Source organism: Euphorbia lathyris, chromosome 9 (genome assembly GCF_963576675.1).
Source record: "Euphorbia lathyris chromosome 9, ddEupLath1.1, whole genome shotgun sequence".
NCBI lineage: Eukaryota > Viridiplantae > Streptophyta > Magnoliopsida > Malpighiales > Euphorbiaceae > Euphorbia > Euphorbia lathyris.
This window is the reverse complement of record NC_088918.1, coordinates 26,468,907-26,540,995: the sequence shown is the minus strand read 5'-3', so window position 1 is coordinate 26,540,995 and position 72,089 is coordinate 26,468,907. Positions and strand designations below refer to the sequence as shown.

Sequence of the window (72,089 nt, the reverse complement as noted above, 5' to 3'; positions counted from 1 at the left end):
TTATCGCACGACAGTCAGAACCTCGACTGGGGCAACGCCATTCTCCTTGGTATACGGAACAGAAGCAGTCCTACCGATTGAGATCGAAAAGCGATCGTTGAGAATCGCAGTGGAAGCAGAAATTCCCGAAACGGAATGGGTGAAGAGGCGATGTGAGCAGTTGGCTTTAGTTGATGAGAAAAGGATGGAAGCCCTTTACCATGTACAGTTATATCAAAGAAGGATGGCTCGGGCTTTCAATAAAAAAGTCAAGACTAGTCCTATCAAAGAAGGAGATTTGGTGCTGAAACAGATTCGTGTGACGCACACCGACCCTAGGGGCAAGTTTAGGCCTAACTGGGAAGGGCCATTCGTCGTGAAAAAGATACTAAGAAAAGGAGCGGTGAAGTTAACCACAATGGACGGCATGGAATTCTCCGAACCTACCAACCTGGATAGGCTTAAGAAATACTTTTCGTAAAAAAAAAGAAAAATAAAGAAAAATTCCCGATAGGTTGAAAACCCGCAAAGGGCGACCTATGCAACAATAAGGGAAATCCCAATGGGTGAAAACCCGAAAGGGCACTCATTTAAAAATTCCGGGATAGTAAAAGGAGAGGAGAAAAATCGCCGGGATCCGAAAACCGAAAGGCGGGTCCTGGTAACAATAGTTATAACTTGAGCAATTACAAAAACAATGTATAAGAGACTAAGTATTTCTGTTGTTTGTAAATAAATAAAGGCATGAATATATTTGACGAGAATGATTGGAATCATTATAATCTACCGAATGCATGGTAATATGAATCACGGGTTATACATTTCCTATCCTACTTTTCACAAAAAGCCTACCTACTATCCACCCCACTCCCTATACATCAGCTATACATCGGGGAAACTCTAATAAAAGCTACAAAGCAATAATGAAAGCTACAAAGCAATACATAACGAGCCTAATACGGAGGGAAGTCCCAATAGTTCTCAAAATCTCTCAGGTGAGATGCCCGCTCCGCAGATAGTGCCTCCTCGGCAGCACGCGCTCTCTCATCAGAAACTCGCGCTCTCTCGTCAGAAACCCGTGCTCTCTCATCAGCAGCTCGTGCTCTCTCCTCTGCAGCAAGGCGTCTGATCGACTCATCACGCGCCCTCTCCTCGACGGCAAGGCGACCCTCAGTCTCCCGTCGCATCATCCCCGACCAGTGGTCGTTCCTCTCTTGATACACATGACCAACTCGGGCATCAGCTTCCCGCACTAGCTCGCTCTGTCTCCGCTCATGGGCATGCAGATCACTCTACAGAAAAAGAAAAAAAACACAGATAAAAGGCAGCATAGGCAAAAACATAAATCATACATACATGCATACATTTCACTACACTAAAGTACAGTAATGATACATACCAGGTGATCGGTGCAGCGCAAGCTGAGGCGGTCTCGGAAATAACCAGATAGCCCCACGTAATCCGTACAAGTCTCTCTCGTGGTCAGAGAAGCATCTGAGGGATCAAATGGGACCCTCGAGGAGAAGATAGGAGGGACCGCCTCAAATCCCGCGTAAGGTGCCCCGGACTCGTCATAGCAGATCGTAGCATAATCTCTCCCATAGTCTGGTATAGGCACGCCTATGGATGACCTCTCTGGTCGAGCTGCACTGGAGGACTCGCCGACAAAATAGGGCTGCTCGCACACCGGTGTTTGAGCCCGAGTACCGTCGAAAAAATCAGATAGGTGGGCACTCCGCCAGGATCCCTCCTGCAAAAAAGCAAAAAAAACACACGATAAAACCCCCGAGCATATCATGAATAAAATGAAAAGAGAGCGGAATCACTTACCGGAACCTCCACCTGACCTAAGACGGCCTCAACCGCCTCTCTCGAAAACACGTCCGCCACCGGATCTACCTCCATCGCTGCCGCCGGGGCATCCCTCGCGCTCAGTAAAGTGGACAAATAAGGCTCGCGGCCCCCGGCGTGAATCCAGACCACTCTACCGACAAAATGACGGGTCAGATCTCGACGAATGGTCGATAAGGGCAGAGTCCGCACAGCAAACATGGAAACGGGAATCTCCCCTGGCGTCCAGTGAACATCACTCACTCCGGTGATGCCTCGATCTCCCAAATACCACGCCCGCACACAAGGGCCGGTGAGCACGCACTGCTGCTCCTGGATCATCGATGTGTATGAATACTCGGGACCAAAGTCAAGATCGTCCCACCTGAACTTAATCTAAAAAATATGCACAAAGAAAAGGGTCAGAAAGACTCAAGCCAAAGTCTAGCGAGACTAAGCGAAATCTACCTATGTGAGGACTAATGAGTCAATCCGATCTAGGAGCCATGGCACTGTCCGCCTCCTCTCAGCGCTCAGATCAAAATCTCTCCATCGAACCATAAAAGGCGGCCTCTGTGCTCTCAATCGAGGTCGAGATCGACTGGGAAGGATGCGTCTCTCGTACGCCCACACCTGCGGTATAAACAAGGACTAGGAGTGTGAGAAAGAAAAAAAAAACAAAGACGGGCGAATCGAGAAGGCGTCACGTACCAGCAGAGCAAAGGTGTAACCACCGAAATCCTTGCGCTTCCGGCAAGTCAGGTCCAGGAACTTGTAGAGAAAAGCTAAGCCTGCCCCCGCCCAATCATAGGAAGCTGCGGCATCTAAATCACTGAGGGCCTGGATGAGACCCGCATGTACCTTTTCGCCCTTCGTGCGGAAAATCGTCTCACTCAGAGCATATACAAGGAAGCTACGAACCGCTAGATCAGTAGCATCAGTCTCACAGAAGTCCCGTCTACTCAAGAGGCTAGCAGTCGAAATAAACTTCGTCGGGGTAGATTTGGCGCATAGAGGAACTCCTGGTCCTATCAAGGCGGCAAGCCTAGCAGGGTCGACCCGCGGTCGCATCATGCTATAATGGAAAGGGACGGGAGTGTTGCTCCCTCGTAATCCGGTCAATAATGAAAAATCTCGGGGCGAGATGGTCATCTCCCTGAAGGAAAGGTGGAAGGTGTGGGTCGAGTCAACCCACCGCTCACACAGGGCCCGTAGGCCAAAGGGATCACACACCCCGTTGGTGCGTGGCAGCGCTGCAATGAAGGGTCCGAAGCCCAACTCCTGCACGCGGGCTCTCGCCGCGGCGCTCAGCCTATCATACCATGAAAGAACCTCGGCAGTGGTCCCGAAAATCTCAATGAGCTAAAGAGGAACAAGATAAGAAAGTTCAAATACAACTCCTAAGGCAAGCGAGTGATAAGAACGCGTTAAAACTAGGTATTCGTTCATCTGGTCAATTAGGGCCAATTTTCTGTAAAAATCTCTCCCGTAGGATCATTTATGTAAGGTTTAGTCAATTCTTTTATCCACATTCGTCTACAGGTGACGAGGAGCGTAGATTAGGTTTCACTATTCACATACGTTCACGTGCATTAGTTAAGTTTTTTACTATTCACGTTTTCACTATTCACGTGCACTATTCACGTTTTCACTATTCACGTGCACTATTCACGTTTCTACTATTCACGTGCATTAGCTAAGTTTCTACTATTCACGTTTTACTATTCATGTGCACTATTCACGTTTTTACTATTCACATCGTTTTTACTGTTAGCATGCATAAATTCGTAGTGTCACTATTCACATGCATATAACTCGCATTCTCACAAAAATAAACAGGTGTTACGTGTAAATAAAGGAATTCACGTTTTCTAGCGAAAGTCCTCTAAGGCAGCCTAAGAGTTAGCATGCAAATCATGTTCGTATAGGAGTGCTAAAGCCTAGAGTTTAAATCAAATAAAAGTGAGAAACCACTTACCTCATTGCAGCGTGTCCTGCTCAAGTGTGTCGTAGGGTCGTGGAAGGTATCCACTCCATCCAGGTTTACGTAAACCTCGTCCATGCCTCTGGTGCCATCCCATTCATCTAACTCCATCCCGAGAATAATCCAAATTGAAATCTAGTGAGAGAAAGAGGAGAGAGAAGGTGTGGGGTTGAAATGAAACCCCACCACCTTATATAGGAAAAGGGAATGGCATTCCCGTAAATAGTGAAAAAAGTACGATTTGACATAAAGGTAAAAAGTAAATAATTAATTACTAGGTGCACAGACCTTCGATTTGCAGTCCGTTTCCGCCTGCATTTCTCTCAGACAGCAACCAATACTGTCAAAACATCAACTCCAGACAACAGTCAATTTTTACAGAACAGTGATACCAGTCAAAATACAGACGACAGTCAACAGAAAAACAATCATTAGTCTATATCATTTCCGACTAAGACATGTGCCCATCGAATCTTCGAGATAATAACTCCAGTGAGAAAATACAGACGACAGTGTAATAAGAAAATCCAGAAGCAGCCCCCGCTTTTTAGCCATTTGACTCACGGTTGCAGACCGGAGTTGCTTTTTAGCCATTTGACTCACGGCTGCAGACCGGAGTTGCTTTTTAGCCATTTGACTCACGGTCGCAGACCGGAGTTGCTCTTTAGCCATTTGACTCTCGGTCGCGGACCGAAGTTGCTTTTGAGCCATTTGACTCTCGGTCGCAGACCGAAGTTGCTTTTTAGCCATTTGACTCTCGGTCGCAGACCGAAGTTGCTTTTGAGCCATTTGACTCTTGGTCGCAGACCGGAGTTGCTTTTTAGCCATCTGACTCGTGGTCGCTGACCGGAGTTGCTTTTTAGCCATCTTCACCACAGTCGCAAATCAGGGTAGCTATTTAGCCATTATCCCCGTGATCTTGAAATAGGGTAGCTGTTTAGCCATTATCCCCGCAATCTTGAAATAGGGTAGCTGTTTAGCCATTATCCCCACAATCTTGAAATAGGGTAGCTATTTAGCCATTATCCCAGCAGTCGTAAATCAGGGTAGCTATTTAGCCATTATCCCCGTGATCTTGAAATAGGGTAGCTGTTTAGCCATTATCCCCGCAATCTTGAAATAGGGTAGCTGTTTAGCCATTATCCCGGCAATCTTGAAATGGGGTAGCTGTTTAGCCATTATCCCCGCAATCTTGAAATAGGGTAGCTGTTTAGCCATTATCCCCGCAATCTTGAAACAGGGTAGCTATTTAGCCATTATCCCCGTGATCTTGAAATAGGGTAGCTGTTTAGCCATTATCCCCGCAATCTTGAAATAGGGTAGCTGTTTAGCCATTATCCCCACAATCTTGAAATAGGGTAGCTATTTAGCCATTATCCCAGCAGTCGTAAATCAGGGTAGCTATTTAGCCATTATCCCCGTGATCTTGAAGTAGGGTAGCTGTTTAGCCATTATCCCCGCAATCTTGAAATGGGGTAGATGTTTAGCCATTATCCCCGCAATCTTGAAATAGGGTAGCTGTTTAGCCATTATCCCCGCAATCTTGAAATAGGGTAGCTGTTTAGCCATTCTCCCCGCAGTCACAAATAGGGTAGCTATTTAGCCATTATCCCCGCAATCTTGAAATAGGGTAGCTGTTTAGCCATTATCCCCGCAGTCGTGAATTAGGGTGCAGCCCGAAGCAGAGTTTGAAGAGGTCAGAGAACAACGCCGGAGCGCGCAGCGCAAAGGTCAGGTATGTTCCCTCCTACTCGTTACGTGTCTTTTACTTTTATATGTTTTACATTGCATGTGTACGTTAGCAAAAAAACGTTTTCGAAACACACACATCACTGTCAAAATAGAAAAGTAGGGGCAACTGTAGACACCGAGTCGGAGGACCTGTGACGAAAACCTGAAAACAAGACGGTCGAAGCGATTGATTCCGGAAGTTTTGAAAAATATATAAAGAATAATAAGCGGAGGAAAATTGACGGCACGGCACGGGCACGCAACGGCATCCCGCACGCGGACGACGATGGTCGAACGCCCGCTTGACGGCTCGAGATGTGCGCGCGGCGTCCGTCGGACGCACCGCGAGTGGCACGCTCTCGACGTCCGAGCAATGCCTGGGACCGCTGGCGGTGCGCGCCCTCGTGGGCCGTTGAGCACACGCACCTGGCAGCGTGAGGCGCGCGTTCGGTGGCCACGACATGCGAGCGTCTGGCTGCGCGGAACGCGCGCTCGGCAGCCACGGAGTGCATGCGTCCGACGGCGCGGGCACGCCCCGAGGGTCGCCGGGCGGACGCCCAACCACGTCGGGCGAACGCCCAACGCGTCGGGCGAACGCCCAACGCGTCGGGCGGACGCCCGATAAGGGTTGGGCACGGGCGCCCAACCTCGCGTTGGGCGCTCGCCCAACTATTGTTGGGCGGCCGCCCAACACTAGGTTGGGCGGCCGCCCAACCACAATGGGCGACGCTCAAATTTTTTTGGGCGTCCCCCATTGTTCCGGGATCCGTTTCCCTATATAAGGGCACGGATCCCAAGGTGAATGGGGAGGCTTTTGGGGGGGATTTTTGGATAAACTTTCTCACTCTAAACATTTTTAGAGAGAGAGAGTGAATTTTTTTTGAGAAAAATATTTTTTCCTCAAAAATTCCAAATTTCCCAAGTTCAATTTTTTTTACTAAATTTTCATTAAAAACGGGAGCTCGCGGTTCGTGGAATCAATCGGCTTCGACTGTCAGATACCGAATTAAAGGTATTATCCGAGGACTAGACTCTTTATTTTATTTAATTTATTCTCTCCTTCTATTTATTTTTTTATGCTATACTTCTTATTCCTTTAGTTATTTATTTATTTTGTCACGTTTTATTTAGTTAGCGTATTTATTTAATTTTCGTTTCGTGTTAAATAAAATTCGGTTTTGTTTTAAAATAAAAACCTCGTTTTGGATATCCCAATACGAACCGTGATCCGATAAAAAGGTAGTTCGGGTATCGAAAATGTTGTAATTATAAGCCTTTTTTTAATTTAAAAGAGGTTTCCAAATAACGTTTTAAAATAAAAACATCGTTTTAGGAACTTCCGTTTTCGACTATGATCCATCTTTGGTAGTTCGGAAGTCCAAAACGATTGAATTAGATTTAATTTAAAGCTTTTGAATAAACCTGGAAAATATTGGAGTGCTGCTGTAATTTGTCAATTCTGTCACTAAATGCTGTTTACCGACGGATTTTCCGTCGGTAAATCTGCCAAAAGGTAAAAAATGTCATTTCGGTCCCTTTTTCTTAACTTTTAGACTTTTAATCCTTAGTATATATATATATAATTATGTAACACATGTTTTTCAAATTATTTTAGAATTTTAGTATAGACATTTATTTTAGAATATTGGTATATCATTTTTATTTTATTTTATAATATAAGTATAAATATATATATAAGTATTTCCTTTTTATTAACTTAGGCTATGTTTAAATATTAGTTATTTGATATTTTGAGAAATAATGGATGGATATTAGTATATGTCATTTTTGGTATTTAAACTATATTAATTATGTATATATATGTATAGTTTTGGGAACATTTGGGTTATTTTGTTGATTATTGAAGGAAGTTATTTTTGGGTAAATATTATTTTCTTATCCATAAGATTTACTTATTGTTTTAGCATTTTTAAAGTATAAGTATATAGTACCTATTATTTCCATATACATAAAGTTCCTCTTATATTAATTTTTGGGTTTTCATATCCTCCCTTTTGATTTACTCGTATATATATATATGTCTAAATTATTTTCTCTATTCTTTTGGGCCCATTCATGGGTCCATGTCTCAAATGGGCCTTGTTTGATTATAAGTCTTGCTTTAAATAAGTGTCTTATTGTAATTATAATAGTTAGAGAGTCCATTAAATAAGTGGGGAAAATAAATCACAAAAAGGGAGTTTTCAATTAAATTATTTAAGCTAATGAGCTTTCTTAGATCTCTAATGTAGATAAATAGAGTCATTTTGGTTGATATTTCAAATCGTCTTCAAAACACCACGTTTTAAAACCTTGGTCCGTTCCAACGACGGATTAAGCGAACATTGTAATCAAAATCGTTTTCTTTGTTAATAATGGAGATTTTGAATCGCTTTCTTAACGAATTTGTACAAAATAAAATTGACTTGTATGTTTAACCACGTTTTCTTATTAAAAGGCTTTTACTTTAACGTTTTCAATTACGCGAGTCGTTCCAACGGCGATTCGGGTAAGCTTCATCAAACGGGGTTTTAAAACGCGCCTAAATCGTTCCAACGGCGATTAAGGTGCGAACCATGTAAATAAACTCGTTTTGGGGAAATAAGTTAGCGTAGAATAAACACACAACATAACATTTAAATACGGTTGTAAATCACTTCTTTTCCCTCCACTCTCTGTGTATGTATAAACATAAATGGGTGATTCTTTACTGATGTGGCTTTTCAATAATATATGCTCAAAATGGTTTCTAAAAAGAGAAAGAAAAGGGTTTCAAATGAATTTTAAACTTGAAGAAGTATACGATTAATCCGTTATCGCCTAACATGCTGAGTAGGAGGCCGGTGGTTCATAACCGGGCGATGTCGGGGTGCCTAGTAGCCTTTCTCTGGAAAGGAGCTAGCCTTCTCGGCTCGTACCTAAGTTTCCCGAACCCACACCGGTCTCCCGCAAGGGATCGGTGTTCATTTTCCCATTCGTGGGTGGCGACTCTTCCATATCTCCGAGCTCCGGTCCTGCCGAGCAGCTTGATTCCACGATTGGTTGCTTTCGGCGCCAATCACCGCTTACGTCGCCATGAGGTTGTCCACCCCCCGGTCCGCCCGGGAGATTAGGCTGTGGCAACTCGTCTAACAATTCTTTTAACGTGCAGGATTTGAGCTTGTGGAAATCGGAGGGATCGTTGCTGACCAAGGCACCCGAGGTGGAGTCCAACTCTTTCAAAGAAGGGGAGAATAATGAGGGCATCCCTCATGAAGCAACTATTGGTCCCGTGTGATTAGTTCCAAGGGGGGGTTAGGAACTAATATAGCTTTTTCGCTTAATTGTATGCTGACTTAGTTATTTTGCGAGTTTGTCAACTCAGCTTTTGGTCAGCTTGGCCAGATATGCTATAAGACAGCTTTGGCCGGATATTGACTAAAGATGTTTTATTTATAAGTTAGATATTGACACTCTTTGGAGGTCAGCTTCTAACTTAGCACTTGAAATTACTCAGAGTCAACTTTAAACAATTTTATATGCTGAGTAAACTTCACATATAACACATGCACATATATATATTGAGAGAGAGTTTAGAGATTACTCAGTATCACTTATCCTGGTTCGGCCTCTCTGCCTACGTCCAGTCCCCAGAGTCCTCCGGGCTTTTAGAATCCAATACTGAGCTCTTTAAAGGTAGAGCACAAACCAATTACAAGGCAGTTGAATATGCAAGAGTACCTTCCTCTATTCGTCTACTCAACTCCTACTAAGTGCTACAGCCCAGCACCTAGATTTCTCTACCACTGAATGTTTACAACCAAACACTCAGCACTACACTCTCAATTTTACAATTGATAAACACTTGTTCCTTTTCAAATAAAGAACACTTTAGAAGATTACAAGTAATCACTCTAGCATTTACACAAGGAATAGAAGATGGGTGTAAGATCTCTTTTTGTATCTAAGTGCTTTTGTATCTTTTCTCTCTTGTATTTTTCTTCTTGTAATTCCGCAATGATCCAAGAAGTTTGATTGTCCTTAAATAGGGAAAATCTGTGATGGATCATTTTGAAATGATGTAGCCGTTGATGTTAAAACGGCTCTTTTAGGGGACACATTCTGGTCAGCTTCAGACTGTTCCGGCCATTCCCTTTCTCTGCATTTCTTCAGACGTCAGGCTTGTCTTCTTGCGTCTGGCTTGTCTTTTTGTGCCAGTTGTCCTTTACCAATAATCCATTGACCCATACATCTCGGAATGTGTCTTATGTGTATTTCCAAGGATTCAATTATTGGTACAGAGGGGCGGTAATCATTGTCTTTTAGCAAACGACTTTTTCATAATGTCCTGAAGAATCACTCAGCTTCTACTGCGTAAATCATTGTTATCGGCAATTTCCAAGCTGAGTATATTTTAAGTCAGCTCATCTTCGTGAGACAGTTGTTGTGGGCGTGTATGTCTTTGTCTTTTGGTGATAAGTTTTATTCCACTCAGCTTGACACTTTAGGCTTCTATGCTGACCTCTTCCTATCTTACTTTTTATATTTATCTTTATTTATATTTATACTCAACATTGAACAAACGGATTAGTACAATTAAAATAAAGCACTTAAATTTAATTGTCTCTTAATCATTGATGATTTTGTCAAATCAAAATCTTGTGGAAATGTGTTACAACAAACTCCCCCATTTTGATGTTGGCAAAATGCATAATTATGGAACTCAGTTTTGAAATTCCCCATGATTGATTTATTTTTCACATTTCTGAAATTTCTCCCCCGTAAGGGTTGCATCTATTAATTTACCTCTTAAACCTTCCAAGATTTAATTTTGAGATAGACTAAGGATGTGTGTACTGACTAGATTTAGTTCTAATTTATTTTGAGTCTAGGTCAGCTTTCAGAAATGCTTGAATACTCAGTTTGATTCACTCGTTATTATATATACTGAGTATCAGTTTGTTCAATTTGCTTATGTTAATGTGTATTGACAAGTATGGCATTTGAACAGAAAAACAGTTCATTTGATAGAATGAAACATACACATAGATTTTTAACCAAGCATACACATACACAATACTTGTGCCCACAAAATAGATTTTTTAACCAAACAAAAACTTAAGTTTCACTTGTGCTTCAAGCACTGCCTTAACCCTTTCTTCTTTTCTCACTCTAAGGCCTTACCCTTTCCTTTCACTTTGCTTCCTGATGCACCTGTCTTTTGTTAAGTTCCAGCTTAAGTTCTCTCCCCCGTTTTGCCAGCATCGGGTTTATAGACAAAGGTGTCATTTCTTGCAGCTGAGGATAGAACATTCGAATAGCGTTGTAAACGCTTCGTGCTCTCACTCAAGCCATCTATCACAGGAACGCAATCATCGCGAACGTTTCGAGGAACGGGGATGGACCCAGTTATCAGGTTGATAATACACTCATGGGACTTACTGAGCCAAGTAAGAGAGCTGGTAATCTGAGCAAAGGATTGATGATACATCTTCAATAGGGCAGAGTCATAGAAGATGCGTTGAGCATTGTCATAACGAATGGCCTGCAGAATACCTTGTGAAAGTTTATCATTGATGGGGTCAACATCCATCTAAGCTTTGTTGACACTGAGAAGACTCACGGCTTCACTGAGTTGATCAATGGTACATTGAGAAGTGGAGGAAACGAGCTCTCGCGTACATGTGAGATCGGCAGTCAGCTTGGCAAAGCATCCCTGCAACTCAGCAGATGTGGCATACTCAGGATTGGCTGTTGTCCCAAGGTTGGGCAGTTCTGTTCTCAGCTTGGCAAAGTGGTGATCTAACTCAGCCGAAGTTGCATATCCTGGAGTAGGGGCAGAGAGATTGTTGATTTTACCTTCAAGGGAGTTCATGTGGTTTAGCATCAGAAGGAATAGCTCAGTCAGCTTGGCAATGTGATCTTGCTTAGGTTGCTGTGATTGGATGGTGGTCACAATACTGATAAGATCCTTGAGTCCCTTAATTTCCGTGAGAAGTTGAGTGATGGCAGAGATATTGGTTGACTCAGGATGAGCAGACCTAGCAGCATCAGAAGTGGTGAACTCCTAGAGAATAGATTGAGCCGTTTCAATGATGCGACGGCCAGACTGAGTTGCACTAAGATATGCATGTTGCTCAGTGGAAATTGGCTCAGACGCAGGAATGGAGGTGGAGCTGGATGGTGGTGGAGTTGGCTGCTTACTAGCTTGAGTAACTGGGGCTTGATGAGGTGCAGTACCAGGATGTTGAGGTTGAACAGGTGGATCCATAGCTTTCTCCCCATGTTGAGTGGTTGGATCTTCGAGCTGTTGCTCGGCAGGATTTGGATTTGGTGGAGTCTTGGCATGTTCCTCAGAGTGAGTAACAGAGGCTTGATTTTGCTCTGGTTCCTTGGGAGGAGACTCAACATGATGGGAAAAATACTTGAACTGGATTTCGGATGGATCCGTGATCTGCTCCAAAGATGGAGACTCAGCCAAGAGATCAAAAAGAGGGGTTTTGACAGCTTTCTTTTTCAGTCTTTTGAGGGACTTAGATTTTGGAGGTGAAGGGTCAATTTGAACATTTGCATCCTCAACCTCGGCTTCAACATTCAGATCTTCTCTTTGATGTTCCTCTTCTTCTTGTTCAACATGTGCCTCCTGATTTTGCTCAACATTATCCAGCTCAGCATGATCTGTTTCTTCAGCATTAAGCTGAGTATCAACCTGTCTTTGTTCTTCTCCTTCATCAGCTTGCTCAACTGGAGTTTTCTCAAGATCAATCCCTATGTTCTGAGTGTAGTGAGATTTGGGTGTCATAACCCAATCAAGTGGATCAACCTCAACAACTTTCAATCCAGAACTTCGACTTTTCTTCCTCAGAGGTTGTTCTGGGGATTCTTCACTTTCTTCCTCGGGCTCAGCTCGCCCTTTCCTTTTCTCTGCTGACTTAGGTGTAACCTGGGGTGGGTCAGCATCAACATTCTTTCCTCTGGTCATAGCCCTCTTCTTCCTAGGCACAGTTTCAATATCCTTTGCACAAGTGGCAAGTGTCTTTCTCTTCTTCTTTGCCTTAGGGGAATCGGCAGGAACTTCCTCTGGTTCAACTTCTGGCTCAGCATCATCTGCTGCTAGCTCAGTTTCAATTTCTTGTTCAGCATCATTTTCTTCCTCATCTTCGTCAACATCTTCACCTCCCTTTAGATGTTGGTTGAACACCCAAGTAGTAGAGTCGCAGTTATTTCTATTCCCAAGCTTTTAGTTTCAGAGATGGTCTCAATCTTGTGATCTTCAAGGATCTTGGTGATTAGAGAACCTAGTCGAAGTTTCTTACCCCCACGTTGAAGTGCTCCTACCAAAAATACAGGCATATTGAGTGGGCAATAGGTTAGCATGTGCCATATAAAGCACTGCTCAAAGTTGGAGGCAGACGAGACCGAGTTGAGTTTAGGGAAGATGAAGTTGGTGAATAGGTAGTGCGCCATCTTCTGGTTTTGCCCCATACTGGTGCTGGGGATTTCTCCTTTGTAATTTTTGGGTTTGCAAAATCCCTTCATCTGGTCAAGCTTTTCCGTTGATACCTTTTCTTTTGTTGTTCTAAACTCGGTTCCTTTGTTAGGCAAGTTGAGTAAGGTTGCCAAGTAGGATGGAGTGATTACAATCTTGTGACCTTTAACGTGTGTCTCCAAATAGTCAGCATCGTCCTTGTCCACATGGAGACTGGAGTAGAATTCCCTAACCAACCGAGGATAGGTGGTTCTGGGGAGAGAGAAGAGGCATGTCCATTCGTTCTTCTCAATCCATTCACAGAATGGCTTTTCGGCGGTAACGAAGCTGGGAGAGAACCAACGGCATTTTAGGACTTCTAGGTTGTGGACTTTCGTGTGAACCTTTACCATGGTTCTAGACTTGGGTTTCTTCTGTTTTGAGGAACTTGCCGGGTCCGTTTGTCGGTGCTTGCTCGGAGTTAGATTAGACTGAGGAGTAGATTTGGGGCTTTCATCGGTGATCAATTTTCCAGAATTTTCACCTGAGATTTTCTGAGTGCTAGTCATTTTCAGAGATTTTTGTGGAAGATTTGAGAGAGAGAGAGATTCTGAATACCAAAGGATTTACGTGTGAAGAGATTTGAGGAGTAATTTATCCATTATTTATATATATACCTAAAGTGGTCCTATTAATTGAAGTAGCCGTTTTTCCTTGGGGCGTTCAACCGACAGAGATTCTGTCATTTATGACATTTCCGGCGCATGGGTTGTCTCATAATTGTTTGCCTCTCCTAGGTGCTTTTTATTACACGTGTTGGCATTTAATGGTGCAAGTGGGTTTTAGCGCAGTTTTCCTAGAAAATGAACCGTTTGTGATACTGAGAACTTAGTTCATATCGAGGTGAATTCCTACCTTAGTATATGATAGTTGCTCAGTATATGTACCTACTCAGGATAATCACACCACATGTATGTCAACTCAGTATGAGGTGATTTTTCTACATTTTGAGCACAGTAGTAGTTTATTTTACTCAGCATGGCATTTGCACAAGGTTCAAATTTTCACTCAGCATGGCAGTCATACAATATTTACTTAGAAATTTATTGAAGGGGATTAGACATACCGATAGCTTCCCTTAGTATGTTGAATTGTTCACATGCCAAGGGCTTGGTGAAGATATCTGCAAGCTGTTCATTTGTTGGCACATAGGTCAGCTTGATCTCATCTTTTAGTACGTGATCTCTGATGAAGTGATGCCTTATGCTGACATGCTTCATCCTGCTATGTTGGATTGGATTTTTGGACAGATCAATGGCACTCTTGTTGTCACATTTGATCTCTATTGTTTCAGTCTTCACTCCATAATCCTCAAGCTGTTGCTTTATCTAGAGGACTTGAGCAACACAGCTTCCAGCAGCCACGTACTCAGCTTCAGTTGTAGACAGGGCCACAGATGATTGCTTCTTGTTGAACCAAGATACTAGACAGCTTCCAAGGAAATGACATCCTCCTGAAGTGCTCTTACGTTCTAGCTTATCTCGTCCATAGTCAGCATCAGTATATCCAATGAGTGTGAAGTCATTTGAAGTTGGATACCATAGACCTGCATCAACTGAACTCTGCAAATATCTAAAGATTCTTTTTACAGCTGTTAGATGAGATTCTCTGGGGTCAGCTTGATATCTCGCACAATAACATACTGAGTACTGTATATCCGGTCTACTAGCTGTGAGATAAAGTAACAAACATATCATACCTCGATAGAGTTTAGTGTCTATTGACTTACTTTTCTGATCTTTGCATAGGACAGTATCAGTACCCATAGGGGTTGATATCGGTTTGCAGTCCATCATATTGAATTTCTTTAACATTTCCTTGGTGTACTTGGACTGGCTTATGAAGATGTCATTCTTACCTTGCTTGATTTGGAGTCCAAGGAAGAAGTTGAGTTCCCCCATCATGGACATCTCGAACTCAGTTTGCATCTGTTTGCTAAATTCTTTGCACAAAGATTCGTCAGTAGCACCAAATATTATATCATCTACATATATTTGTGCAAGTAGTGTATGTTTTCCCTTTTTCTTAATGAACAAGGTTGTGTCAGCTTTTCCCCTGACATAGTTCCTGGTCAGCAGGAAGTTGGTCAACCTCTCATACCAAGCTCTTGGAGCTTGTTTCAGACCGTACAGGGCATTTTTGAGTTTATAAACGTGGTTTGGAAATTTTGGATCTTCAAAGCCAGGAGGTTGATTAACATATACCTCTTCGTTTATGAAACCATTAAGAAATGCACTTTTGACATCCATTTGGTATAACTTAAAGTTCATGAAACTGGCATAAGCACACAATATGCGTATTGCTTCTAACCTAGTGTTCGGCTCTTTCGTGGGAAATTGCGGGCGTGCCAGATAATTATAGTATTATCAAACTATGGAGTGAAATTGAGTGCGCTTGCTAACTTCTAATTATCAAAACGATTGTAAGGAATAAAGAGACCGTTAAATTCCTAAGATTTGATTATCAAAACGATACCGACCTTACAGAAAATGGTTGAACAACAAATAAAATAAAAATGTACTGGAAGCTTGAATGAACTTTGCACTGGAAAATTAAATCTAAGGAAACAATCGAGAATTGTAAAAATGCTGAAGTCTAGAGATAATTTGCTAGAGTTTTGGGTAGTTGTTGTTGAGTTGATTGATCGGTTGATTGCTTCGTGATTCCTTGCATTTATAAATGTTGGAGGTAACTTCCTGCTTGCTTCCACTAATCCACATTCTCCACCACATTGAGTAACCTCCACTTTAACTTCCATGATGGATTGATACGTACACTTTCTGATTGTTCCTGCTTTTTAATTGGCTCACGAAAACACGTTAAAATATTAGCTGGCACTTGGTTCCCCTATGTTTACTTTAAGTTCCCCCTCATGTCCACTATAGGAAGTTGATTTCCCATGAGGTACACTACATGATTTCCCCTATGTTTACTTTAAGTCCCCCCTGATGTCCACTATAGGAAGTTGGTTTCCCACGAGGTACACTATGATTTTCCATGAGGTACACTACATGATTTCCCATATGTTTACTTTAAGTCCCTCCTGATGTCCGCTATAAAAAGTTGGTTTCCCACGAGGTACACTATGATTTCCCATGAGGTACACTACATGGTTTCCCCAAAGGTAGACCATGGTTTCCCCTAAGATACACCGTCTAGGAAGTTGGTACAGCATTTTAGATGTTTCTCTTGAGGGAAACTGAGGTTCACTCTAGGAAATCCTAAGTGAACGATGTACTAGGAAAATATGAAAATTTTCCCGAAATGAAAAGTTTCCTAAACAGGCCTTTTAAAGTTTCCTAAAATGTTCTTTTAAGAAAAAGTTTCCTAAAAAGAAAAGTTTATCCCATGACATCAGGAAAATTTTATTTTTGGTGCAAACACCTAGCAACAGGTGCAAATGTTTCCCCATAGTCAATACTCTCTTGCTGACTATAGCCTTGGGCTACAAGTCGAGCTTTGTTTCTTATTACATTTCCATGCTCATCTAGTTTGTTTCTAAACACCCACTTAGTTCCCATAGGCTTTTGATTCCTAGGTTTAGGCACTAAATCCCATACCTCATTTCTGGTGAATTGGTCAAGCTCTTCTTGCATGGCATTGATCCAATATTCATCGTGCTCAGCATCAGCAAAGTTCTTTGGTTCATGTATTGAGACGAACGCAACATTGCTGAGGTATTTCCTAAGCTGATCTCTGGTCATCAGCTTGTTGTCAGCAGCATCAAGAATGGACTTTTCTGAATGTCCTCTTGGGATTTTTATTTCTTTAGGCAATGTTGAGTCGTTTGGAATAGGTGTTTCTACAATCTCTTCGGGAATAGATTGGTCAGTAAATGTTATTTCAACTTCTTGCTTACCTTTGGTCAGTCCTTGTATTGATGATTCAGAGGTTCCATTTTGATCAGCGGAAGCTGAGCTTGGTTCATCTTCAGTGAGCTGAGTTGTCTTTCCTGTTGGGTCAGCTTCATCGAACTCAACATGAACAGACTCTTCTACAACCTGAGTTCGTTTATTATAGACTCTATATGCTTTACTATTTGTTGAGTACCCTAAGAAGATCGCTTCGTCAGCTTTAGCATCAAATTTTGCAAGATTGTCCTTTGTATTGAGTATGAAACATTTACACCCAAAAGCACGAAAGTAACCAATGTTGGGCTTTCGTCCTTTCCAAAGTTCATATGGGGTTTTCTTAAGTATAGGTCTTACTAGAGCCCTATTCAGTATATAGCATGCTGTGTGGACAGCTTCACCCCAGAAGTACTTTGGAAGCCTATTTTCACTCAGCATGGTTCTAGCAATTTCGAAAATTGTTCTGTTCTTCCTTTCAACAACCCCATTCTGTTGAGGTGTTCTAGGAGCAGAGAAATTGTGGTCAATACCACTGGTTTCACAGAATTCATCAAACTGTTGGTTATTGAATTCTCCACCATTGTCGCTTCTAATATGAGCTACTTTTAGGTCTTTGTCAATTTCAAGCTTTCTAATAAGTGTAGTGAACATCTCAAAAGTTTCATCCTTACTACTCAGCAAGATGATCCAAGTGTACCGAGAGAAATCATCTACAATGACCAAGGAAAATTTCCTACCTCCCAAGCTGAGTGGCTGGATAGGTCCGAAAAGATCCAAGTGTAATAATTCCAATGGTCTCTTGGTTGAGACAATATTTTTACTTTGAAATGACTTTTTGGTTTGTTTCCCTTGCTGGCAAGCTTTACATAATTGATCTTTCTCAAATTTCAATTTGGGTAATCCCTCAACTAATTGCTTTCTAGCTAATTTGGCAAGAAGATCCATGCTGACATGCCCAAGTCTTCTATGCCATAGCCAGGAGTTATCCTCTTTAGACACTAAGCATATGTTTTTGGAAAACTGTTTTTCTAAATTTAGCATGTAAACATTATCTACACGAGGGGCAGTTAAAATCAATTCATTTGTGTTCCCTTCGAGTATTTGACACTTAGTATCATCGAATACAACCTTTCTGTCGCTCACGCAAAGCTGAGCTACACTCAGTAGGTTGTATTTGAGACCTTTGACTAAGGAGACAGACTCAATAGTTGGGTTACCTCCAATAGTACCTGAGCCGACTATCTTACCCTTCTTATTGTCTCCAAAGCTTACACTTCCACCTCGTTTAAGCTTTAGTGTGATGAATTGTGTTTCATCACCTGCCATGTGTCTTGAGCATGCGCTGTCTATATACCACAGCTTTGACTTCTCTACGCATGTCAAGCAAACCTACATTTTAAACTATTCGTTTTTAGGTACCCAATTATTTTTGGGTCCTTTCTTGTTAGTGTAAACAGGTGCAAAATCATACTTTAATTTGTGACGACATACTTTTATAGTGTGGCCTAGCTTACCACAAAAGTCACAAAATTTTACCCTTTAGGGGTTGTACTGAGTGCGGTCAGCATTGTTGTGCTGAGCATGCCAGCATACCTTTGTGGAATGTCCTTTTCTTCCGCAGAAGTCACATTGGACAACTCGCTTGTTATGCCAACACACTTCTTTTGTGTGCCCTCTTTTTCCACAACATTCACATTGAGTGAATTGCTTATGCTGACTAGTACTTGCGTACTCAGTATGGGGTTTATTTCTTCTTGAGCCTTTTGTTTGAATCTGTAAGATTGTAACATCCTTTCTAAGTTTCTTTGACTCAAATTGAACCTCCGTGACAAGCTTATGCATTATTTGCATGTTGGTATGTAAATCTGAGTTGTCCTGGAGAAGATATCAGAGGTCACTTAGCTTGACCTCTTCAATCTCGTCACACTGCCTGCTGAGTGATTTGATTTTCTTGTTGCACTTTTTAGTTAGTGCATATAAATCACTCAAGGCATTTACCATTTCATTTCTAAGCAAAAGTATGGATGTTACCTCATTATTGTGTTCCTCCTGCTCAGTTTCATCAGAGAGGTCAGCTTGCTCAGATTGAGATTGGTCAGCTCCATCATCTGCCATGAAGCATATATTGGCAGTTTCATTTTGCTCAGTTTCGGATGATGTTGACTCGTCACTGTCACTCCATGTTGCTACCATTGCCTTCTTGTTTCCCTTCTTATCTCTTTTTAGGTTTGGGCAGCTTGACTTGATGTGCCCAGTTTGATGGCACTCGAAGCAAGTGACAGACTTGGAGCTATCTTTCTTATATTTGTTGTCACTTGACTCAGCTTTATACCTGTCACCTCTTTTGTATGGCCTTTTGCTGTTCCTGTCATTTCTTCTGAACAGCTTCTTTATAATGACCCTGAATTTTATAATTTATTTTTTTATCACTATTATTTCATAAAAAGTTCTCAGTTTTATTGGTATTTATCTTATTTTAAATCAGTTTTCCTAAAACTACCCACTCTTCACTCAATAAACCCTAAAAGATAAAATAAAAAGTCTTCTTGTCCTTTTTGTTCAAACAGTCGTCGTCTCGTTTTTTTTCTTTCCTCTGTCTGCTGGGTTCCTCTTGTGGGTCTTTTTGAGAAAAGCTCTCAATCTCCAGGTTAACCTCTAAATTCTATCTACTCAGTTTTTCTTTTTAACTAGCTGTAATTAGGACTCTATTGATTTCAAGGCTGTCTTTTCAATTAGCTTTCTCAGAACTTGCACAGCTATGGCGGAAGTGCTTTTCTTATTTTAATGTTCTTTTCTAGGCTAAGTTTATTTATTATTTAACCTCAATCTCTTCTCTTCAAGGATTATATATATATATATATATATATAAAAGAGATTTTGTCCTTTGCATGGTATTGGGTTTTGCGAAAATTCACTTTCTGAAACCAAGTGAAAGACTTTAGTGTACATATACTTTAATATATAATTCATAAAGTGATGCCATAAATTGATATGGAATTAGTTGATTCTCAATTTCATGTTTTAACTTTTAAACCATTAGTCATAAATTAATTATGGATAGTGTTATATTTTCTTTTCTTTTACCTGGTCTTCTTTAATTAGCAACCCATATTTGGAACTCAACCTTCCTTCCTTTGATCGTTACCTTTAATTCAAATCGGTTTAGAATAATTTATTCAGTTCCCATCATTCTTGATTTAGGAACTTTAGAATTTCCAACGGACGTTTAACTGACATGCCATCGTGATCTCACACCAAACACTCTTTCGTATTTCAGGTGAGTGGTAATTATAGTACATGACGCTATTTGGTTGAATTATCAGACTTGAAACATGAAACGGTTTATCAAAAATTGGCATTTAAATATTTATTTTGTTTTATAAAATCGTATATCTTGAACTTTATGTTTACTAAATATCCTTAGTGTTATAGAGCGTATATTCTAGGAACAAGCCTTTATAGTTGATTTGTTTTATTATCAGTTTCAAGGAAGTTATTAAAATTTGATTTGATATGATTTGTACTTTCTGATACACGATTCATCGCAGTTATTACTTTTATTTTAGAAATCCGATAATTTGTTCAATCAGTTATGATTTTCTGATTTATATATGTATACTATATATTTTCAAACTGGTACAAGTGCTCAGTATATCTGTATCTGTTATCTGGCCTCTCACCGATCTTCATAACATTAGGATTTTGCATTTGTCTTCGAGTCATGATGTCAGTTGTCAGCTTTGTCGTCAGTTGTGTCAACATTAGAATCATGCATAAAATCGGTGAAGGCAATTATCTGTTATCTGTATCTGTTATTAGTAGCGCGCTTACCATTTATCTGGCCCTAGTGGTGTGCAGTATCACCACTCTGTTACACTGTACCATGTGTTTTGAAGCTTTTGCCTTATTTTCTGATTATTCTAATTTTTCATATTTTGAAAGGCTTTAGTATTATGTTTGATAATTGATTACCAGTATTTAAATTGATTATATTATTTTGATCCCTTTGGTTTAACTGATTTTGAAATATTATATTTTGAACTATATTTGTCATAATTTAAAAGTATCAGCCTGCCTGCCTGTTCCTTTTCTGTTGTGTGCTATAGCTACTGCTCACTGAGGTTTTCGCTCGTATAGACGAAAATCTCATACCACGTTGAATATTTCTTTTTCAGATTAAGGTCCTCGTTCGTGAGGTAACCCTTGGATTGATCTTGAAGGAGAATGCTTAATGATTTAGCTTTATATTATTTTTGGAGACTTTTGATTATTGAGATTTGACTCGAATAGATAAGTTCCTTTAAGGTTTATGATGTAATTGAGATGACTTTGATATCCTGTTAGTAAATTTTGGATTTTCTATTAGTTCAGAATTAAGGCTAGCATAGATTAAAGTTAATTTAATTTATGCGCCGGTCATGGCCTGGATTGGGTCGTGACAAAGGTGGTATCAGAGCCAGGTTCTCCACGCACGATGTGTGGTTCGGGGACGAACCAGGCGGAAGCTGGTGGGCCTGTAACGACCCGGTCCGGAGTGGGTGGCGCTGGGGTAAGAAGGCCTGAGCAAGGAGCGGCCCTAAGGGATGGCGATGGGGGCAGGAATGAACCGAATCCCACATCGGAAATGGAGAGGGAGTGATTGAGGCTTATTAGTAAGATGTGAATCTGATACATGTAGACGCGTTTTAAAGCCGTGAGGCCCAATGTGTTGGAATTGGGCCAGAGCGGACAATATCTACATGGTATTGGACCAGGGTGTTACAATTGGTATCAGAGCCTAGGTTTAGGTTCTTATAAACTTACTGTATAGGATTCACGTGTTCTGTTCGTATCCCTTATCTTGCATATCTATCTAGGTCTTCTTATTTACTCATTTTCAATATCTCATTTGCTAAAGTGTCTAACTCTGCTGCATGGATAGGTAATCATGCCTCCTAAAGGAAGAAAAAGAGGCAAGAATACGGTTAATGTTAGTACTAGGAGTAGGGTGACCGTTGAGAATTCATCCCAACTTGATGGGGGAGCTTCACACCCTATTGGAGGACCAGCTCCAGCATCTGAACCAATATTCCAACCAGCTGGAGGGTCATCTCAGCCCACGCGTACAGCTTCAGCCTCTCAGCCTGCTCAAATATCTAACACTGATTTGGCTGCTGGATTGCAAGGGGTCTTTCAAGCAGTTGAAAGACTAACAAATGTGGTAGGGGAAAACAGACAACCAAGAACTACAAGATCTGCTATACCTAATGATAGAGCTCAATTACAGGATCTCAGTGACTTCTTGAGGTTACAACCTCCAAAGTTTTCGGGTGAGGATTCTGTAACAGATCCTATGGAATTTCTGGATGCTATGGACAGATGTTATGAGGTCTTGGGGTGCACCAGTGCTAGGATGGTATTGTTAGCAGGGAATCAGTTACAAGGAGTGGCACGTAGTTGGTATCTTTCCAAGAGAGGGAATGGACTTGATAACGCTTTCCTTTGGCCACAGTTCCGTGATTCTTTCTTAGAGAGGTTCCTTCCTCCTAGTGTTAAGGAAGCTAAAGCTTTAGAGTTTGAAGTGCTGAAGTAGGGTGGTATGACTGTGAGTGAATATGAAATGAAATTCACTCGACTTGCTCGTTTTGGAGAGCATCTTATTCCAACTGAAGAGAGGAAGACAAGGAGGTTTGAAAGGGGACTTCGGGACAAACTGTTAGACCGAATTGCTCCTTTACGATTGGACAGCTTTGAGGAGGTGGTGGATCGATCCAGACAGATGGAGATGTTTGATGATCAGCGTAGGGCTCGTGATCAGAACAAACGTGCTCGATATGACAACCAGAGTGGTCAACATAGTAAGGGAAGTAACTATTCAGTATCTCATGGGTCTCGTTCCTTACCTGGTCAAGGAGGGCAATACTCCAAGAATAATCAGAGACATGGTTAGAGAGCTCAGTCCACTGGTACTCAGAATAGTCAAAGTTCCTCTAGATCATCATTCCCTACTTGTCAGCTTTGCGGTAAATTCCATGGTAACTCTCCATGCCATCGAGCAATTGGGGCTTGTTTTGGTTGTGGTCAGGTGGGACATAGAAGAAAGGATTGCCCGAGCAGTAACACAACACTAGTTGTGAGTCAGGATACATATCCTACTCCTTTTATCGGTACTCAGCCATCTTCTCAGTATGGTGGTAGAGGCCAGAGGTCAGGAGGTCGAGGTCAGGGTGGTCGAGGTCCCAATTCAGCTCCCAATCATGCAACAGCAGGTCGAGGTCAGTCTAGAGCCTTTGCTCTGACACATCAGGATGCTCAGGCATCTAATACAGTGGTGACAGGTACCATTTCTGTATGTTCATTTGATGCTAGAGTTTTGATTGATCCTGGTGCTACACATTCCTTTCTTTCCCCTTGTTTTTCTATGAAATTTGGTGTACCACCCACTATGTTAGATTGTCCTTTGTCTGTGGCAACACCTTTAGGAGATGTCATTGACATAAATCTAACTTTTAAGAATTGCTTAGTAAAAGTAGGGGAAAGGGAACTCTTAGCTGATCTGGTATTACTTGAAATGTTAGATTTTGATGTGCTTTTGGGAATGGATTGGTTAGCCTCATATCATGCCTCTTTAAACTGTTATAGCAAGTTAGTAACCTTCAAAATTCCTGGGGAGATAGAATTTCAATTTCAAGGAGATCGTAGCATGGCTCCTCATAGGCTTATTTCTGCTATTACTGCAAGAAGATTGTTGTATAAGAACTGTGAAGGGTTTCTAGCTTATGTTAAGGATACTCAAGCAAAGGGTGTCGAGTTGGAGAATGTTGATGTGGTAAATGAGTTTGCTGATGTCTTTCCTGAAGATTTGGCAGGTTTGCCACCTGAAAGAGTAATCGATTTCTGTGTTGACTTAGCACCCGAAACAAGACCCATATCTATGCCTCTTTACCGAATGGCTCCTGCTGAACTAAAGGAGTTGAAGGAACAACTGCAAGACTTGCTTGACAAGGGGTTCATCCGTCCTAGTGTCTCTCCTTGGGGTGCTCCTGTGTTTTTTGTGAAGAAGAAGGATGGATCAATGAGATTGTGCATTGATTATCGACAATTGAACAAGGTCACAATACGTAACAAATACCCTCTTCCTCGAATTGATGATCTATTTGATCAGCTCCAGGGTGCAAAGTACTTTTCTAAGATCGATCTGAGGTCCGGATATCATCAGTTGAGGGTTAAAAATGTTAACATACCTAAGACAGCTTTCAGGACTAGGTATGGTCACTATGAATTTCTGGTGATGCCTTTTGGTCTCACTAATGCTCCTGCAGCTTTTATGGATCTAATGAATAGGGTGTTTAAGCCCTTCCTTGATCGTTTTGTGATAGTGTTCATAGATGACATTCTTGTGTATTCTAAAAGTAAAGAAGAACATGAGCAGCATCTGAGGCTTGTTCTTCAGACCCTAAGAGAGAACCAGTTGTATGCCAAGTTCTCAAAATGTGAATTCTGGTTGGATAGTGTCGCATTCTTAGGGCACGTAGTATCCAAAGATGGGGTGAGTGTTGATCAGAAGAAGGTTGATGATGTTCTTCATTGGCCAAGGCCTAGTTCAGTGTCGGAGATTCGAAGTTTTCTTGGGTTAGCGGGTTACTATCGACGTTTTGTGCAAGACTTTTCTCAAATAGCTTCTCCTTTAACCAAGTTAACCCAGAAGAATGTGAAGTTTCAGTGGTCAGAAGCATGTGAGAAGAGTTTTGAAGAATTGAAAGTTCGTTTGACTTCAGCACCAGTGTTAGCCCTTCCATTTGGATCGAGGGGCTATACAGTATTTTGTGATGCTTCAAGGGTTGGTCTGGGTTGTGTATTGATGCAACATGGTCATGTGATTGCGTATGCTTCTCGCCAATTAAAGCAACATGAACAGAATTATCCAACTCATGATTTGGAAATGGCAGCTGTGATCTTTGCCGTGAAGATATGGAGACATTACTTGTATGGGGAGACATGTGAGATTTTCACTAACCATACAAGTCTTAAATACATCTTTGATCAGCGTGATTTGAATTTGAGGCAGAGAAGATGGGTGGAGTTTCTCAAGGATTATGATTGCACAATTCAGTACCATCCAGGGAAAGCAAACGTTGTAGCAGATGCTTTAAGTAGGAAATCTCTAGGAAGCTTAGCTCATCTTTCCGTAGTGAGGAGACCTTTGATTGGTGATATCCATGAATTGATTGATCAAGGAGTAGAATTTGAGGCAACATCTGAAGCATTGGTAGCTCATTTTCGTGTTAGACCTATTCTATTAGATAGAATCAAGGCATCCCAACAAGAAGGTCCTCAATTGTGTAAAGTTAGGGATGGTGTTTGTCAGGGTAAAGTTCAAGACTTCGAGATCGGTGACGATGGAGTTCTTCATTATGGGACTAGACTGTGTGTTCCTAATGTTGATGATTTAAAAAGAGAAATTTTGGAGGAAGCACATTGTTCAGCTTATACAGTTCATCCTGGTTCCACTAAGATGTATAGAGATTTAAGGGAGTTATACTAGTGGAGCGGAATAAAGAGAGATGTTGCAGACTTTGTTGCTAAATGCCTTACTTGTCAGCAAGTCAAGGCAGAACATCAGAGACCGTCTGGGTTGCTCCAACCATTACCCATTCCTGAGTGGAAGTGGGAGAATATTGCTATGGACTTTGTGGTAGGATTGCCTCGTACTAGGGGAGGGTACGATTCCATTTGGGTGATAGTCGACCGTTTAACTAAGTCTGCTCATTTTCTTCATGTGAAGATAACTTATGATTTCTCTAAGCTTGCTCAGTTATACATTGACGAGATTGTTAGACTTCATGGAGTCCCAGTCTCTATTGTGTCGGATCGTGGTGCGCAATTCACTTCTCGGTTCTGGAAGAAATTTCAAGAAGCGCTAGGTACAAGACTTCAGTTTAGCACCGCGTTTCATCCTCAGACCGATGGTCAGTCAGAGAGGACTATTCAGACTTTAGAGGATATGCTTCGAGCTTGTATTTTTGATTTTGGTCAAAATTGGGATCATCATTTACCTTTGGTAGAGTTTGCCTATAACAACAGCTATCAAGCTAGCATCGAGATGGCACCTTATGAAGCTTTGTATGGTCGTAAGTGTCGGTCGCCGATTTGTTGGGATGAGGTTGGAGAAAGGAGACTCACTAGACCTGAGTTGATACAGTTGACTTCAGATAAAGTTCGTGTTATTCGTGATAGAATCTTAACAGCTCAGAGTAGGCAAAAGAGTTATGTTGATCTGAGGCGCAAGAATGTGGAATTTCAGGTCGGTGATCATGTGTTTCTGAAGGTCTCTACGATGAAAGGAATCATGCGGTTTGGCAAGAAAGGAAAATTGAGTCCGCGTTATGTTGGTCCGTCTGAGATTCTTGAAAGGATTGGTGCTGTTGCATATCGGTTAGCTCTTCCACCCGATTTCTCTAAGGTTCATCCCGTATTCCATATATCGATGCTTAGGAAGTATATTTCAGATAATTCTCATGTCTTACAACCTCAAACTATACAAGTTAGAGATTATTTGTCATATGACGAGCAACCAATAAAGATCTTAGATAGCCAAGTCCGCAAGCTGCGATCCAAAGAAGTTCCTTTAGTCAAAGTTCTTTGTCGTAATCACTCTTGTAGTGAAGCCACTTGGGAGACTGAATCTGAGATGAGAGTTAGATACCCTCACCTATTCGATATGCCAGGTTAGTGTCTTTGTAAATTAAATTCGGGGACCGAATTTCTTTTAGGGGGGAAGAATATAATGACCCTGAATTTTATAATTTATTTTTTTATCACTATTATTTCATAAAAAGTTCTCAGTTTTATTGGTATTTATCTTATTTTAAATCAGTTTTCCTAAAACTACCCACTCTTCACTCAATAAACCCTAAAAGATAAAATAAAAAGTCTTCTTGTCCTTTTTGTTCAAACAGTCGTCGTCTCGTTTTTTTTCTTTCCTCTGTCTGCTGGGTTCCTCTTGTGGGTCTTTTTGAGAAAAGCTCTCAATCTCCAGGTTAACCTCTAAATTCTATCTACTCAGTTTTTCTTTTTAACTAGCTGTAATTAGGACTCTATTGATTTCAAGGCTGTCTTTTCAATTAGCTTTCTCAGAACTTGCACAGCTATGGCGGAAGTGCTTTTCTTATTTTAATGTTCTTTTCTAGGCTAAGTTTATTTATTATTTAACCTCAATCTCTTCTCTTCAAGGATTATATATATATATATATATATATATAAAAGAGATTTTGTCCTTTGCATGGTATTGGGTTTTGCGAAAATTCACTTTCTGAAACCAAGTGAAAGACTTTAGTGTACATATACTTTAATATATAATTCATAAAGTGATGCCATAAATTGATATGGAATTAGTTGATTCTCAATTTCATGTTTTAACTTTTAAACCATTAGTCATAAATTAATTATGGATAGTGTTATATTTTCTTTTCTTTTACCTGGTCTTCTTTAATTAGCAACCCATATTTGGAACTCAACCTTCCTTCCTTTGATCGTTACCTTTAATTCAAATCGGTTTAGAATAATTTATTCAGTTCCCATCATTCTTGATTTAGGAACTTTAGAATTTCCAACGGACGTTTAACTGACATGCCATCGTGATCTCACACCAAACACTCTTTCGTATTTCAGGTGAGTGGTAATTATAGTACATGACGCTATTTGGTTGAATTATCAGACTTGAAACATGAAACGGTTTATCAAAAATTGGCATTTAAATATTTATTTTGTTTTATAAAATCGTATATCTTGAACTTTATGTTTACTAAATATCCTTAGTGTTATAGAGCGTATATTCTAGGAACAAGCCTTTATAGTTGATTTGTTTTATTATCAGTTTCAAGGAAGTTATTAAAATTTGATTTGATATGATTTGTACTTTCTGATACACGATTCATCGCAGTTATTACTTTTATTTTAGAAATCCGATAATTTGTTCAATCAGTTATGATTTTCTGATTTATATATGTATACTATATATTTTCAAACTGGTACAAGTGCTCAGTATATCTGTATCTGTTATCTGGCCTCTCACCGATCTTCATAACATTAGGATTTTGCATTTGTCTTCGAGTCATGATGTCAGTTGTCAGCTTTGTCGTCAGTTGTGTCAACATTAGAATCATGCATAAAATCGGTGAAGGCAATTATCTGTTATCTGTATCTGTTATTAGTAGCGCGCTTACCATTTATCTGGCCCTAGTGGTGTGCAGTATCACCACTCTGTTACACTGTACCATGTGTTTTGAAGCTTTTGCCTTATTTTCTGATTATTCTAATTTTTCATATTTTGAAAGGCTTTAGTATTATGTTTGATAATTGATTACCAGTATTTGAATTGATTATATTATTTTGATCCCTTTGGTTTAACTGATTTTGAAATATTATATTTTGAACTATATTTGTCATAATTTAAAAGTATCAGCCTGCCTGCCTGTTCCTTTTCTGTTGTGTGCTATAGCTACTGCTCACTGAGGTTTTCGCTCGTATAGACGAAAATCTCATACCACGTTGAATATTTCTTTTTCAGATTAAGGTCCTCGTTCGTGAGGTAACCCTTGGATTGATCTTGAAGGAGAATGCTTAATGATTTAGCTTTATATTATTTTTGGAGACTTTTGATTATTGAGATTTGACTCGAATAGATAAGTTCCTTTAAGGTTTATGATGTAATTGAGATGACTTTGATATCCTGTTAGTAAATTTTGGATTTTCTATTAGTTCAGAATTAAGGCTAGCATAGATTAAAGTTAATTTAATTTATGTGCCGGTCATGGCCTGGATTGGGTCGTGACATTCTTCATCTTTCTAGTGAACATGGCTATTTCCTCATCATCAGTTGACTCAGCTTCTGTGGAGTCAGCTTTCATTACTAGAGATTTTTGTTTCTTATCCTCAGACTTTTCTTTTGCCTCAAAAATTTTCATAGAGATCTCATGGGTCAGTAGGGATCCGATTAGCTCATCATATTTGTAGGTAGTCAAGTCCTGAGCTTCTTCTACAGCTGTTTTCTTTGCTTGCCAACTCTTAGGTAAACTTCTCAAGATCTTCTTCACTTGTTCCTCTTCAGTGAAGTTCTTTCCAAGTCTTTTGAGCTCATTTATGATGTTGGTGAATCTTGAGTTCATTTCTGAGATGTCTTCGTTTTCGTTCATCTCGAACAGCTCGTAGAGTCTCATATGCTGATTGACTTTGGACTCCTTAACCTTACTGGTACCTTCATAGGTCACTTCAATCTTTTTCCAAATCTCCTGTGATGACTCACAACCTGAAATCTTATTGTATTCTGCAGCATCTAGAGCACAGTGAAGCTTATTTATAGCCGAAGCATTATTTTGTAATTTTCTGAGGTCATCCTCTGTCCACTCAGCTTCGCTCTTAACAATTTTCTCATTGTTAACAGTTTTATATGGCACATGTGGACCTTGAACAATTGCAAGCCATGCACTCATGTTTGTGGCTTGAATAAAGTCTTTCATCCTATTCTTCCAGAATGTATAATTAGATCCAAAGAATAGGGGAGGTCTAGTGATTGACAATCCCTCAGGGAGTATCTGTGTTGTTTGGTTCCCTGGAAGAAAACGAGTGTTGTTCTCACCCATTTATGGGATCCGCTCAAGATAGTTATATCTTTGAGTAGTGAGCTTAGGCTCTGATACCACTTGTTGGTCCCGTGTGATTAGTTCCAAGGGGGGTTAGGAACTAATATAGCTTTTTCGCTTAATTGTATGCTGACTTAGTTATTTTGCGAGTTTGTCAACTCAGCTTTTGGTCAGCTTGGCCAGATATGCTATAAGACAGCTTTGGCCGGATATTGACTAAAGATGTTTTATTTATAAGTTAGATATTGACACTCTTTGGAGGTCAGCTTCTAACTTAGCACTTGAAATTACTCAGAGTCAACTTTAAACAATTTTATATGCTGAGTAAACTTCACATATAACACATGCACATATATATATTGAGAGAGAGTTTAGAGATTACTCAGTATCACTTATCCTGGTTCGGCCTCTCTGCCTACGTCCAGTCCCCAGAGTCCTCCGGGCTTTTAGAATCCAATACTGAGCTCTTTAAAGGTAGAGCACAAACCAATTACAAGGCAGTTGAATATGCAAGAGTACTTTCCTCTATTCGTCTACTCAACTCCTACTAAGTGCTACAGCCCAACACCTAGATTTCTCTACCACTGAATGTTTACAACCAAACACTCAGCACTACACTCTCAATTTTACAATTGATAAACACTTGTTCCTTTTCAAATAAAGAACACTTTAGAAGATTACAAGTAATCACTCTAGCATTTACACAAGGAATAGAAGATGGGTGTAAGATCTCTTTTTGTATCTAAGTGCTTTTATATCTTTTCTCTCTTGTATTTTTCTTCTTGTAATTCCGCAATGATCCAAGAAGTTTGATTGTCCTTAAATAGGGAAAATCTGTGATGGATCATTTTGAAATGATGTAGCCGTTGATGTTAAAGTGGCTCTTTTAGGGGACACATTCTGGTCAGCTTCAGACTGTTCCGGCCATTCCCTTTCTCTGCATTTCTTCAGACGTCAGGCTTGTCTTCTTGCGTCTGGCTTGTCTTTTTGTGCCAGTTGTCCTTTACCAATAATCCATTGACCCATACATCTCGGAATGTGTCTTATGTGTATTTCCAAGGATTCAATTATTGGTGCAGAGGGGCGGTAATCATTGTCTTTTAGCAAACAACTTTTTCATGCTGTCCTGAAGAATCACTCAGCTTCTACTGCGTAAATCATTGTTATCGGCAATTTCCAAGCTGAGTATATTTTAAGTCAGCTCATCTTCGTGAGACAGTTGTTGTGGGCGTGTATGTCTTTGTCTTTTGGTGCTAAGTTTTATTCCACTCAGCTTGACACTTTAGGCTTCTATGCTGACCTCTTCCTGTCTTACTTTTTATATTTATCTTTATTTATATTTATACTCAACATTAAACAAACGGATTAGTACAATTAAAATAAAGCACTTAAATTTAATTGTCTCTTAATCATGGATGATTTTGTCAAATCAAAATCTTGTGGAAAGGTGTTACAATAGCAACGACCCTGCAGAGCCACCCAAGGAGGAAGAGGACCGAGGCAACCAGCAGAACACGTGGAGCGTGTCTTCCAGCACGCGAGGCATGAAGAGGTCGAAATCTGGAGGAAATTCCAGGAGGTCACCTATGCGGGGCGTGCTGCCTTGTGCGCGGGGCGTGAATTGGTCTCTTGAAGCAAACAAGTTCCAGGAGGTCAAGGACGCGGGGTGTGCCATACAGAACGCGGGGCGTGAAGATCCCCAGCCAGCGTCTCCAAGATCAGAAGCTCACTCACGCGGGGCGTAAGAAAGATCACACGGAGCGTGCCTGGGCCGAGGAATACTTCCTCCCCAAGTTCCTGCTGCTAGGAACAACCTATGTCACCTTTTATCTACTGTTTTGCCATCAACCCTTATTTATTGAACTGCCACTCATCTTTACTACCCCTATTTTACCCTTATTAGTTAGGTAATGTTGGAAACCCTAGTTAAGAGTTTTTAGTCTTTTCCCTCTGAATTAGAAGGAGTATAAAGTCTCCTTATTTTGTAATGTTTAAAAAACTTTTGATGAATTAAAACTATAGCCTCCATTAGAGCTTTGGATTTCTATCATTAGGTTCATTTAACCTTCTAGTTTAGCTAGAGAAGATTTGTATTCTTTGTGAGTTTAAGATTAAAACTCTCAACCCGACTTCAATCTATATCATGTAACATGGACCACCACATATTATAAGAGGTCCTACTATTTTAATTATTATATGGGGTCATAATACACATGTCCAAATGTGAATTGGAAGTCCTCCGAGTGACATAGAAGACCCGGTGCTTACTATAAAAACTCCTTAAATACATATATGGTCAGAGTATATATCATTATGTTCACACAAAAATAAAATAAAAAAACTTTCATATTTAACAACAATTTATTTACTTACAAAAATAAGTCAACCAAAAATACCATAGGAAAAAATATAAAGAAAATGAAAAAATGTTTTACCATTTCAAAAAAATACTGCATTTTACTAACCATTTTCTTCCATCCTGACTCCCTCTTCTGCTTATTTTTTTTTCCTATTCTACCAAACTATAACCCATAAAAAAAAGTAAAAACATGAAAAAACATATATAAAAAACGATGATAAAAATGTGAAAAAGAATGATAACATGTAAACGAAAACAAAGGAAGAAAACGGTGAAGTGCAAAAAGCGAAAAGAAAAACATAAAAAACGGGAAAAAAAATGTGAAATGCATAAATACGGTGAAAACGCGAAAAACAAAAAAAAAAGTTTATTACAAGTAGATATCCTATGGTTTCACGGATTTGCAGACGGATACATGTGGTATTTTTCATTAAAAACGCAACTCTGTGGTTTGTAAAATTTTCATTTTTTGTTAATTTTGCCAAATTTGATTGATAACAACGACCTCAAAATGAAAATTTTCAAGATTTTCATTTCATTGTTTCATACTTTTTTTCGTTTCACGTTTTTTTTTCGTTTTTCGTTTATTATAATATAAAAAATTTAGTTGAAAATCAAAATTGTAAATAAATATAACATTATATACTTTAAATAAGTGATAGGACGACATAAACGAACAGTGTAACTATTTTCAGGTTGTAGACAAACATCGGAAAATATTTTATCTTCCCAAATTTTTTATTATCTAATATTTTCCTGCAAACAAATAGCGCGGAAGTCGATATCATGAAAACATTAAATTGTGAATTTTAATTTCAACTTTTCACTTTTAGAATAGATTATACAATTCTAAAATTTGAGAAGTAATTTTGAATGAGATTTGATTTTTAAGGATTTTGTTACATAAATGGACCGGTTTTTCATTCTCACTTTTTATTATATGAAAAATGGTTATCTTATATTAAGAAGAAATAAGATGAAGTCTAATACAAGATAACAAAGAGGAGGAAAATCATCCACAAGGATGATGAGGAGCTAAAAGATTAAAACCACAATTTGTTAAATCATGGCCATAAAGATTAATACCATTGTCCTACGAGACACTCCACCCAGCGAGTCTCTGCCATCTCGAACAAAAATGTCAGCAACATGATCAGTGGTGGAACCAAGAATCTATACCTAAAAGGTTAATTTTAATCCTACAGTTAGGAGTAATTTTCCAAAGTCCAACCCGTTAACCTCTAGTACACTGAAACTTCGTTGTTTTGGTATGTTGATTAAAAATTATAATATTTTTATACTTTTTATATTTTTAGTTATAGATTTTTTATAATTTTCATAAATTATATTTTAAATTAAATTATTTGAGTCTCGAAAGTAAAAAATTGATTCTTTTTTTATAAAAAAGAGATAATAAATTTTAAAAAAAGATATAATAAAAATAAAAACGAGAATAAAGAATACATTGAAAATAATTAGTAGTGGTAATATAATTCTATAATTATTTGGTACGTCGCTTGCGACGTTCATACCAAACCATTATAAAGTTTTCAATTATTTTTATAATATAATACATATTTCCTAATACAGAAATGACTGAAAATTGATAAAGTTTTCAATTATTTTCATAAATAAGTGAAGATTAGTGATAAATTGATAGTCAAATTTTATTTTATTTTTACATTTTACCCTAATAATATGTTTGATTTAGTAGTTCATATTTATCATTTGTTGTTATTTAGTTTACTGGTAACTAGTAGAAGTTAAGCTCCTTGTGTTAAAAATAAAGGTAACTTACGTATTAATATTAATCATTTAACTATTTACAACTATCTGATATTCTAAAAAGAATTTCTTAAAATGTCAAGTAGATAAAAATTAAAAATGGATTTAGCATCAAATAAAAAACTGTTTTTTATTTTTATTTTTCAAACCCAACAAGATAACTATATATTTGACAAAAGTAAAATAAAAATATGAAAATGATAAAAGTAAAAAAAGAGGTTTATATAACTGTAAAATAAAAATCATAACTGACTTTACATGTAATTTCCAAGAATTAACATGCAATGGGCTCTGCAGTGTGAGAGCAAGGTATTTATGAGAGAATCCAAACACAGATCACAGTTACCAAATCATGTATCTGAACTAAATCTGAACTAAATCTGCTTTAGATTAACATTTCACAGTAAAATCCAAAATCAGATACCAGAAAAGGAAATAAAACCCAATCAGGATTCTGGAGTCACAAACCTTCTTTTTCTGGTTGAAAATGTTGATTCTTTTACATGTATAAATAGGCACACCATTCCCCAACTCATTCCTCTGCAGATTATCTTCATTCTCCTCCTATATCTTTATTCCCCAACACACACAGACAAAGAGAAAGAGCAAATGGAGAAGAAGATGACAATGAATATGAGAAGTGGTTTCTCTGAGGTCACTGAAGATGTTATGGAAAACATGACAAGGAATATGAGAAGTGGTTTCTCTGAGGTCACTGAAGATGTTATGGAAAACATTTTCTCAAGGTTACCTGCCCCAGCTTTTTCTTCGGCAGCTTGTGTTAGCAAATGCTGGAACCATGTTTGTGGTCGAATTCTAACAAAGCCTAAGTTTGCCTCTGCTCTCTCCCAGAAGCCTACTCTCCCTGTAAGTTCCTCATTTTCACAACTCATATATATAATCAAAATGACATGAAGAGGCAACAATTTGACTCACCATTTCTTTTGTGGTTCATATAGGATGCAGTGAAAGAGGTTCTCGACAAGGTTCTTGCTGAGCCAATTGTTCCACATTTTGCTATTGCCTGCATTAGCAAAAAATTCAGCTTGCCACTGACTCACCAACTGGTAATCATTGTCCCTGAAATATATGAACAGACACATTGATTTCAGTTCTCAGCAATATCTTTGAATTTGGTTTGCCCTGTTAACTTTTTTCTCATTTGATATTATGTAGCTTACAGAAACATTAGGCTCAAGAGTGCCACTCATTACTAACACAGCCAATGGGATCATCGGTGCTGATGTCACTAATGAACTCCAAGAGGCTAGTATCTGCAATGCATATTTTTTTATTCTGATATCTTGATGAAAATAAAAACTAAATTAAATATATCACAAAGAGAAACCATTTCATTTCTTCTTCGAAAATAACACAGGTTACGAGGAAAGCAAGTGATGATGATGAGGATTCTGGCGGGATTGTTTTGGTGATTGGATTTGTACCTGGACTCAAGGTTGATGCAATCCCACTGTTACGAACAAAGACGGTAAGTATTTGGTTGTTCCATAAGGAAATTTATGTGTCTTAGGCATGCTCTAAATGGGAAATTCAATGACATATCTTCATGATTAATAATCATCTGCAATGGTATAGAATTGCATGTATAAAAAGGATTTTCAAGTACTAAGAGCAACTATTTCTATTATCAGGTACCTGAAATGTGTTTGGATGAAAAATTTCTGAGGGATATCAAGGATTTTACAGCTTTCTTTTCAGATTCTGCATCACCTGCAGGGATCATCTTGTTTGGAGTAAGTTGTGATTCCTCCACCTACACAGTTCAAATCATTCTCTTCAGGCAGATAAATCGATGATGATTAGCGTTTTTTATTATTTTTTACATTTGCAATCCTAATATATGATATTTGTGGTTCTCTAGGATCGAGACATTGACATGAGACCTATCCTCGCAAGGATGGGTAAGTACTAGAAAACATAATCTTTTCGTTATCCACTCGATTGCATTTCTTGCTGATCAGAAGAATAATGTTAAGGTTGTGATCAGTCATGAAAATACTTATTTGAAATCGGCAGATTGTGCATTGGATGAGGAAACGGTCATTGTGGGTGATGCAAGTGGGCGTTTCTTGTACAGAAGTGCATATGATTCTCGACATTATGATGGTGATAGTTACTTGCTTGATGGTGTTGCTCTTGTGTTTGCAAGGGACATGCACAAATCTCAGGGTAAGTATTCAACCTATTACACATTATAATTACCCCTCTTTACAAGTATGGTGAATTTGGGAACTTAAATAAACGATAAAAAGAACTTACTTGACATAAGTTATTAAAAGATGCAAAATATTTCTGCATTTCTTTTCATCCTTCCTTTCCAAGATTATAAAGGAGTTTCCTACATGCATCACTAATTGGTCCTTTTTTTTCCTAATTTCGGGGCAAGGAGCAGATATAGGAGAAACTCAATTTCACGTCACATTGTCAACAGGCATAACGCCATTTGGTCCCCAACACCATGCATTTTGGGCATTACAAAAAGACACAGCTTCTTCATGGCTTAGCGCTAGAGTGCAGGGGCGTTATGAAATCCTTGACACCGAGAGTCTCTTAGCTGATATTAATAGTGCGGTAAAGATTTCTTTTTCTTTATCATTTTATGAATGTAAATTTGAAGCCTTTGGTGATGTTTTATAACTTTTCCTGTGAAAGTTATGGCAGTGAAAGAAAATGGAAGATCATCTGTTTTGTTTCTTTGCAATTTTCTACTAGAGAAAATGTGAAAGGATAAATCACGTTATTAATTTATAAAATGGTTGTGGGTCACACAGCCATAAGGATCAGGAAAAAGTTTAGCTTTAATATAAATATTCCATGAACTTCAAAGTAATGTTAGAAACCATATTTAATTTCAAGCTTTGCACAAAATTTAGTTTCGCACATGTATCACATAATATTCTAAAGACCCATAGTTATTTTCTTGGACTATTATCAGTTTCATCAAAGTTCTTCTGCATAGTTTATCTGCTTTCATTAGTTTTTCCTTCATGTTAATATGATTAGCAACTTAGCATGATTGACTGCAATTCGATGTTATATTGTTTCAAAAACTGCTTTTCTTGAGTTCAAAGAAAGAAATTCTTTTGCAGTTTGATGATGAAGATTTTTCTCCTGACCTGTACATTGGAGTCGTACAGCCGAGGCACTACCCTTGTGGGCCAGAGAGTTTTATATCAAGAGCATCGTTAGCATTTTATAAAGTTTTAGGGTAAGATCTTTCTATCTACAATTTTTACTATATCTTTAAACTTGAAAAACTAAATGAACAACATAATTATGCTACTTTTGGTTTTCAACAGAGGGCAGAGAGACTCTTTTATCGTCAATGGTGTTGGCATCGAATTTGGTGATCCCTTTCTATTCTACCACTCAGATCCTGATACTGCATCATCTTCGTGCAGTGATGCCTATAGAAACCTTGCAATTCTGAAGGAAGAATCAAACAGCCAAAGCTGCCTTCCTTTAAGGAATGGTGCACCTAGTAGTGGAGGGAAAAAGGTGTTTGGAGGTTTGATTTTCTCTAGCTATCTCCGAGAAACATCCCACCCCAATGTTGAGAGCTCTCCATTCCATGAAAACTTTCCTGAGGTTCCACTTGCAGGAGTCTTTTGCAATGGAGAAATCGGACGAGGTTCTTCGAGCTCAATAAGTCAAGAAGACGATATAGCAAACTCTGCACGTTGTTGTCTGCACTACCATAGCACAGTATACTTGGCACTATCATATACTCCACCAACTTTGGAGTATTAATCTGGCTTTGTTTTCCTTGCCTAATTGTAGAGCAAAGCTAAGTATGGGTTGAAATGTACAAAGGGAATTTAAGTATGGGTTGAAATCTATAAAGGCAAAGTCATTCTCCCCTCTGCTAGCTAGCTAGCTGAGCAATGCATCTATAGATAGCTTAGGAAACTCAAATCTTGCCATTCTGATTGTTTGGTTTATAGACGTTCAAGCTTGGATGATATAGTTAATGAAAGTTTGTATGTTATGTATGAGAGTGAATCGAATGTTTTCTCAGGTTTGCTGAATATTTTTATGCTCTCTAACATATTAACATTTCAAATATATTGTTGCCAAGTTCAGAATTGCATAATAAGAATAACATTTCTTCCACCATATTCAAATATGGATAATTAACACCAATAGAAGTATCGAATAAAACCCAAATCAGATAAGATAATAACATCAAAAGAAGGTTCTAATTTCTAACATTCTACCACATATACAGATATGCCTGGAAAAAGCTATACAGTAGCTAAAAGAAACCTAGAATTACGCTCTGCTAGTTTGAAAATTTATTGAAAGAAAAAATCTAAGCAACATTAATTCTACGTTGACAGAAAAAGAAAAACCAAATGAGCAATTTCAGCATGCTTAAAGCGAAAATAACTGAATAATACATAGTTCACACCTGAAAATGGACCATAGAGTGGGTAGCCGAGAGAAATCTGGTTCAAATCTGCAGTTCTATCTCCACATATATGCTTTGCCTTCTACAATCTCATCCAACAAGTAGGTGCATTAATTATACAGGCCTACATAGATAGAAATCGAATAAAAACTTACTTTAGATTGAAAACTAGGATTAAAAAAGGAATGACTCAAGATTCTATACTCAAAGATATTAGAGATGAGATATTGTAAAGGAAAGATTACTTAGATCAGATGAAGATGGAGTGAAGGGCTGTAGTCCAGTTCTATTTGTTAGGGGAACCCCATATTGTATCAAATAAAAACGATTATAAGCCTAGAAAAGCCTATTGGTTTTTGGGCCGAATTTGTGTTTGGCCCATACCTCAATGTCGACCAGTGGAGGAAGAAACCAGAAATTCGGATCCCAATTACCAAGTCTCAACCTTTGTTACCCACATGCTGAAAAACCTTCAAGCTAGGGTTTTTATCCATTGACAATTCCACTTCGATTGATGACTGGTAAGTCAGTTTCTAATTGCTTACATATAAAATTTACATTTTACTCATTCGTCTGTAATTTTTAGGATGAGGATCTCTGGTTCAGAATTTCAAAGTCTATGCTTTTGCCATCTTGGTATATGATTGTTCTTGTGATTAGAACCTTATGTTGGTATTTCCGAGCTCAAATAGTGTGTAACTATTACAGGGAAGGGATTTTCTGCTGTGGATTACAGAAACTTCCCCAGCCGAATTGGGACACTAGACATGCTGCATAGAAAATGGAAGTATTGTAATCCTGAAAACAAGTTTGGATGCAGCTTTTTTCTTATATGCAGTTTCATTCTGATGCAATTTCATCAATGTATCGTTATGGCCGAGGAATTCGATTTTATAGAACAACAGCAACAAGTAAATCACCTAAATGGGATCCTACTATATCCCTTGAACTTAATCATCCATCCCTTGTTTTGCTTGAGAAAATCAATTGCAGGGATCATTTCAAACAGATCTTGGCACACATGATGAGAAGCAATCTTATTGGTCAAAATTTTCCTATGAGTAGACTCATTTTTTTCTCTGCAGTTTCATACCCAGAGAACTTAGATATGGCCTTAATCCTTTTCAATCACTATACTCCTAGTCCCAATCTTTATATCTACAACACCATGATTTCTGCATTGTCCTCGGTGCCGAGTCAAGCTTTTGTTGTATATAGCTCTATGCTCCGGTCTGGCATTTATCCAGATAAACACACACTGCTTAAGCTACTTCTTACTGCTAAGCATGTATCAGAAGTGAAGCAGATTCAATGTCATGCTGTTGTTTTGGATTTATCAGCTTATACATATCTGCAAAACTCCCTTATCAAGATATACTTAGAAAATAAACTGTTTTGGTTAGGACATAGGGTATTTGAACAGATAACGTCTCCAGATCTTGTTTCATTCAATATTATGATATCTAATTATGCTAAGAAAGGATGTGGTTTGGAAGTAATAAAACTGCTCCATGACATGATGGCTTCAAGCCTTGAACCTGATGAGTTTACAATGTCGAGTCTTCTTGTTTCGTATGGTCAAATGGGAGAGGTCAGATTTGGCAAAGCTGTTCATGCATGGATGGAAAGGAGGAAGTCCATCACTTTGTCAAATCTGATCTTAGGCAATGCTCTTTTGGATATGTATATAAAGTGCAAAGAGTTGGACTATGCCCGGAGTACATTCTTTGTAATGACTGAGAAGGATGTTGTTTCATGGAATACCATGATCGCCGGATGTTCCCAGACTGGTGATATGGAACTTGCACACAGATTTTTTAATCAAATGCCTAGCAGGGATCTTATATCTTGGAATTCTTTAATTACCGGGTATGCTAGTAATGGTGATTTTACGACGGTAAGAAACTTATTCTGTGACATGGTGATGGAGAATTTTACACCTGACAATGTTACTATGGTTGGCTTGGTCTCAGCTGCTGCAGAAATTGGAGCTCTGAGTAAAGGGAAGTGGGCACATGGCTGGATAATTAGAAAGCATCTGAAAATAGACGCTCTTCTCGGTTCTGCATTGATTGACATGTATTGCAAATGCGGAAGTATCGACAAAGCTTTCTTTGTCTTCAGGGATATAATTGTAAAGGATGTAATTGTATGGACCACAATGATAACAGGCTTTGCTTTCCATGGCTGTGGAAGCAAAGCACTGGAGCTGTTCTTTGAAATGCAAGAACATGTTGCTCCAAATGAGGTAACATTTGTCTCTGTTCTTACAGCATGTAGTCACAGTGGACTTGTAGATGAAGGGTATAAAATATTCAGTTATATGAAAGAGTATGGTATTGAACCAAGAGTCGAGCATTACGGGTGTTTGGTGGATCTCTTAGGGCGATCAGGTAGATTGACTGAGGCAAAAGATATCATTGAGAGGATGCCAATGAAGCCGAGTCGGTCTATATGGGGATCGATATTGAACTGCTGTCGAGCTCAGGGAGATGTAGCAATGGCTGAGATAGCTTTAAGCGAGTTGGTAGAGTTAGAGCCGGAGGAAGAGGGCGGATACATGTTGCTGTCTAACATATATGCTGCAAATGGGAGATGGAGCTATTGCGACAAGATTAGGGAGGCCATGGAAAACAGAGGAGTGAGGAAGACTGCTGGTTGCAGTAGTGTGGTTGTAGATGGAGTTTTTCACATTTTTGTAGCGGCAGATAAGTGGCACCCAAGGTTGGAACAAGTAAAACTCGTTTTAAACATTCTTACTTGGGAACTCAAGTTAGGATCTGATTTTCCTTTGGAATCTGCATGTTTATAACAGTAACTTTACTTTGACAAGTTAAAATTTAGTTATTTTGTGGCACATATTGAACTTTTATTAACTGTAATAGAACAATAATCAAAATTAAAAAACCATCAGTACGTTTAACCCTATTATCCTTGAATACTTGTTTATTGCAAAGTGCACTGAGTGGACTTAATTTTGCAACTTTTAAAATTTGAAATTATGAAACTTTCAAGGAAAAATGATAAACAACTAACTGCTATAGTTTTAATGATTTGTCAGTAGAAAAAAAAAATCAGATGCAAAGGATCTCACAACCAAAGAAATCAAATAACTTCGTATCATACAATGTCTTTCAAAATTTATATTTTCTTTTTAAAACAATAGTTCTGAAGTCTTCATCTATCCAAATGGAAACTAGCAAAAAGAAGACTTGAAGGTTAGGAGGAAAAAATAGACTACAACATCAATCTTTCTTGGACATCTCATTTCTTTTCTTTTTTTTACAGCAATTGTCCACAAAGCAGGTGTGATTTCTGTACAAAGGAAAACCACAGCCACAATAACCTCATCTTCAAAATTATTCTACATCCTACTTATCACAGGATTAGATTAGCTATTACAAATAGAACAAAAGCCCCTGGACAATTTCTCAATCCTGCACACCTCAACAAATGTTATCATGATTTCCCATCTCCGATGGGAATTGCGGCTGCTCGGATGGAGCATGTCACATAGACGAACCTACATAACAGATCAATAATTTTCAAGGACCTATGTAGAGAACAATTACGTTGCCACAGCAGTTCCAGCAATTCCACTATCTCTCATCCCTTGCAGGAACAACTGTAAAGTTCTTTGCACACTATCTGCAACCACTCTCAACCTTCCCTGACTCACATCTCCAGTTGAACTGCCATTCAGTTCCACGGTTCGGATCACTCTTTGCTTACATTTTTCCCAGTCGTCCACTCGTGACCAGCAAGCCCGTCCCCCATGGCTTCCTTCCATGCCTAGAAAAGCTACATTACTGTTTTCACCAAAGGAATATCTTAACCTAACTGAAACACAATAGGGTAACCAAGCAGCACCGCCAGCAGCATTAACATGAGGTATCGGATCAAGAACCACAGTCAGTGCAAAGTCAACGGAATTATGAGGCCGGTCATAATGAATGTTGCTTTTTGCTATAGATGAATTTACAGCATTCTCATTTTCATTTAACCCAGCATGATTCTCAAGGCATAACTCAATACGAGGTCTTTGCCCAGGAGTTATTTCTCCACCTTGCACTTGTGTCAATCCCTTTTTCCATGCAATCAGTTTCAGAAATTCTCTTAAAACTGAGATAGGCAAAGTTAGAAGGGTAATGAATGATGCAACACGAGATGCATCATACGGCTCTGATGCAACACGACGACTGAAATAGTCACATATCTCTCCTATTTCGGACTGAGTCAATTCCTCTTGAGAAGTCACCGAGTTCTGTTGTTGTTGTTGCTGTTGTTGATGATGAAAGCGCTTGACACTAAGTACCTGAAGAAGAAGTTGAACTCTGTGGACGCTTACAGCAAAAACATAACCCCTGCACAAAGACAACAGACGATATGGTGAGCATGCTAATGCGTTCACATATTTAGTGATGCTGCTAAACAAAGTAGTGACTAGTGTCCAAGCAGAAAATGCCCATATCATATATAAAACCCAAGTAATGATTATGCACATTCTGAAAATCACATAAAAAAAATAGAAGAAAATAGGTAGAAAAGAAGATTGAACGTCCCCTTTCCTGATCAAGGGAACACGGGGAACGAAAACAAAGTTCTTTTTGCTATCTTACCCCACAAAGAAGCGCAAGGCTGGCTGTTCCTGGTCCAAATTTAAGAGCGCACCTTCATTGTCCTTCAATATTGATCCTAGGATCTCTTTCAGAAGATCTGGTAATTGGGCAAATAGCCATAGCACTCCAAGGTATTTGAGAATACCCCTCAAGACCTTCTTAAGAGCAACAAGAGGAACCCAGCCACCCCCATAACCTCCATCATCACCAAGACCAATAATGGCGGTATTTAGTTCTCCTCTCACATGAGCAGGGACTCCAGCACCTGGGGTTCGACGTATAGGCAGTCCAGAGCTTACAACAGCCAAATTCGTAGATCCTGGAACAACATTTGCAACACGATTTAAAGCAGCAACTGGGTTCGCAGCTCTAGACAGTGCAGCAGAACCGGACAGATTAACTCTATTTCCATTAGCTCCTGACAATTGAGAACCTGAACTTGGGTTTGGAGGGTTAGAATTCCCTAGCCCTACAGTCTGCTGACCAGCAGTCAAGCCAGGATCTAATCCATTCAATTCTTGGGCAACATGCTCCATAATGAAAGGACGAAACTGCGGACAAGGAAGTGATCCCCCAAATTTTGGGCCTTCCTTGGGTGGTGTTGCTGGTTGCAACCAGACCTGATCCCCTGCATAGCACCGCATATCCACAGAAAAATGTTTACGATAGATAATTCGAATCCAGTACGGACCGCGTAAGACAACAGATACATCAATTGGCAGCAGTGAACTAGGAACAATTCCAGGACCAGTTCGACCAGCAGCTAACATAGCAGCACTATGCATACTATGACTTCCAAGAGGTCCAGCACCAGCAATTGCAACACTGTTTCCAGTAGGGCCAGAAGTAGGCTGAGTAACATTATTCGTTGAATTGCTAGGCAAAATCCCCTGGGATTGTAAATACCCAGCTTGTTTCGGAGCAGAAGCAATTGCTGACATTACTGCAGGGACCCCTGGAGAAGGACCAGCTCGTGCAGGGCGAGTAGCAGCCGCCAGAGCATGTAGTGGTCCTGCAGTAAGGCGAATACAGTCCAAAAGGGATGCAACTTCGCCACCATTTATGAAGTCCTCCAAAAACTGCATAGGAAACCAAATTACAAAATATAATTGCATATCACTTGAAAGCAATAACCACATAAACCATTAACGAGATCAACAAAAAATCTGCATCCACAACTGCATATCACTTTAAAGCAATACAGACAAACCATGAATGAGATCAACAAAAAAATATGAATTTGCAACAAGATCTTGCCTATCGCAATTTCATCTCTATATCTTGAGAAATAAAAAAGGGCGGCCCGGTGCACTACGCGTCCCCACTAAGCGAGGGTCCGGGGAGGGGCCCCACCACAAGGGTGTACTGGGGGCAATGTAAAGGGAAGTGATATTATGCTATAGATATATGCTGAACAACTACCAGGTTATCGTGGTAAAATTCCAAAAACTTTCCCGTCAGAGAGAAGATATAAATAAGGCATCTACCACAAACATGGGCATGAATACCATCTGAGAGCATACAATCTTACAGTTCAAATGCAATTTTTTAATTCCGAAAATTGGATTTCAATTCATGAACAAATCTTAGAATGATAACAAGGCATAGCTAAGAATTAATTAAAAATAATAATTAGTGAAAAACAGGCCAATAAAGAAAACTTACCTTGGTGTGTGGCCATAGTTGGTCAGGAGAAACATGCATTGTACATCCATCTTTACCTGATTCCCACTCAACAACAAAGCGTGCAAGGACACTAGTCCCAAAACTAAACCACAGACTCATAAGCCCAACTGCCTCAATTTTAAATGTCCTTCTCATATGTTCTGATAGCTTTTCAGCAGCGTCAACACCACTTTTCCCTCCAACTGTCAATTTAATATCAGAGTTCGGATTACTATCATCTGATTTCTCATCAGGTCTTACTCCAAGTAGCCTACGCATTCCAAGAGCAAACATTCTAGCATTAGAAAGCCGTCGTATATCTGCCACAAGTTTCTTTATGCTATCAGCCTCAACTGACTGATAAGTCAAAACAACACCTTCTGGATCATAACGAATATGAGAGTCAACATCAGATGTATTGGCAATACGAACACCAGAACCCCAGGTCATGCTCCCGCTTCCCTGCTGAAGCTCCCATAAATCTCGAAAGTGCTGATCACTAATTTTGACATCCCAGTACATGTTTCCCGGTCTACCAAGACGCAAGCATATATGCTGCCACGAATCACTCCGAGCAAATGGAAGTCGGAACCATATATTTGAGGACGCATTCCGTAGACCAACCTCTTCAACATATGGAATTTCCAGTGCTTCCATCTGGCTAGTTAGCCTGGCATGCTTAATGCAAAGTGAACAATGCCGAACTACGTGAAGAAGAGCAGCAACATAAACACTAGAAGGTGCATTCCCCTTGTTTGCTTCAGCAATAAGGTTTCCGTAACTATATCCTTCATTTTTAAAGATCCTTTCTGATGATACAGGCATCTTTGCTGATTGCTGCTGAGGATGAATGGAGCTTGCAGTTTTCCTTCGCTTGGAAGATCCTTGCTTAGCATCAATATCTTGGAGAGATGGGATCAAATGCAATATATCCGAGACAGTCCTCTTTCTTGGATTTTGGTCAAGATTGGAAATGTTATGACCAGCGACATGACATGTTGCAGTTTCTCCAGCTGCCAGGGCTGAAAAAATTAGTGTAATTTTCTAGTCAAATATGTTAAAGGTAGGATAAAATAGAATAAACTCAGAGAAAGTATCTTACATACGGGGGTTGTAGCTAGCAAGCTTGACCCAGTGATTCTAGTTGATCCACCTAGAAGTCCATTAGGGGTGCTTCTTGGTCCATGGGTTTTTGCACCTGGCGTTGAGGCGCGAGATCCAGTTGATTGGGATGGGGATAATAGTCGGGATGATCTTCCCCCTGATAGAGTATCTATAGTATTATCATTCAGCAGCTTCAGATGATCTTCATCCAATGAGGAATTAGAACCAACCTCAAGAGAATGAGGAGATCGAAGAGATACCAAGTCCTGATCAGATTTTGAAGCTGATATTCTTTTTGGTGTTGGAGTCCTTCCTAGACCAGATGATAGAGAGCTAAATGAACTGGAGTGTATTGGGCCTTTCAGATTATTTGACGGGTATAAAGTACCATTATAATGGGTCGCCACACTTGAAACTTTTACACCACTATTCATCTGAGATACCTGAAGACCTCCCTCCCACTTGGGAGAGGGCGTTCCTGCTTTAGCAGTATGCATGTTGATCGGAACTGAGCCAAAACGTGCAGGAGGTTGATTGAATGACGTAAGATTCTGAAGAGAGAATGAAGATGCATCTGCCCCCTTCTCAAGTTCAAATATTTCATCAACAACAGATGAAAAACTTGGTGGAGGACATCTTGAAATTTGCATGGGACCATCATAACGGAAATCAGGTAGAAGGCCACGCTCAGAAGTCGGGTTAGAAACCCCATCACCAGGCAAGAAGCTATTCAACTTTCGCCAGTCAAGTAGACTCAGATGCAACTCATCTTCATGCATCTGCATCTGGCTAACGTTAATTTTCTTGATGCGTATCACATTATTAGGATCATTAGAAGAATGACCTTTCCCAAATGCATCTGGAAGAGTCTCCAACAACTTAAACAGAGGTTTGAAATCGTTATCCAGTTGCACCAGCAGAAAATATGAGCTTCCACAATCTGGGAACCCCATTAGCAACATGGTTGAACCACTTGAAAGGTTTTTAGGTACTTTCACAATGCCAAAACCATGTTCATATACCTGAAATTTTAACATCATCAAAGCCTCTCATCATTTGTGCTCATAAACAAATTGGGAAATTTAAATGTAGTACCAGAACCCTTTTTCTTGAAAAATATTTAATATGTAACTAACGTGTTTGAGTAGGCAGAGAGAACAGGACAATTACCTGGAGACCTAAAAACCTGCCAATGGATGCAAATAAATGTAAAATGCTCTTGCTCCTCAAGTTGATAAAAACATCTGCCGCAGTCATATTGCCTTGATTTATACCATCTTCATATTCTCTCAATGTTGAAGGTATGATAATATTTTGTGATGACCTAAGTACAAAACGGCCGCTCCTGCGCATCCAAAGAAAATCCAAGGAATTTGGAGGAACGGTAAAATTGAGTCATCATAGAACACCTATTTCTATGCCCCAAAACAGAGCAAACATTTTTTATTATCTATGGAACAAAGAGCATGACAAATAGGATATAAACGTTGAAAACAAAGGTGCAAAGGAAAGAATACCAGATTCCTTCAATGAGCTCATGCAATCTAATAGTCAATTTATCATTATTCTGACACTTACATATGGTTGAGAATTTCCTAAATATTTGAATAGTGAGAATCTGTTTATTGCACTTTCAATATTTTTCCATAATAATGTTGAACATTGACCCTTAATTACCACTGCCACACTCAACTTTACAAAATAAAGCATTTGCATATCTTTACAGACAACTGTGTGTATACATAAATACAGGTAAGAGAGGGAAAGGCAATGAGCAGCAATATAAATGTCAAATCTATTTGCATAGATAGGAGAGTATTACCTTATGTTTATACCAAGTGTGAAAAATAATGAGCCATATGCCCTCACACGTAGTACTTCCTGTCCCTCACATATTGTACCATCAGTCTTAGTTTCTTTCTGCAGATATGAGTTCAGTGGCAAATAAAAAAATTAAGGTACTATCAGTAAACTAGATATCATGAATTTCAAGAATGTTAAGCATAAGATACTGACAGAGAATCTCTTTAAATAGATGACTCGGTTCAAAAATATCAAGATCTTAAGCATGCAATACGAATTTTGGATACAAAACTTAATTAGTAAGCTTCTAACTGGATGGCACAGATCATAGTTATTAAATGTGTAAGGCGCACTACAGCGCAAGGGGCTCCTGGAGCTTTGGGGCGCGGCACAAGGCACAGGCAAGCGCCTGAGCGACACAAGGCGCATTAAAAGAATAAAATTATATAGAACCACCATAAATGATAATATTTCAAATATAAGAAACTGTAATTAAAATCAAAATGCTAAAAAAAAAATCATGTCAATATTTTTAATAATAAATTCTAACATGCAATAAAACTTATATTCTAAAGTTAACATATTCAACTAAATAGTAATTCCTATGTTGACTAATAGCTACTTCTTATCAAACGTCTCCAACATCAAGATTATGCATCTTTCTCTCTATTTTCTTTCTGTGATTGTTCAGTTAGCAAGTCTGCCTCCTTTCCTTTGTTTTTGTTTATTTTTGAACACTAGATGTGTCTAGTCCAATGTTGGAGATTGAACATACGGGTCAATAATATAAAATCCTAAAAACAATAACCTGTGACACAAAAGGCGCCATGGCGCACCTCTGATAACCATGTCCAAGCGCACAAAGGCGCACCTTGGCGTCGCCAGAGCAACATTGTCCGCCTTAGGGGGTGCTAAGGTGCGCTACCTTGAGCCTTGTGCGCCTTCTGCCATTAATAACTATGGCACAGATGCTAGCGTGATTGGGCAAGATCAGGTTGACATGTTCTATTCTATTGGGATTGGGCCCCGGAGTCTCATAGGCATATGATGGTGACTGGACCTCTAGATGGGCCTCACTCGTGACACTTATGATGCAGATATTTATGTGGTGGAAAAATCTTATTAGCTCTCACCTCACAGAAGTAATTACACTCTAAATGTTAACCAACCTTTTTGTAGTCAACCTCTTGTTCATCCATGTGGGACTGAAGAATAACATCATCCGCAGCACGAAAGATTTGAGCATTTTTCCCCAGTTCTTTTTGAATTTCAAGCAGTCGAGTATATCTATTACAGGATATTGCTCGTAAAAGTAGCTTTTCAACATCAATGCAGCTTTGATCAAGGGAAAATTCTGCCTCTCTACCATTTATTGGATCTACAACAAAAGTGCTATGAATACACTGTATCTGTAAATCTGGTCCAGGTTCAATTTTTATAAAGGGAGATGTTCCTGAATCAGATGTACTAGAGTTCTTTTCCAAATCTAGCCAATACATAATTTTCAACCCGGGTGTCCGTAGACCAGCAGAATCAGCTTCTCCATCCTGACTAATTTGGGTAGACCCTGTATTACCATCAGATATGAGCTCAAACCGAATCGCATCCATCCACCTTCCCTGACGTAATGCTTGTACTTGCCTTATGACAGTGTCCATGATGAGCGAAATGCATAGCTCATGTAGGACTGAATACAATATTGTAAATGGATTCTCCGCAGTGGACATCCTACGCTCTAGATCATCTCCAAGCACATGCCGTCGCAATTCCTCTAGTTTAACAAATCCACTTTTCTCACCAACGAGCAGCTGCAAATGCAATATTCTCCACATCGATAGGTGCCCTCTATAACCAAGTGTCACTAACACCTTAAATTCACCATCTACTCGAATCAGTGCTGTACCATCAGAAACTTTCACTTCAGAAATTTCCTTTGGCAGCACAACTTCAAGTAACTTGGAACGCACAAGTGTGTCCAATTTCTTCAGAGATGCCTTCTGCTGCTCCCCAGCTAATGTGCTCTGCATGCCTATATCTCCTATACATTTTGGTAGACGCTGATAAGATCCAGTAAGGAGGATTTCTATAGCAGACGGAACATCATAGATAGGTGCCCGAGCTTGCTGTAGGCCCTCGTGCATAAAAAACAATGAATCTGCAGCTTGGGTAAAACATGCCTCATGACTGGACAGGGTCGACTGAAGTTGCTGACAATATTGTATTAATGGAACCTGAACAAAAATTTGAAAATATTATATTAAGATATGCACATGCGCACATGACAAAACCAACTCTAAATGATACCACCTCTTTGGAACACAGGATGGTGATGCAAATAATAATAATGATTACAAAAAAGGCAGATAGTAACTTAAAATTTCATTAGCAGAGGCATGACTGAAACAGAAATAATAATAAAGCAAAGAGTCAGATGACTCGCATGCTGTCATTCATGCTGTCATTCGTTGATTATCAAATGTCAAAGTTGGATAACATACTCAGCAGAATATAAAGTTAACTTTTCTCCCAAATTCTAGTCTATCTAGACATCGTAATGCAAGAGATGGTATTCGAAAGTAAACAATGACGACATAGTACTAGTACGAATGTCTACTCTTAATATGATGTTCCATTTAGTCTCATCCAGCTTTAAAATATACAGGCCATTGGTTAGTGATCTCAAATACACAACAATGCACATCAATAAAGGCTTCTTCCTTTAAAATCATGCCACTTTGTTGGCTAGAGAACTTGGATGCGATGCGCAATGACATCACAGCCACGAGAAAATAAAAAAAATATAATTTTGATGAATATATGAACTCTAACAAACATATTGATAGCGCACTAGCACTGTCTCTCTCACTCTACTCTTCATTACTGTTTATGCAGTTAGTTAAAACTTTTAAGTCCTACTATACTGGCTCTCATGGTAAATTATGCAAGTTGATTTCACAAATTCAACAGTTCTGTTTATAAATGACAAATTCTCAAGCCTCAAGCTGATGAATAAACCATTATTTCTTTTTACAATCATCCAACAATGATGTATTTTGGAAGTTTCTTCAGCAAACAGAGAAGTACAAATTAGAATAACTAACTGACATCTTTTCTAAAACCTATGAGAAGCTAAAGAACCTAAAATTAATTCATGAAGGAAAAATTAGGCTAATGTTGTAGTTTTGCTCTGTTCTTGAAGAACAATAAAGTTGCACAAAAATAAGGAACATTAAGTTGAAGGATAATGCTATCAGTATGCAAACAAACCGAAAATCAGAGATTTATTCCCCTAATTAGCTACTTTGTCGATTCTGGTTGGCACCCATTCTTTATTATTTATGAGATAAGACTACCCACCTAATCATTTAACTGAAAACCGTTTAGCAAGAACCAGCCCATTGAAAGAAAAAATCAAGCCAAACAAGCATGAATTCGCCATTTTCTAATAATATACTACGAAGAAAGACAAGAATCAATTAATTCTAGCCTGAAGCCCAATTAATATCATCTAAAAACACCACGCACTTTCATAGAACAAAATAAAATAGAGAGAACCCTAAAAAGTATCTCAAGGGCAAAATTAAGCTAGACACCAACCTGTTGACACCACTTAGCGAGTACATTGAGTCTAAGCATGCGTTGCTGAGTCTTAACCAAAAACTTCAGAAGACTAATCTTTTTCTCGGAATCCGATATGTCATTAGATTTGGATTTGTCCACCAATTCTTTCAAGGAAAGATACGATTCATCCGCAGCTCGACTAACCAAAGAGGAGAAGTCGACCGTTTGTTGCCCTAACTCGGCCATTTTTGGAGGTTCCCAAAAGGCTTGAGAAGTGAAGGTGATTATCCCTTATAGTGATGGATCTGCATATGAAAAGGGCGCAAATGGTAACAGAATCTAGGGTTTTGGTAAGAGGGAAGGAAGAGAAAAAGGAGCGGAGTTTGATTGTTTTGTTTAGGTCTGGGCGGAAAAAGTTTGGAACTTTTGAGTTACATTTGGGAAATTTTTATTTCTGATTTGGGGAAAGACAAATTGATGGGAACCCGATTGGAGCCGGAATTTATCTCTCTTTCACTATCAATTCTACGAATGAGAGATTATCCAACTTTCCAAAACAGAATTGGTGGGTCCCTCTAACAACAACTTTCCACTTCAGCATTTTTCCTTTTCTTTTTATTTAACGACTACAAATCCTAGTAACATGACTACATTAGTACTTGCTCAAGAAAACTATGAAAATAAACTTTGTTATTAATGAATAGATGAATGTTCAACAAATCTATGGATATTAGTAAGTGTAATCAATATAACTCTTCGTAACTCTTCATTCATTTAAGACTTAATACATCACCAGTTTTCTAAAGTTGTCCAAAATAATAAATTGGTTTTTTGAACTTTGCAAGTGTTTTACCAACTCTCTAAACTTGCTTATTTCGTATCAACAGCTCCATAAACGTGTCCATAAAAGTATATTAGCTCCCTAAACTTTGCAAGTGTCTCACCAATTCCCCCAACTTACTTATTTTGTAACAACTAAATACAAAAATCATAATACTAACTTTCGATCCTCATGCATTCAATCTCTCAAACTTGTAACACTAACTCTTATGATAGGTTGAAATGTAGGAGAAACGAAAAAATTACCTCTTGAATATATAAAGACGCATTAGGTTTAATAAGTTTTTGTATTTAGTTGTTACAAAATAAGCAAGTTTAGAGAGTTTGTGAGACACTTGCAAAGTTTAAGGAACTAATCTACTTTTATGTACAAGTTCAGGGAGCTGGTAATGTATTAGGCTTTTTTTTAAATTTTCTATACCACTAATTTAACTATTTTATAATAAAAAATAATAATTTAACTATTTTCTCTAATTAATAATTTTATATACAAGTAGAATATGTATTTAGATGTAAATTTTTTATTATCAAAGAATTAGAAGTAAAATTTTTGGTTACATGGAGGGGAAAACCCCAAAACAGGAGACGAAAAAATAATCATTGTTATGTATAAAAAAACAGCTAATATTAAAAAATAAATAAAAAAACATCTAATATTAAAGAAATGAGGTTCAATGTGTAATGTTATGGAAAATAACAGCTAATATTAAAAAAAAATAGAAAAAAGAACTCAACTTTTGCTGCCATTTGGCAGTAAAAGTTGAGTCATCAACCAGTTGATAATATCAACCGGTTGATGAATATCATCTTTTATCATACTCTCTCCAACGAAAGAGTATGATACAATGGAATGTATTGAATGGTTTATTATGCCCTATTTGATATGCTCTAAATATAGGATTTTTCACGTAATACAATAGAGGTGAAATACAAGCATACATTTAGAGCATATATACTCTAGTGCTAGATAACAAACTTGGTAAATATGTTGGTATTACCTAGGATTATTAACAAACTAAAGTTGAGACCTCAGTACAAGCAAGTGAAATTTTAAAATTTTGTGAGGTAAAAAATATAATTAAAATCAATGGGCTAAAAACATAATTTTATAACGTAAAAAAGGAAGAGGAGCCGAGTCGCATGTTCGAACAATGCTAGACGCGCTTGATCTGGCATGTGGCTTACACACGCCAGATGTAGCGCGTCTATGGTCTCCACTCTCCCAATTTATGCAAGTTTTTGGATTTTAAGGAGGAACATTACCGATAACAAACCAAAATAAGTAACAACCACTCTAATGGTTGGTTGTTATTCATTTTTTTTATCAAAGTAACAAATACTAAAGTTGCTCTTACTTTCTCTCTATTCTTCTTATTCTATTGCATACTATCTTATTTTATAACACACTATCAGCGTTAATTTGCTTGTTCTCTTAATTTCAGCACATATTTTTTCATCAAATTAATTTTGACATGAACTTTCTTATTATCTACTCGAATTTGTTCATCCAATTAATGTTTGACAAAAATAAATTTGATAAATTTGACAAAAAAGAATAATGAGAGTCAAAGTTCAAATGGAAATGAAACTTCATGTACGTGTCGTACATTAAAGTATCTAGTTTTACTTTACCAAGCATCAATGAAGAAGAAAGACACAAATGTTGAAACTAATTGTGCCTTTAATGATAATGAACCAATATAGTAGTGTCCACATGGACCCTAATGACCATGGTGAATTTGGTCATTCACCGTTAGATGTAGGCTGATTAAAATCCTTAGATTTAATTAGCCTACATCTAACGGTGAATGACCAAATTCACGTGGTCATCAGGGTCCATGTGAAAAATACTGCGAACTAATAATAACATAGTATTAATTGACTTCAAGATAAATGAAGCAAATATATGTATTGTGGATGGTGCTACTACACATATTATTCTTAAAAATGCAAAATATTTTTCTATAGCTTAAAAAATGAAGAAGTAGATGTTACTACAATATTTGGTAATACGTATTTAATTGAAGGCTTCGGAAGAGCCAATATACTCCTACTGAGAGGGACAAAATTTATTATAAATGATGCATTATCAAACTCTCACATAAATTTATTAAACTTTAAAGATATTCGCATAAAAGGACATCATATTGAAACTATAATCGAAAGAAATCAAGAATATCTTTATTTTAGAAATATAATTTTAGGAAAGAAATGTGTGCTAGAAAAATTTAGTACTTCATCTATTGGTTTATGTGACACATTTATAAACATAATTGAAGCAAATCTTAATATAAACCAGAAGTTCACAGATTTTGATAGTTATAAGATTTTACATGATCGATTAGAGCATCCTGGTTATATAATGATGATAAAAAATTATAAAAAATGCTCATAGGAATCTATTGAAGAGCCAAAAAATTCTTCAAAGTAATAAAAATTTTATGTTGCTTGTTCCTAAGGAAAATTAATTATAAGACTCTTGAAGGGTAAGATTGAAATTGAATCGACGACATTTTTAGAATGCCTTAACGGCGATATATATGGACTTATTCATCCACCATGTGGACCATTTAGGTATTTTATGGTTTTAATTGATGATTCTACTCAATGGTCACATGTATGTTTATCATCATCATGCAACATGGTTTTTGCGAGATTACTTGCTCAAATCATTGTCTTGATAATTTCAGTGAATTCACATGTCAAACATTTAATGATTATTGTATGTCACTTGGGATAAGTGTTGAACATCATGTTGCCTATGTTCATACACAAAATGGTCTAGCATAATCATTTATCAAACGTCTGCAATTAATCGCTAGACCATTACTCATGTGAACTAATCTTTCTACATTTGTATGAGGATATGCAATTTTACAAACAGCAACACTTATATGTAATAGATCGATAAGTTATCATGAGTATTTCCTATTACAATTAGTTTTAGTCATTAGCCCAATATTTCTCATCTAAGATTTTTTGGATGTGCAATATATGTTCCTATTGTTCCACCATATCGTATTAAGATGGGTCCTCAAAGGAGATTAGGAACTTATGTTAGATATAAATCTCCCTCAATAATTAAATATCTTGAACCGTTAACGGGAAATATGTTTACTGTGCAATTTGTAGATTGTCATGTATGATGTCTTGATGTTCCGGAGATTCGAAGAAATCTCATTTATGTTACTGCCTTAATAAAGTTAGGTTTTAATTTCTATTTTAGAGATAATTCTTTAAAGTTATATTTGGATGATACATGTTATGGTTCTAGTTTTATATCCAATGATTTAACTGTTCTTGATATTTGATCTAGAAGGTAGTAGTAATTTTCCTTACATACTACTTTTTCTCCTATGTGTGATACAAATGTTTTGTTATGGCATGCTATATTAAATCATAACAAAAAAAAAGGTTTATTAGGTAATTTAAATAAAGTAGAATTTCATCCCTGTCACTCATGCCTTATAGGAAAAATGTTTAGAAAACCGTTTGGGAAAGTCACTAGAGCTGAATATCATTTAAGGTTAATTTCAAATAAATATCCTGCGGTTTCACATTTTTTAGATATGTATTTGTGGTTTTTTTTGTTACAAACCAAACCATGTGGTTTGCAATATATATATATATATATATATATATATATATATATATATATATATATATATATATATATATATATTGAATTTGCCAAATTTACTATAGAACCACATTTTTTTATTTTTCAAAATCATCATTTTTGGAGTTTTCTCTCTCTAAACATTAACTTTCTCTCTCACAAAAAAACAACACATAAATGACTTCAAACCTAAAAGAAATTAAAGAATTAAAGTTGTATAAATATCATTTAATTCTTGAAAATTTTCATATTGAGGTCGTTATCGGCAAAATTTGGCAAAGTCAACCAAAAATGAAAATTTTACAAACCACAAGGTTCGGTTTGTAACAAAAAAATCACATGTACCAATCTGTGAAAACATGAAACCACGGGCATTTATTTGAAATTAACCATATCATTTACAATTAATCCATTTTGTTGTATATGGTCCAATGAACGTGAGGGGTACGCATGGCGCCTATTATTTCATCACCTTTATTTATGACTATACAAGATATGGTCATATTTATATAATTTCTCATAAGTCAGAAGCTTTGAGTTGTTTCACGAAGTTCATGAATTTTGTTGAAAAACAATTAGATAGAAAGATAAAAGCTTTGAGAACTGATCAATGTCGAAAATACCTTTCAAATGAATTCCAAGCTTTATGTGATGAAAAAGAAATTGAACATCAATTATCAATATTGCATACTTCGTAACAAAATGATGTTACAGAAAGAAGAAATAGAACTCTTATTAACATAGTTAGGTCAATGACGGATGCAGAAAATCTACCACTTTTTGTATTAGGGCAATGCTTTGCTCACATCAGCTTATATCCTAAACCGAGTACCTTCAAAATATGTAGCTATTACTCTATGTTTAGCACAAATGTTTCTAATAATTACAAGGAAGAGATTCATAGTGTCCTCGGTGTTAGTGCATCACTCAATACCAGTCGCTATCTTAGGCTACCCTCTCTTATTGGCAAAAGAAAGAGGTCTATTTTCAGCTTTGAGGGATCGCTTGTGGAAAAGGCTATTTTACTTGGAGCTGTAAAATGTTATTTCAAGCGGGTAAGGAGACTCTTCTTTAATAAATGGCCCAAGCCATCCCTACTTATTGTATGACAATATTATTATTACTTGTTTCGCTATGTGAGGACTTCGGCGTATGATGAACTCTTTTTAGTTGGGATCAAAGGTTGAGGAGATATGTATCCACTAGGCTTCATGGGACAGTCTATGTAGGAGGAAGGAGGTGAGAGGAATGGGGTCTTATCACATTTGTTCGTTTAAAATGGCTTTACTTGGTAAGCAGTCTTGAAATATCCTTTCTAACCAAGATGCTCTTGCTAGCAGGATCCTCAAATCTAAATATTTTCCATATAGGAATTTTTTGGTCGGCTCAACTGGGTAATAACCTGAGCCTTGTGTGGTGGAGCATTGGAAAGTCCAAGTTAGTGTTATGAGAGGGTTGTAGATGGCGTATATAAGTTGATGACTCTATTGGCATTTAGGATTAGCCTTGGATAGCCAATGCCAGTAACTTTCATCTGATCACATTACCTAAAATTAGTTTTGAGGATGTGTACGTTAGTTACCTTCGTATTCCAGGACACAAAGAGTGGGATGTATTCTTGAGGATATCTTTGATCATCTCGACGTTGTTAAGATTCTGGCCATACCGATAAGAGACCTGGTAATGAGGAATGGGTGATACTCATTCGGGTGAGGATACAGAGTGGCTAGTAGGCTGCAGTTTAGGGTGACTTCCCAACACCATGTGCAACCCTAGACGTCTGTTTGGTCGTTTGATCTTCCCCCCAAGGTTAAGCAATTTATCTAGCATCTCTGTAATGCTTTCTTTCCTACCAGGGATCGCCTTTTTAATAAGGCATAATGCCTACCAACTATTGTTCCTTCTATGGGGAGTACGGTGAGTATATTATCTATCTATTCATCGATTACCCTTTTGCGGTCAAATGCTAGAAGAGTGCAAGTATCGCGCTGGTAGGGCTAAATAATGTTGAGTTCGTAGAGTAGTTTTCCATTACCTTAAGTACAACAGAGCTAATGTTGGAAAGGGAGAAGATTTGCATGATTGTGTGGGCTCTTTGGTCTCAACGTAATAATTTAATTTGGAACCAGAAGCGCATTCTTGTTGATGTGTGTGTACGTAGTTGTCTTATTTTTCTACAAGATTACCAAGGCAGCAACATAAGTTTCTCTGCGGCTCATCCCCCTCCATCAGCATCTAATGTCAGATGGTTAGCCCCACCAGCGGGTAGACTGAAGGTCAATGCTGATGCATCGATCGATACCCAGGCTCATAAAATTGGAGTTGGGGCAGTGTGTGGGGACAACAATGGAAGGATTACGACCTATTGGTCGAAGTTAGTAGCTGGGTGTTGGCCATCACACATAGCAAAGGCATTTGGGTCGAAGGAGGTACTGCGATGGATCAAAGGGAATGGATTGGAGGGGTGTGATCATGGAACTTGATGCGAAGAGAATGGTTGATAGCGTTGGCAGATAATGATCTATCTGAGTTTGGCCTGATTCTTACTTCCTGTCGTCAACTAGCTACTAAAGTCCCTCACTGTTCTATTAATTTTTTCAAACGCCAAACTAATAGGGTAGTCGAATCTTTAGCCAAAACCTCATTTATGCGGCCTAGCCCGATGTATGGTCTTCAGCTCCTCCTTTTGTGAGGATTTTAGCTGATGATAATGTATTTTGATTCTTGTTTCTTAATGAAATGTTTCTTTCTTTAAAAAAAAACAATTATTATTTATTAATCAAAATAAATAGGGTTAAAGTGTAAAAGTACCTCTAATATCGACAACCATGAACAATTTTACCCCTACCATCGGTAGCAAATAACAAATTCACCCCTAATGTTGACAATTTGAGTTAATTTGAGAAATAATTCATCAAACTATCTTCCGAGCCATGAATCGTGCCATGCACGCTTCATATTTGTATTATTTATCACTTATTAGTAACATATTACAACAATACGAATAGATGTGAACTTTTTTATTTGATAAAAATTAAAAAAATTATACTTTAGTTTCTACAAGTTGAACAAAAAATATCTAACTATTTCGTCGAATTTAAAAATATTAATCTCCAGTTCTATTATTAAATCACAAAAAATGTGATTTTTTTAAGTTCCAACTGAACAAAACATTTGTATTTTATAATGATTTCTAAAATTAAGCAAACTTCCCAACGTTATGGATAAAATTGCTATTGCCGCCAATGTTAATGTTGAAATAGTACCACTTTAAACTTTAAAAATAAATTTTCTTATAGTTATGAATGTTAGAGATATTTTTTTGTGGCTTATCCCAAATAAATAAAATCTTTATCGTGTACAATGACCTATTATGACTACAATAATGTGAAAAAAATCCTTTAAGACACTATTCAACTATTCCAATTTGGATCTTTGTGTTTTTGGGTGTGCCTTGTTTTCCTTTTAATGCTTCTTAATGTTGTTAGATTCGGATCGGACCAGCAAGTTCGACCTGTAAGACCGGAAACTGGCCAAATATCCAATCTGAATCATACTGGTTTTGTTGGTGTTCAATAAATCGTAAAAAAACCAGAGTCAACTTGAAACTCGGTAATCCAATCAGGAATCGGGATGTAGCGGATTTTTTATACAGAAAAGGATAAAAAAAAGTAAAAAACAAAATCTAAAAGTCGATGTTTGTAGTTCCGCAGGAATTTTCACATGCACCTTAATGAGCAAGTGAATTTGCTCATTCACCATTAGATATAGGTTTATTAAATCTAAGCCTCAGAATGCTTTGAATCTCCACCTTAGGATTCTAATAAACCTAGATCTAACTGTGAATGAGCAAATTCTACGTGCTCATTAAGGTGCATGTGATCAAGACTGGTAGTTCCGTCTCTCATCTTCTTTCTGGTTCGCCTCATTCTTCCATGTCTATCTTCTTCCCCTTCCATTCAAATTAAAGAAATCTTAGTCTCTTTTCTCAGTTTTTCTGGTTTGGTTTCAGTCTTCATAGTTCAGAATCGATTCTTCCTTTTGCATTTCGCACTAATTTCAGGTTTGTTTTTTCCCCCTTTTCCTCTGTTTCTTAATCTTTCTGTTTCTTCCCCTTATGAAATTTTGTTGATACAAAAACATTATTCTCTTGAATTGTTGTTGATATTCTTATTCTAGTTGTTTAGATTGCTTATATTTTTTTTCCTGAATCACTTAATTCTTTAATGCATATTAGGTAACTGAATTTCTGAGGAAACATAATGCAAAATTAATCTTTAGTTTGGTTTAATTGTGAATGACCGTAAAACTATCCATAATTGATGTGCTCAATTTGTTAGTTGATCAATAAATCATGTATCTCATATTAGGGTAATTGATTGATAGAGCATGAGGTGTTGTCACTCTTGAGGATAGGTTCCTATATCCATTTTTACATTTTTAGTTGAGATTGCTTACAAGCAATCTCACAAAAAATTTATAGGGTCGTATTCTGCCATGTTTCTAAACCGCATAGGATTGATAGCTGGATTAGGGATCAATAGATTCAACTGGTTAATTCAGATTGATTGGAACCGAATAACATTATAAATAATATATATAATAAAATTCTTTTCAATCAAATATAAAAATTTATACATCCAAATATTAAATTAATTAAATACGATATTCCAAATATATTTTTAAAGAGAAAGATCAAAAAATATTTTGAGTTTTAGGTCCGTGTACAGATTAAATACTAAACTAAAAAACAAATATATTGTAATGGAAGGAAGGGTGAATTTGGAGATCATATAATCAAATTAGTTTTATATGCCAATTTTTCATTTCCCATTTCACTAGTTTGTAGTAGGATACAAATATGGGTGAGTATGGTCCGGTTCGGTTAAAAACCCGAACCGAACAAAAACCGAACCTAACAATGGGCTATTTTCAAAACCAAACCAAACCATACAAAATTCGGTTCGGTTAAAACCGAAATTATTTCGGTTTGGTCTGGTTCGGTTCGGATTAAAACCTAATTATTATTTTTTAAAAAAAAACTTAAAAATTACTCTATAATTCCACAAAAAAAATTACCGATACAAATTCGTGAAATTACAAATCCCATAACAATAGTCTAGTAAAATCCAATAGAAAAATAATTTCACACAAAAATAAATTACAAAATAATTAAAATAAGTATTCCAAACTGAACATTTTAAACCCGATATTCATCTTCAAATTCAATTGTCAATCTCAATCAACCACATTTGAACTTAAATCAAAGAATTCTGAACCTACAAAATAATAAAGTAAAATCATTAGATAAAAAGAAATACAAAACAAATTACAAATATAAGATAAATAAAAAATTTGTGTTTAAATGATTAGTAAGTATTAGACTTACTAAACATAGGAGTTTCATTTTCACTTGGATTGGCAGTAGGATCAGCAGGTACATGATCACCAAGCGCGAGGTTTTCAAACTCTGTAAAATAATAAATTCAATTATCAATTATAAATATAATTGTTCCTTAACTCAAGTTAAATATAAGAAAGTACAAACGGACAATTTTATCAAAATAAATAAATAATAAATTACATGTTCGTATTCTGTCGGCATCATATACATTTTCTTCCTTAAATAAAGGATGAGGCATTTTCCGAATCCAATCTTATGTGCAAATCAAAGCTTCTGCAACTTCAGGAGATAGAGAACTCCTATAATCATCTAGAACTCGCCCACCAGTGCTAAAAGTAGACTCAGAAGCCACTGTAGAAACGGGCACTGCTAATATATCTCTAGCCATGATACTAAGAGTAGGAAATCTTGCCGAATGAATCCTCCACCAGTTCAATACATCAAACCTTTTAGTATCCTCTACTAATACCTCTTTTAGATATGCATCAAGTTCTGTTCTCTTACCCCCCTCTAACTCCCCCACTGTTCACTCTCAGTTTCTTATGAATTCCATGGAACACATATTTTGGAGGTTCATACTTGCTAGCATTTGATTTTTCCACATCAACCATTTGTGGCTCAATCAGGACATCACGTGTCTTTTCACTCACATCATATACTTTTTGATATTCTTGAAACAATTCAAAAAAAAGAACTTTGCATATTATCAAAAAATTTGGTGCCTAGTGATTCTTCATATATTTGAGTAAGAGAAATTTTAACAACTTCAAATTTTTCTCTTGGGTCAAAAACAGTTGCAAACCAAATGATCTTGTTCATTTTAGATGAATCCCCCCAATACTTATCAAACTTTTCCTTCATTCTAACACTCATTGCTCTTAATTGATCATCATCACTCTTGTTCCAAAATTCTAATGCCAAGTATAAGTTACTAATTTCAGTCCAGAAACTATTAGATGTGACATATTTTGAACCTGAAATTTTTAGTGTGACAGTGTAAAATGTTTTCAACGTGACAGCAATTTTTCTAACAATATCCCAATCCTCAGCTGTAGGCACCCCTTTAGAAAGACTCAACTCGTGAACAAAAATAGGATCTATCATGGCAACCCTCTCAAATGCTGCCTCAAATTTTTCAGGTGTTGACAACATTAAATAGGTTGAATTCCACCTAGTAGGGAGATCCATACATAGCAAGCTCTTACTCTCTATCTTCCTATATTTCACACATTCCTTAAATCTTGAAAGTCTTTGAGGAGAAAATCTAATAAATTTTATTCACTACAACAAATGAGCACTTGTGCCACGAATCATGCCACGAGAATATAAAATGTGTGTCATATTTTTAGTTAGCCACGGGAAAAATGGATTCCACCATAAACTTTTGATCACTTGATGTATTTATGCCACAGTTAAGTTTATTCCGTGGCAAACATATACTTGTGCCACGAATCTTGCCACTGTATTTTTTTTTTGTGTGGCTGAACTTGTTTATGCCACTGGAAAAGTTTAAGCGTGGCATAAACTTACTAATGCTACGCGTAATTTATTTGGTGGCAAACAATAATTTATTATCACTACAAGAAAACAGGGCATTAGCGACCAACTAAATTTCAGTCGCTAAATACTGAAAAAATACCGCCCCTGTAACTCGTTGAGAGTTGTAGAAACTGGGCGGCAAAATTGCCGCCCACGTGTCTGTCCCATAAAATTCCTTTAAAACTAAAAACTAAAAGTTAGAAGTTAGGGTTAAGGTGCAAAAATACCCCTAACGTTTTGGGTCAGGAGCAATTTTACCTCTAACGTCTAAAATGGTGCAATTTTGCCCCTAACGTTTGTAGCCAAGAGCAATTTTACCCCTAACGTTGGTAATTTGGGTCAGTTTCAGACACTATTATAAAACACAGATATTTTTGTTCATTAGTTTACACCAAGTGTATATCAATTCATTCTAAAAAAAAGGATTTCATATCTTTTGTAATTTAATAATAGAATTGGAGATTAATATTTATAAATTCGGTGAATTTTTTAAATTTTTTATCTAATTCGTACAAAAGACAGTATATTTTTTTTTATTTTTTTTCACATCCCAACATATGTTTATGATTTGTTACTGATAAAATGACGCACATGTGACGTGTAGATGATAAGATTCATGACCAAGAAGACAGATTGATGAATTATTTCTGAAATTGATCCAATATATCAACGTTAGGGGTAAAATTGCTCTTGGCTACAAACGTTAGGGGTAAAATTGAACCATTTTAGACATTAGGGGTAAAATTGCTCCTGACCCAAAACGTTAGGGGTATTTTTGCACCTTAACCCTAGAAGTTAAAAACAAGAAGAAGAAAAAGACAAAAAAAGCCCTAGTTCATTTTTCCTTTCACTCCTCTCCACACTTCTCTTGCGATCTCCCTCTTTTCTTTCCTCTGCTCTAGATCGAAACCCTAGAGGTTTCGATGGCGCTGGTGATCCTTCACCAAACGACGGTGGTTCTTCCTGCATCTATTTCATTCAAGGTAAATATCTCTTCCTTTTCGCTATTACCTTGCGCTCCATTTGCTTTACCTAAAAGTATCGATCTCTCATTCGTCATCAGTTTTAGTGAGTGAAAGTAGTTTCTAGAGGGAAGGACAGAAAGAGAGAGGAAGAGAGGGAGAGTGTTGTTATTGTTAGGGTTTTGCGTGGACTTTTCAGGCTTGTATTGATGGACGAGAGTCTTCTTTACGATATTATACGGCGACTTGTGGAGTCCAAGAATGGTAGAACGACGAAGCAGGTGCACCTACAAGAGACGGAAATCTGTCAGCTTTGTCTCGCATCCAAGGAGGTTTTTCTCAGTCAGCCTAACCTTCTCGAGCTTGAAGCTCCTATAAAGATTTGTGGTAATAGTTGTAATTAGTTGCTCAGAAACTCGATTTGGTTTACTCTATGTTCTCTAGGTGCCCGATTGCGATCAATTATTTTCCTATTTTAGAAGTTTTGGTTTGATTGTGATTGTATTGGCCTCGCTAGAGTCTTGGCTTTGGTTTGATGAGTTTCATAATGAAGTTACACTAGTACATGCATGGTAGCTTATGTGAAGATGGTTGAGCCCTCATCTTCTTCTAACTTTTTTTAATGGCCCTAAATTTTTATTAATTGCCCAGAACTGCAGACAACCCACCCAATACTCCAAATTGCAACTATGAACAATTAAATAAAGAAAATTAAGGGAGAGAGGAAGGAAGGAAGAAACAAAACGAATGGAAGAAGGTAAATGAGGAGACCGGAGATGGATGATAGAACGAAGACGTCACTGCTGGTTCTGCTGGCCAGGTAAGTTTCTTGCTGCCTCATTCTTTTCTTTCTAGCAGTTCGAAATCGCCAATTAAATTTTTTACTGTTGATTTTGTTTTCCTGGGTTTTGGTTTTCTTCTTATATGTGTAATGGGTTTTGAATTTGAACTAAGATTGTCCAGATCTATCAGTTTACTAACTTTATGGCTTATAGGTCCAATGAGGTGGAGCTAATGTTGTTGCTCATGGCTACATGACGGGTGATAAGCTTGGTGTTGAGATTATTGGCACTTTTATTCTCGTTTACACCTTTTTTCCTGCTACTAATGCTAATAGATATGCTAAAGACTCTAATGTCCATGTAAGTATACTTTCTTGGCTTTTTTCAAAACTTAGTTCCTTACAGAAAAGGTTGCTCTTTTTGCTCTCAAATGAACAATAGTTAGATGTTGAAATTCTGAAAACAAAAGGCATGATTGTTAAAAATGTAAATGATAAATCACATTCAGCAGTAGCTTCTTTGCTTCAAAAATTAATAATTTGTGTCATTTTTTAGTTGCTGTAACAGTTTAAGCAATGAGTTTCCCGAGTTTTGATTAAACTTACCTGTCATTTAATTAGATTTGGGAAGGGTCTGATTTTCACTTAATTGGTTCTTGGACATGCTAAACACGTATAATTTTATATTAGAAAGATGTGTATTATGGTTCTTGCTGAATATTATTTCATATGCCCATTCTGATTTACATAGCCTTTTTACTTATAACATGATAATTTACTAGATCAATTCAATCTTGGATGTTTTAATTAAGGATTTGAATTTTCAAGCTTGGTAGTCAGAGTAGAGCAGGGCAAATAGAGCAAGGCGAACAATGTGAGGTTCTAGTGACGCTGGTGAGCCTTCACCAAATGGCGATAATGGTTCTTCCTCCTTGGATGTGTTTTGTTTGAATGCATGTAAATATCTCTTCATTCTCTCTTTTCAAGATGGTTGAGCCCTTATATTCTTCAAACCTTTGTTTAATTGTCCTAATTGGCCAAAAGTGCAGGTAGCACACCAAATACCCCAAATTACAACTCCGAACAATTAAATAAAAAATTTGAGGGAGAGAGGACGGAAGAAACAAAATGTAAAGCTATTGTTTATGCTGAAAAACACAACCATACTCCATCAGATATTCACTCTCCTCTAGAAGAGGTGAGTTGGTTTCAATATATAACAAGACTACTACACTGTATCTCTGCTATTTTCTTTGAGTCATGTTTTTTAGAAGAAGATCGTAATGGAGCATGATCTTGTAGTTTTTTATTGATACTGTCAATTTAAAGTTCATGTTTAGGTTTGGACATGGAAATGTCTTACACATAGTTGCAATATGAATACTATACTAAATGAATGTTTAGGTTTATGTGGACTTGTCTTAGGGACTGCCGACCTTAGCTTTATTTTATTTTATCTTTTCAAAAGAAAAATGAATTAAATCATCTCTTTGACAGATGGTAAACCCTCAATTTCTTGATTAGGTGATATAGTATATTAATTCTTGAAGTGGTACGTGTATGAACATGTGTACAAATAGAAACACCCATTGACTTTATTAACATAACTGATATTTGAGGTGATCAATACCAGCAAGAGTAGTTGAAGCCCTTAAACTCCACTATGACATAATGGGTACTGAATCAAGATACATAGGTGCTACTTTCCCCAAACAAAATGTTATTTTACTACATCTCACCATCCTTTTTTTTTCAACTAACTTATATTTTTAATTAATTTTCTTATTACTGCTAACTAAAACTTTTAAGGATTTAAGAGTTTCAATAATAATATCTAACCTTTTAATATACTCTAATCTAGTGTAATATATGTGTTTAAATTTAACTAGTCAGCCTGTAAATGATTTGGTGGCATCTGCAAAAAGTTATTGAATTGCGTTCGTAATATTGATGTATATAAATATTGTCTTAACTTTGATTGTTGATTTTGTAACAGTTGGTGAATTAAGCCATTTGGTTTCTTCAACTACGAGTGAGGTAACTCCAATCTTTGGAAGCTTGCTGCGAATCTCATTTTTTCTTATGATTTCTTCTATTATTATTTGTATGGTACTGATGGGGAAAAAATTTATATTGGATACTTTTGATAGATTTCTTTTCTTGTTGGGATTTTTATTGGATGGATGATAGCTAGAAAGATTCATGTTTAATTAATAAATATTATTTTTGAGAAGATTGGTTGAAATGTGAGTCTTTGTTCACTTTCATATTGATTTTAATGAGCTTCATCCATTCAGAAGATCATATAATAATAATAATAATAATAATAAATTAAAATAAATTACCACGATGATGCTTGTGGCTAGGAAATCTTTACAGCCACAACAAATCTATTTTTGCCACAATTATGCTTGTGGCTAAACAAAATTTCTAGCTACAGGTTCTATTTTGCCACGGTTATGCTCGTGGCTAAACAAGATTTCTAGCCATAATTATTTTACTTTTGCCACGGTTTTGCTCGTGGCTATGTCGGGTTGATTGCCACGGGTTGCTATTATTTGCCACATGTATTTTATTCTTGCCACGAGTTTACCCGTGGCAAAATGATGTGATTAGCCACGGACGTTCCCGTGGCATAAGAACTCATTTATGCCACGACCATTATTTTTCCGTGGCAACTAGTTAGCCACGATCACTTGTGCCACGGAAGAATTTCTGTGGCTATGTAGTGTAGCCACGGAAATTTTAAACTTGTGCCACGATTTTAACCATGGCACAAGTGCCCATTTGTTGTAGTGATTGCATCTCTAACCCTTACCACTGAAAAATTAACTTCTTTCAAACCATCTTGTACAACTAAATTAATTATGTGTGCCATGCATCTCATGTGTATGTACTTACTAGATGAAATTGAAGTCCCCCATTGCACAAGAATATTTCTCACATAATCAACAGCAACATTATTTGAACTAGCATTGTCAACAGTAATAGTAAATACTCGCTTAATTTCCCAATCATTCAAACAATTCCCAATTGACATCCCAATATCTTGGCCTTTGTGTGAATCTATCTTAACAAAACTCAAAACTTTCTTTTGTATAACCCAATTACTATCAACAAAATGACCAGTAATAACCATGTAATTATCTCTAGCCACTGAGGTCCAAGTATCAGTTGTTATTGAAACTCTATGAACATGTTCTTTCAAATAATTTTTCAATTTCTTTTTTTCCTCAAAAAACAATTTGGAACAGTCTCTACTAGCAGCCCATCTAGAAGGAATTTTTAACCGTGGACAACATATTGCAAACATTTCTTTAAACCCTTCAGTTTCTACAACTCTAAAAGGTTGTTCCTCCTTAATAATCCATCTAATTATGCTAGCTCTCATTGCCAATTGATCGAATTTCCAAGTAGTTAAAGTACCCGGAATCGGATTCTCACTATCCCCAAACCCAGAAAGAGAAGGTTGCAAAGATAATTGGCTTTGTTTTGCTTTGTTATTTTCAGGGGTTTTCATGCATTTCTTCATGTGGGTTTTAAGGGTAGTTGTCCCACTTGTAACTACATACACATAGCTTTTCTCACAATAGTTACACTTACCTCTAGTTTTTCCATTTCCAACATCGATCAGAGTAAAATGTTTCCAAACTACTGATCTTTTTGCCATCTTCTTGCCATTTGCCTTGCTTTCAACCTCAATCCCAGTAGTATTCGAATCATTTGCCTCATCTCTATTTTCTTCCTCGTCAAGGTCAATTGAAATTGGAGGAGGATGCATTGATTTTGACATCTAAAACAAATTATACAAGAGAATATAATCAGTTTAGTTAGAATGGTAGGATCAAGACAAGAAACTGAATGACATGCTTAAAAACCCATTAGACAAAGCTAAATTTTTATAATCAACATACTAAATAATATTATATCAAATACAAAAGTCATTTAATTTTTAAGTAAAGTACAATAACCAAAATGTAATATTTTTCAATTATGGCTGTGATGTTTATGTTTTTCAGGATAAAGTAAAAGTTAAAAAAGAAACACCTATATTGTCCAATCTGTAAATGCAGTCTTGTTTAAGAAAATTTACAAACATGAGTCTGAGGATTGAACAGGTTGCAAGCAAATAAAGGATCTCTGACTCAATCTTTTGAGATGAAATTAATCGTATTAGACTATTAGAAGCATCCACAATCAGGGCATAAAGGATTTCTAATATATTTTCATTCCTTAATTTAACTACTCTGTGTCTTTCTTTTTTTGAGAGAATTCAAAAACTCAATTTAGGTTCCTTCTGATTGTTATTTTTATTGCATAAAGTCCAAAAAAAAACTCAAAATTTTCTTCAAAAGAAATCAAATAGATTAGAAATCAAAAGAGTTTGAACTTCACTACTGTAACAATGGTATTAACTAATAGAATCAAAGAACCGATTATAGATAATGTTAATTAGAGAATAGACCTAAGAAGAGAGACATACCAAGATAGACAAAGAACCACAAAAATCAAAATTAAGTAAACACATACATACATACATACATACTCTGTAATTAAGTAACTAGACAAAGAACCACAAAAATCAAAATTAATAACAACAAGAGAGACATACCAAGATAGAGTAGTAGAGTCGGATCAATGGCGACGGTGAAAAAATTTCGCGGCGCCGGCGGTGGGAGGGAGTTGAGGCGGAGGCGGCTAGGGTTTTTTGAAGGGTGAGTGAGAGAGAATGTGGTGTGGCTGTGTGTGGGTGGGCTGTTTCTGTCGATCGATTTAGATAGATAGGGAAAAGAAAGAAATATCACACACACACACCACACGTGACACAGCTGTAAAACTATTAATTAAATGGATTTCAGTTTGTTCGGTTTTTCAGTTTTTAACCGAACCAAACCGAACCAAACCAAAAACTGAAATCCTTAAAAATCAGAAACCAAACTAAACTAAGAATGGTTAGGATTGGTTCGGTTCGGTTTTGCTCACCCCTAGATACAAAGCAAGTGAAAAAACATCCCACACATGAGAAAAAGAATCCCACATCCAGCATTTCAAAAAAAAAAAGCTATGAAGCACGAACTCTTCTCCGGGTCATCGTGGCCGTGACGGACTCACCGAACTCGGGGACTCGGCGGTGACATGGGACTCGACAGTGACATGGATAGGACTTGGCAGTGACGACTTGGCTAATGGTGAAAATATGTAAAGTTTAGGGGTTTTTTTAAAATCTTTTAAAACCTATGGTTCAATTACAAAATTTGACAAAAAAAACCTAAACTACATTTAATTTTCACATGTATATCGGGATTATAAATGCTTAGACTTCTTTCTCTTCCTTCTTCAATTTGTTTTGCGATTTACGATATCATTGTGATAACATCCAGATATTATTTACGGGACTAAAAGGGTAATTGACTAAACGACCGTGTATTAAGACGATCGGGAAAGCTATAGCGTATCAAGCAAGTCACCTAGACGGCGGATCACATGGATTCCTCCGTACGCTATCCGTAGTCAAACATACGGGAGACCCGCCATCTCACCTCAATCTGCCCCCTGAACAGCTGAGCCGATTCCCGATAAAGGCAACTAACAATCTATTAATGAGCTAACAGTCATACTTGAATGAGATCAGTAACCGCCATTAACGAGGCATTAATGGAGACTTTCTAGTTACCAAGAGTTACAACTACATGGAAGGATTGACACACGCACCATCTACCACTGGGACACTTGCTTTAATTTGTTCATTATACAATTCTTTTATTTATATATTATTAAGTGCCTCTGATGCTAAAAAAAATCCAATACTATATTTTTTAAATAAAAATACACTTGCTTTAGTTTGTTCATTATACAATTCTTTTATTTATATATTATTAAGTGCCTTTGATGTTAAAAAAAATCCAATACTATCTTTTTTTAAATAAAAATACACTTGCTTTAGTTTGTTCATTATACAATTCTTTTATTTATATATTATTAAGTGCATCTGATGCTAAAAAAATCCAATACTATATTTTTTTAAATAAAAATATATTATATATTTTAATAAAATTTCATATTAATATTTTATTTATATAAGAAAAAATATTTTTTAAAACATGCGCTAGAACATATATTTTAACTTTTAAAACACGAACTATGAAGTTTAGAACGTACGACATATTTTTTAGAACATACGTTATGTTTTTTAGAACATGCATTATGTTTTTTCGAACATGGGTTATAAATTATATTATAGAACAAATGCAAAAATGATCCAGATATCTACTGATTTTTTTAGAACATTATGTACTTAATTTTTAGAACACAAACTATAAACTTTAGAACATACATTATGCTTTTTTTGTGCATTATGTCGTGCGCTGCTTAATACAACACTGTTCTTGTAGCTTTTATTGTTTAATATTTGACACATGCACTTATTAATATCGATTAAATGTGCATAATAATAAATTATTAATAGAAAAAAAATGTGCATAATAAGGAATTATTAATAGAAAAAAAAATCTAAAAACATGCTCCAATTTCTTATTTATTTAATTCCTCTATATTTTTTGTAATTTATGTTTTAAAATGTTAAGGACGATGTTCTAAATAATGTTACATGTGTTCTAAACTTTATAATTTGTGTTCAAAAAATTAAGTATAATGTCTAAAAAAAATCAGTAAATATCTCGATCATTTTTGCATTTGTTCTATAATATAATTTATAACTCATGTTCGAAAAAACGTAACGCATGTTCTAAAAAACATAATGTATGTTCTAAACTTTTTAGTTTGTGTTTCAAAAATTAAAATATATAATCTAACGTATGTTCTAAAAAATATGTCGTACGTTCTAAACTTCATGGTTCGTGTTCTAAAAGTTCAAATATATGTTCTAACGTATGTTTTAAAAAATATATCACATGTTCTAAACTTTATAGTTTGTGTTCTAAAAATTAAAACATATGTTCTAAATTTCATGTCACAAGATCTAAATATATCGTATGTTCTAAAAATATTTATATGATTTTATTAAATAATTTCTAGAGATCACTATCCATGCGGACACTCCGAAGATTAAGACAGTTAGCGGTTCTAGAGAGCTTAGTAATCAAATGTGAATGAAGTAGAAAATTAGTTACCCGATCCCTTCCTCTTCCTTCATCGGCCTATTTATAGCGGATTGACTTGGGCCTGCGGGCCTCCTGCGGTCCTGGCCCATTTGCTTGTCGTCCGCTGCTGGGCCTCTTGGGCCTCAAGGTGATATTCTGAATCAAGTAGTCCCCCCCCCCGGCGAAGTTAGCCGAGCATTTCATGCGAGGAGACATGAGTCTAATAGGATTTATTCCCCCTTTTAACGAGTGGTGGACAGCTGGATGGAAAGGTGCTCGATTTGCTCATTTGAGACCTTTCAGAACCATGGATGCGCCCGTGGATTTTAGTGCATAATTTATTGCCCCTTCATTAAATGCCCCTGCATGCGCCATAAAAGACACCTAGAATATCGTGCGTTGCCGGCGCCTCCGTTTTTGGCTGGCTATAAAATGCAGGGGGAAAACCCTCTTTTGCGGTTTACTTTTCCAGAGTTTCTTCCCTTTGCGCTTTTGTACCGTCTCGTGTTACATTTTGAAGCCGATGTGTCCTGCCGATCGTTCCGTCGGTGCTCTGCCATCTTAGTCGCGCTTGCTGGGTGCCGGACATATTAGTTAACGGAGCTTTTGCTGAACATTACTTACGATGTCTGTCGTAACCTTCGCGAGGTCAGTCGTACCTCTAATTTTTCCTATCTTTCGCTCTTTTCTTTAGTTGTTTTTTCTGGGGAGGGGGAGTATGTCCGAGGGTTCTTCACGGGGAGCCCTAAAAAGATTACCGCCAGTGACACCGGGTGATTTTACGCTGCGTGACGCTTCACGAATGCGGGTCGTAAAACGAAAAAGGCGGGCGATCGCGGGAGAGGAGAGTGCTTCTGCTGCGACAAAGAGGAAAAAAACCATGGAGCGTGCGCCGCCCAGCGTCGAGCGGCCGTTAGGAGGAGTTTCTGCCGGAGTTCTTAAGGTAGTGGTTGTAGTACCAGAGGGCGTGATTACCGAAAAGCGTCCCCTGTCCGCGATTTACAAGGAGATGCA

The 72,089-nt window shown here is 37.5% G+C and overlaps 3 protein-coding genes and 2 long non-coding RNA genes across 13 annotated transcripts; 4 read left to right on the top strand and 1 right to left on the bottom strand.

The window, feature by feature from the left end:
* The first annotated feature begins 26,778 nt into the window (after nt 1-26,778).
* Nucleotides 26,779-31,653, top strand: LOC136207151 (uncharacterized). Of its 2 annotated transcripts, none has more exons than XR_010676599.1 (3): nt 26,779-26,900; nt 27,457-27,532; nt 30,976-31,653. It is a non-coding gene; the product is annotated as an uncharacterized lncRNA (long non-coding RNA). The 2 variants fall into 2 exon arrangements; XR_010676598.1 differs by having other exon boundaries at nt 30,950-31,653.
* Nucleotides 31,654-33,925: 2,272 nt separating this feature from the next.
* LOC136207304 (F-box/LRR-repeat protein At5g63520-like) lies at nt 33,926-37,730 on the top strand. The gene is made up of 11 exons (XM_065998586.1): nt 33,926-33,955; nt 34,067-34,513; nt 34,606-34,713; nt 34,823-34,912; nt 35,025-35,135; nt 35,299-35,400; nt 35,529-35,568; nt 35,684-35,836; nt 36,060-36,238; nt 36,757-36,875; nt 36,967-37,730. The coding sequence occupies exons 1-11, from the start codon at nt 33,926-33,928 to the stop codon at nt 37,415-37,417; spliced, it is 1,830 nt and encodes a 609-aa protein (XP_065854658.1). The 3' UTR covers nt 37,418-37,730.
* Nucleotides 37,731-38,512: 782 nt separating this feature from the next.
* On the top strand, nt 38,513-40,998 carry LOC136207403 (pentatricopeptide repeat-containing protein At3g04750, mitochondrial). Its single transcript, XM_065998666.1, has 2 exons — nt 38,513-38,599; nt 38,787-40,998. Exon 2 carries the CDS (start codon nt 38,893-38,895, stop codon nt 40,888-40,890), a length of 1,998 nt encoding a protein of 665 aa, XP_065854738.1. The 5' UTR covers nt 38,513-38,599; nt 38,787-38,892; the 3' UTR covers nt 40,891-40,998.
* Nucleotides 40,999-41,311: 313 nt separating this feature from the next.
* Nucleotides 41,312-51,308, bottom strand: LOC136206333 (mediator of RNA polymerase II transcription subunit 14). Of its 2 annotated transcripts, none has more exons than XM_065997352.1 (8): nt 50,867-51,308; nt 48,439-49,500; nt 47,289-47,386; nt 46,637-46,811; nt 45,465-46,488; nt 44,363-45,384; nt 42,698-43,776; nt 41,312-42,442 (listed from the first exon to the last, which is right to left on the bottom strand). In XM_065997352.1, exons 1-8 carry the CDS (start codon nt 51,074-51,076, stop codon nt 41,647-41,649), a joined length of 5,466 nt encoding a protein of 1,821 aa, XP_065853424.1. In that variant the 5' UTR covers nt 51,077-51,308; the 3' UTR covers nt 41,312-41,646. The 2 variants fall into 2 exon arrangements, with proteins under 2 accessions (XP_065853424.1, XP_065853425.1); XM_065997353.1 differs by having other exon boundaries at nt 44,363-45,375.
* Nucleotides 51,309-62,930: 11,622 nt separating this feature from the next.
* LOC136206019 (uncharacterized) lies at nt 62,931-66,242 on the top strand. Of its 7 annotated transcripts, none has more exons than XR_010676177.1 (6): nt 62,990-63,581; nt 63,854-64,014; nt 64,190-64,336; nt 64,804-64,932; nt 65,025-65,173; nt 65,972-66,242. It is a non-coding gene; the product is annotated as an uncharacterized lncRNA (long non-coding RNA). The 7 variants fall into 7 exon arrangements; XR_010676173.1 differs by having other exon boundaries at nt 62,996-63,581; nt 63,846-64,014; XR_010676178.1 differs by having other exon boundaries at nt 62,931-64,014; nt 64,812-64,932; nt 65,020-65,173.
* Nucleotides 66,243-72,089: the final 5,847 nt, after the last annotated feature.

Bases quoted from the DNA above. Each gene is read 5' to 3' on its own strand.
- LOC136207304 (XM_065998586.1), top strand. From the start codon at position 33,926: ATGCAATGGGCTCTGCAGTGTGAGAGCAAG. The intron at 33,956-34,066 runs GTATTTATGAGA...ATCCAAAATCAG, and splicing joins CTCTGCAGTGTGAGAGCAAG to ATACCAGAAAAGGAAATAAA. The intron at 36,239-36,756 runs GTAAAGATTTCT...ATTCTTTTGCAG, and splicing joins TAGCTGATATTAATAGTGCG to TTTGATGATGAAGATTTTTC.
- LOC136207403 (XM_065998666.1), top strand. From the start codon at position 38,893: ATGCAGCTTTTTTCTTATATGCAGTTTCATTCTGATGCAATTTCATCA.
- LOC136206333 (XM_065997352.1), bottom strand. From the start codon at position 51,076: ATGGCCGAGTTAGGGCAACAAACGGTCGACTTCTCCTCTTTGGTTAGT. The intron at 49,501-50,866 runs GTTGGTGTCTAG...ATTTTTGTTCAG, and splicing joins TCGCTAAGTGGTGTCAACAG to GTTCCATTAATACAATATTG. The intron at 46,489-46,636 runs GTAATTGTCCTG...TTAAAATTTCAG, and splicing joins GCAGGTTTTTAGGTCTCCAG to GTATATGAACATGGTTTTGG.